Source organism: Gossypium hirsutum, chromosome D06 (assembly GCF_007990345.1).
Source record: "Gossypium hirsutum isolate 1008001.06 chromosome D06, Gossypium_hirsutum_v2.1, whole genome shotgun sequence".
Lineage (NCBI taxonomy): Eukaryota > Viridiplantae > Streptophyta > Magnoliopsida > Malvales > Malvaceae > Gossypium > Gossypium hirsutum.
The window spans coordinates 23,872,135-23,944,223 of NC_053442.1; the positions used below are offsets into that span (position 1 = coordinate 23,872,135).

The 72,089-nt window shown below is 32.8% G+C and overlaps 5 protein-coding genes across 14 annotated transcripts in view; 3 read left to right on the forward strand and 2 right to left on the reverse strand.

The window, feature by feature from the left end:
- Positions 1-4,884: 4,884 nt before the first annotated feature.
- Positions 4,885-7,330, forward strand: LOC121218324 (ER membrane protein complex subunit 7 homolog). Its single transcript, XM_041095400.1, has 8 exons — positions 4,885-4,926; positions 5,017-5,100; positions 5,260-5,312; positions 5,792-5,900; positions 6,024-6,087; positions 6,187-6,303; positions 6,401-6,509; positions 6,913-7,330. The coding sequence occupies exons 2-8, from the start codon at positions 5,036-5,038 to the stop codon at positions 7,002-7,004; spliced, it is 609 nt and encodes a 202-aa protein (XP_040951334.1). The 5' UTR covers positions 4,885-4,926; positions 5,017-5,035; the 3' UTR covers positions 7,005-7,330.
- Positions 7,331-18,891: 11,561 nt separating this feature from the next.
- Positions 18,892-24,400, forward strand: LOC107962907 (hydroxyproline O-galactosyltransferase HPGT3). Of its 2 annotated transcripts, none has more exons than XM_041095401.1 (12): positions 18,892-19,319; positions 20,529-20,592; positions 20,763-20,812; positions 20,920-21,110; positions 21,200-21,260; positions 21,400-21,472; positions 21,704-21,827; positions 21,951-22,038; positions 22,484-22,534; positions 22,700-22,771; positions 22,994-23,106; positions 23,837-24,400. In XM_041095401.1, the coding sequence occupies exons 1-12, from the start codon at positions 19,195-19,197 to the stop codon at positions 23,959-23,961; spliced, it is 1,137 nt and encodes a 378-aa protein (XP_040951335.1). In that variant the 5' UTR covers positions 18,892-19,194; the 3' UTR covers positions 23,962-24,400. The 2 variants fall into 2 exon arrangements, with proteins under 2 accessions (XP_040951335.1, XP_016754952.2); XM_016899463.2 differs by having other exon boundaries at positions 23,905-24,400.
- A 2,846-nt stretch (positions 24,401-27,246) lies between these two features.
- Positions 27,247-36,717, forward strand: LOC107962908 (protein TOPLESS). Of its 8 annotated transcripts, none has more exons than XM_041095404.1 (28): positions 27,247-27,346; positions 28,149-28,258; positions 28,345-28,524; positions 28,630-28,743; positions 28,833-28,991; positions 29,189-29,315; positions 29,425-29,533; positions 29,649-29,722; positions 29,799-30,012; positions 30,123-30,232; positions 30,325-30,394; positions 30,497-30,570; positions 30,667-30,762; positions 30,857-30,952; positions 31,045-31,172; positions 31,276-31,507; positions 31,672-31,836; positions 31,910-31,972; positions 32,197-32,253; positions 32,473-32,529; positions 33,019-33,165; positions 33,371-33,481; positions 33,583-33,765; positions 33,908-34,036; positions 34,136-34,231; positions 34,583-34,771; positions 35,634-35,797; positions 36,397-36,717. In XM_041095404.1, exons 2-28 carry the CDS (start codon positions 28,164-28,166, stop codon positions 36,569-36,571), a joined length of 3,414 nt encoding a protein of 1,137 aa, XP_040951338.1. In that variant the 5' UTR covers positions 27,247-27,346; positions 28,149-28,163; the 3' UTR covers positions 36,572-36,717. The 8 variants fall into 8 exon arrangements, with proteins under 8 accessions (XP_040951338.1, XP_040951342.1, XP_040951340.1 ...); XM_041095408.1 differs by having other exon boundaries at positions 27,252-27,346; positions 36,366-36,717; XM_041095406.1 differs by having other exon boundaries at positions 27,252-27,346; positions 29,652-29,722.
- Positions 36,718-37,094: 377 nt separating this feature from the next.
- LOC107962909 (protein MEMO1) lies at positions 37,095-40,938 on the reverse strand. Of its 2 annotated transcripts, XM_041095409.1 has the most exons (9): positions 40,388-40,938; positions 39,677-39,761; positions 39,433-39,501; positions 39,255-39,333; positions 39,074-39,200; positions 38,640-38,751; positions 38,410-38,553; positions 37,578-37,752; positions 37,095-37,420 (listed from the first exon to the last, which is right to left on the reverse strand). In XM_041095409.1, the coding sequence occupies exons 1-9, from the start codon at positions 40,437-40,439 to the stop codon at positions 37,295-37,297; spliced, it is 969 nt and encodes a 322-aa protein (XP_040951343.1). In that variant the 5' UTR covers positions 40,440-40,938; the 3' UTR covers positions 37,095-37,294. The 2 variants fall into 2 exon arrangements, with proteins under 2 accessions (XP_040951343.1, XP_040951344.1); XM_041095410.1 differs by lacking the exon at positions 39,255-39,333 and having other exon boundaries at positions 39,074-39,186.
- Positions 40,939-71,741: 30,803 nt separating this feature from the next.
- Positions 71,742-72,089, reverse strand: part of LOC121218325 (calcium uptake protein, mitochondrial) — a 4,676-nt gene continuing 4,328 nt past the window's right edge. Inside the window, exon 7 of the mRNA XM_041095411.1 lies at positions 71,742-72,089. This exon is cut by the window's right edge and continues 466 nt beyond it. The gene's annotated coding sequence lies outside the window, so the exon portion shown is untranslated.

A 72,089-nucleotide genomic window follows, 5' to 3' on the forward strand; every position in this document is an offset into this window, starting at 1 on the left:
TACGAGTGGAAAATATAATTATATAATAAATATATTTATAAAAATTTGATATAAATAATAAATACAATTTTATTTGAATAGTTAAATATGTTGAGAACTGTAGAGACTTGGGTTAAAATTTTATAATGTGTGTCTTTTCTATTTTTTATGTAAAATATATAAAATGATAAAAATATCTCTAAAATAATACAATTTAATAGTAAAATAAATATATTTTCATCATTATTCAATTGAGTTGGCATCCAATTAACTTATAGCATCAACACAATTAAATGTTTAATGTAAAATATAAATGGATTATACATCATTCATTATCAATACTTGACAAATAGTAGTTGCCACAAGATAAGAGCATGATCAACAAAGGAATTGTTTAAAGCCAAAAAAGCCGCCATAGCAAAAAGTGATGAATTAGGGCAATAGTCACTGCAATGAGTAAGGGTGAGTTTGGATGGGCGGTGCGTTTACCGGCGGTTAGTGTAAAAACAGCGGTGGTGGTGAGATTGGATACTGTAGCGATACTGTAGCGTGAGACAAAAAGTAAGCTAAATGCACCGCACCGCACCCAATCGCCCATTCTCTTCATGCATGGCATTTAGGGGTAAAGCTACTAAGTACTTACATTTAGGTATCTCTACTGAAAACGTACAAATAAATTTTATCTATTACTGAAAAATGAGTAAATTAGTCGTTATACATTTTAAAACGTACAAATTAGTCCTTCCATTTAATTTTATCTATTAAATGATTATGTGGAATATTAAATCTATACTGAAAAATATTTTTTTATTGGTAAACTATAAAAAATGGTCACCCAAATATGCTTTTCGTTCTATTTTGGTTACCCAACTATTAATTTTCTCGATTTAGTCATTAAACTTTTCAAAATTAAATATTTAATCACTTTAAGTTGACATGGGCTTTTTTTATTGGTCTAGTAACAAAATTAGTCCTCTAATATTTACACAATCTATCAATTTGATCCTAAATATAAAAAAATTCAACAAATTTATCCCTCAGTGTTTACAAAATTTATCTGTTTAGTTCTAATTATAAAAAAATAATAAATTTGGCCCTCAACATTTTTAAAACCTTTCACTTTAGTCCTAACTCTAAAAATAAAAAATATTTAAAAAAATCATTTTTAGTTTTTTATAACCCATCGACTAAACTATGTGAGATATTAAAATAAAAAAAGAGTACTCTCTTTCAAGTCACTTGCAGCAATTTCTTTTACTATAATTTATGTTTAACGCTAGACCAAACCAATTGATTTGAAACCTCTTTGGAATAATTGATTGCATTATTACCCAAACACATAACGTTTTTAATGCCTTTATTTTATTTTGGATCTTAACCTTTTTTGTGTTTTATCCCAACTTTTTAGAGTTATTTTATAAGTGACTTGAAAGAGGGTATTCTTTTTCTTATTTTAACATCTCACATGAGTTAACCGATGGGTTATGAATTTTTAAAAATATATTTTTAAAATTTTTAGAGTTAGGACTGAATTGACTGATTTTGTAAATGTTGAGGGCTGAATTTATTGATTTTTTTTAGAATTAGAACTAAAATGACAAATTTTTTAAACATTGAGGGCTTAATTTGTTAAATTTTTTTATATTTAGGATCAAAGTGATAGAATTTGTAAATATTATAGGGATAATTTTGCAACTAGACCAATAAAAAAAGTCCACATCAGCTCAAAATGACTAAAAAAATAATTTTGAAAAGTATAGGACTAAATTGAAGAAATTAATAGTTGGGTGAACAAAATAAAACAAAAAGCATAGTTGGGTGACATTTTTATAGTATACCCATAAAAAATAATTTTCACCATGAATTTAATGTTTCACACCATCATTTAACATATAAAATTTAACGGATGGGCTATTTTGTACTTTTTAAAATGTATAAGGGTTAATTTATTCATTTATTCAATAAAAAGGTCGAAATGCAATCCACCCATAAATATATGGAATTCCTTGATACTTTTATCAACACTTAGGTCCTCTTTCTTTGATTCATACATCAAAGAGCAAAAATAAACTTAAAGAGTTTTAAACAAAAAGAAATTGATATACAAAATTTAAAAATGTTTGTAACTTAAATAGGGTCACAAATATTAAAAAGTTTTAAAATATATTAAACTATGACACATTTACTATGTGGATAATATATATAATATATATTTAAAAAAAATTAAAAAACCAAATACATGATAAAGTATGTATTAAAAAAATACGAACGAATTGGTTGAAGGGTAACATCAACTCAATAAACTCTTTAAATGTAGTGTTGACGAATCGATGAAAAAGTATAAATCCATGTTTGAACAACTATAAAGTAGAATTAAAAACCAATATGAAATACAAACATATAAAAATATTAAATATAGCCAAACGAAATCCATTCATGACAATTTTTACATAGTGAAATTAAAGGCTCACGTATAATAATATGTACATGGTGAGATTTGAACTTTAATACCCAAATACCTAAGCATTCATCTTTATCAATAATGCTAAAGTTTGATGGATCTTATAAAATATTATTTCATTAAAAAAAATGAGTCTAAGTAGATTTGTCCAAAAACCGGGTTCGAAAGTTCGTCTGAAAAATGATTTGGACAAAAAATAAGGCTTGTTTTCTTAACGGACCGAGCTTTGGGTAAGTTTTTTTTGGCCCAGACTTGACCTGACTCGAATTTGCAAAAAAAAAACTACTGCTATTTTTTTACTATTTTGCCACTATTTTTTCATTGTTTTCCAATCATTTCGCTATTATATTACTATTATTTTGTTGTTATAGTTTGGATATTGTATAACTCTTGTTTTATTATTCATTTTGCTACTATTTTAGAGGTATTTGCTTGCTAAGTTGCATATATCTTAGTTTTATTTAAATATTTTTTTCATTTGTTGGGAAATATTTATTTTAATGTTTTTATTATATTTGATGAATTATATTTTTAAAATTTATTTTTATAAAAATTTTAATACGGGTGGGTAGGGCTCTAGTTTTAACATTTTTATCTGGGCTAGGTTTGTACAAAATTTTATATCCATTTTTCGGGTTGATCCATGCCTAAATTTTTTACTTGATCCGGCCCGGATTATGAACAACTCTAATTCTAAGTTATAATTAGAATTGTTCGTCGACCTAACCCGCCAATCGTACTCACTTTTAGCTGAAATTATATTTGGAATTTTTAATTTTGAATGGTTGGGCTTGCCCATTTGATTTTTTAAAAATGGGTAAATTACACCAATAGTCACTTAACTTTGGGGTAGCTAACAAAACAGTGACTTAGGTTTCAATTCAGTCACTCAATTTTCGAAAAATAACAAACCATTTATTAATGTTATTGAAAAGTGACAAACTAATCACTCATTAACATTTTCTGTCATAGATTTAACAAGATAGTTGATGTGGTCAGTTAACTTGTCATGTTGGACAAGTAGTCAAAGGGTCATAAAGAAAAGAAAAGATAATTGGTTAAGGGTAAAAAGAAGAAGAAGAGGAGAAGAAGGGAAAATGGAAAGTCACCTATCGAGTATAACCGTCGGTGGTGGTGATTGATCAAAAAAGTAATAGTATTGAGGGATTGATTCGGAAATTCATTTTGGCTTTCGGTCCATGCAGTGTCATCGCCATTGTATCATAAGCTCAAGCCGCTTCTCTGGCGGAATCGAAAGTACCAAACCAAACCCAGGTTTTTTTCCATGGGTCTCAAATCTCAATTGCGAATCTACTCCATGGTCTTTTTCGAACACCTCTGTATTTAGGTTCTCCATCAGGGACGACGACAGCGGCGGGACCCCTCCCTCTCCTCATCGAAAAATAAGTACAAAAAATAGAATTTTTTTTTCGAATCTCACAAAAGGGTTATCCAAAATCAAGTGTATATGCTCAAAATATTAAATAAATGATAATAATTGTTATAGAAATACAAAGGGGATTGATGATGAAAAAATCGCAAGAGCCAAAACCCCAAGCAATGCAAAAGCCAAAACCCCCTAGACATCTCTACAAAAGCTTTGAAAAAAGCTGTATCTGGGAACCCACCAGAGGTAACTAGCTTCATTTGGTTCAAGTTCCCGAAAAAAGGAACACTCCATTTTAGCATGGACAAGGTTGAGGTACTTAATTCTGGTGAATCTAGCTAAATAAGAGCTTGGGTTTTGAGCTAAAAATGATTTAGGGTATGCAGATTTCAAGGTCTTGAATGTGTTGAAATGTTGCTCGGGGTCAAGTCTTTTTGAGTCAGAATCTTTTGTGACCCCAAAGTTAGGGGAGTTGAAGCCTTCCAACATTGTTTTACACCCAAAGGATTCAAATGCAAAGCACTTATGGCTTTCTCTTGCACAAACAGCTCCAAGTTCAATGGTTTTAGCAGCTGCATCAAGATGGTTATGGTGGGAACCTCGGCAATCATGATGCAGCAGAGGACATTGGCTATGGAGGCGTCGGTGTCGTGGAAGCATAATCGTCTGTGAGTTCCTAGATTTTGACCCTTGGGAATCGCTAGTATGAAGTCCTTCCATTTTCTCTTCTTCTTCTCCTCTTCTTCTTTTCTTCTTTTTTCTTCTTCTCATATTCTTCTTTTTCTCTTGTTCTTCTACTGCCCAGACTTCTTAAATGGGGCTGTTTAAATGACAGCTAGCCCACCGTTAAATGTCATGTTACTTTTCCATTACGTTTATAACAGAAAATGGTTAAAATGACTTTTTTATTATTTTTTAAAATAGAAAATGGTTAAAATGACTCTTTTATTATTTTTTAAAAGTTGAGTGACTAAATTGAAACCTGATTTAACCTTTAAAAAAATATGGCAAATTTAAAGAGAGCTGAGACCTGAATCAAATGGCAGTTATGTGTGAAGAAGTCAAAGAAGAAAGGCGCGGATTCAGTAACTCGGCCCAAGTGAGTAGCATCAATTAAAATTACAAAGCATTCAACAAATTTCCAAATATATCTGTTACTAATTTTCATCAAATTGTTGCAATTTCAAAGCTCTCAAATCTCAGCTGCTATGGCAGCCGTCACACCACTGCTTTTGCTCCTACTTCTCTCCAGCGCACCATCGTTTTCATCAGGGTACTAATTCCATTTGCATTGCCTTAATGAATTATTTTGAACATTAGAATTTGTTTTTAATTAGAAAAATTATCGTAGAATGAATATTTGAATTAGTTCCTCTCGGATATTTTATTATGTTTTAATTTAACCATTTGTTTATTTATCTGTTTTTGGAAGGTCTCGAAATGCGTACAACATCAATGGTAGAGTGAAGATTCCCCAAGGTTTAGGTACCCTTAACTTATTACATTTGACTAATTTATACTGATTTATGCAAAATTATACGATTTATATGGTAATTTTGTCTGTTTTGGATCTTTGTTGCATTGGAATTAGTTCTTTTGTGACAATGTTTGTTTCAACAATTTTACAATGAAAGTACTATATGCATTAAGTTCTGGTTTCTTATGCTGATTTGCAACGTATAAATAGATGGTGATCTGTTAATGCAAGATGGAAATATGTTTCACATTCTAGGTTTTGATGAAAACATGCAGTTCATCCGACAGCACCTTTGAGCCTCAGTGCAGATTGTACGTTCGAGAAATTGACCTCCATTAATCTTTCTTCACCGAGGCATTGTTTTTAGTCTTCGGAAATTAGCACGAACCAATATGGCTAACATTGTTGATGTTCTGATATGTTTGTGATGAGTGATGACTGGTTTTATTTTAATTTAATGCAGAAGGGTAATGAGTTGATTTTGCAGGTCTAGGCACAAAAGGGTATGCTTTGCCCGGAAGAATGTCCAACGTCAAAGTTTTACTCAATGGTGGCCAAAACATTACTTTTCTGAGACCTGATGGATACTTTTCATTGTATCCTAACATTTATCAATCTTATGCATATTGCTTATTGAATATCTATTATCTATTAGTTGTTTACCTTTTCCTTTCCTTGCCCTTTCAATGTTGTTTTCCATAAGTAAACAATGCCTGAAGTCACAACATACCAGCAGGGACTCATTTGATTGAAGTGTCTGCAATCGGCTATTTCTTTTCTCCGGTAAGATCTTATTTCGTATGAGTCTCTTGACTTTTGATCATCAAGTTGTTATGAGGCCTCTTCTTTTTGCCCCTTTAATGTTGGTTTCTTTGAACGTAGGTTAGAGTTGATGTTAGTGCTAGAAACCCAGGCAAGGTGCAGGCAGCATTGACAGAAAACAGGAAGGGTCTCAGTGAATTGGTTTTAGAGCCGTTGAGAGAGGAACAATATTATGAGGTTGAGGAACCTTTTGCTATATTTATGTTTATGTTTCCTTTTGTTTTGAGTTCCTATCTATCCTTTTTGCCTAAGCTTTATCCTACTTTTGTTGCAGATTAGGGAACCTTTCTCCATAATGTCTCTTCTCAAAAGCCCAATGGGTCTCATGGTGGGGTTTATGCTGGCTGTTGCATTCTTAATGCCCAAATTAGTTGAAAACATGGGTAAAGTACTCTTATCACTAGTTCATAAACTTGGTAGATTTCTTAAAGTTCTAGCTTGCTATATGAGTTGATTTGGGTGGAGAGAGCTTTTTTTCCCCTATGATTATGGGTACAACTTTATCATGTGAATGCCTCTACTTATGTTGTTTGAACTCTTCATTTTGACACTCATGTTCAACATATGAATATGAGAATATGACCTCCAATGATCCTCCATGGAAAACTTTAGAAAAGTCTAACCATACCCTAGTTAGATAAATACCCGTATTCGACACTTAGAATCTAGTCCGAGTAATGTAGTGAAAAAACTGCCCCTCTCAACGAATGAGAAGAAAGAAGAAAAAGGACTGCTAGAAATGTCGAATTTTACTAATATGTTGAACATATTATGTGTGTCCAACAGATCCGGAGGAAATGAGGCGAGCTCAAGAGGAAATGAGAAGCCAAGGGGTTCCTTCTTTATCAAGTTTGCTACCAGGAGGTGCGAGGAATTAAGTATTTTGATCATGGACTATCAACTCTTTGGTAGATTAAACTTGAAAGGGTGGCTTAAAAGCCAAGCTGGATGGTATAATATTCACTGCTTGGCTGCTGAAATATTTGGACATTTATATCCTTTCTCCTCCTTGGGAGCAACCCTTTATTTTATTTTTTTTTTTGAGTTGTAGATCTATCGCATTCTAGTACTTTTTTAACTTGGTGTTGACATCTATTCATTGCCGTCAAGCTCTAATGTCTTGAAAAAAAAGTCAGTTCATTTAGTTATGGACACCATGGTTTTTGTTTCCTTGAGAAATAATATGCAATTCTCGTTTTTGAAAGATCTCTTGGGGTGAATTGAGCCGAGCAAGCTTGAATATTGACAAGCTCGAGCTCCACTCGATCAAACATTTATTTTTAAACTAAAATTCAGCTTAAGATATAATTGAAACACCATTAAATCTGAAAGTATTGCATTGTTTGATTAACTTCCACAGATTTTGGTTGAGATGTTCATGAGAAAAACCAGAGAACTAATTAGCTTTGACCATTTGAAATACGGCTGATTTAATCCCAAATTTGTTTGCTCCCGCTATCAAAAGCGAATACTAGTACGAAGCCCTTTGACATACGGCATGACATAGTCTTTGATAGACCTAGGTACAATAGGGATAGCATGCAGTATTTTGCTCATTTACATTGTTATTCTCAACTATTATTGACTCTTAGTGTTCAACTTTGAAATTCATGCTTAGACGTCTCAATTCTCAGCTATTATTGACTCTTCGTGTTCAACTTCGAAATTAATGCTTAGACGTCTCAATCTTCGTAGAGTTCTCTCAATTTCCAAATCAAGTGGTAGCAAATCTAGATTTTGACTTTTGCGCATACAAAAACCAAAGGCACCTACAAATAAAATCAAAAAAATAAAAATTAGCAATTGGCTCCCTGACAATGGCGCCAAAAACTTGTTGATCGAAAATCACACATGCAAGTTTATGTGTCATCATTCCAAGTAGTATAAAATATCGATCCCACAAAGAGCTATTACCAATCAAATTGCCAATCATCAAATATTACTTTAAAACCTATCCAAATTAATCGAGAATAAAATTTTCTAAGTAATTTAAAAGTAAATAAAAATAAGTAATGCAAATTAAATCAAATAAACAATCAATAGTAAAACCTTAGGATTACAATTTTATTCTAACTCCCCAAAAGTCAATGGTGTCAGAAACGGTGGTTTCGAAACTCCATTTTCGTAAATCAAGTCCGTAAATATTTATATTTAATATTTAATATTTATGAGACTAGTACAGAAACATATTAAAGTTTGATCTAGTAATTTTGTCGAATTGATAGCTAATTAAAGTACAATAATTAAATTGTAAAAATTTATTGTTATAAATTTTTAATTGACCAAAGGTTTAGGGATTAAAATTGCTATTAACCCAAAATCTAAAATGGCAAATAAAACAATTTAGAAATGAGTATAGTGCACGGTGGTGTAATGTGTAAGTTTTATTATTATTAAAATTTATAATTAAAATTTTATGATGTATAAACTAAGCAAATATGGAAAGAAAAAGAATTTATCTTCATCTTCTTCTCACCACCAAAAACGCCATAGCCAAAAAACCAAGAATAGGCAATAAGGTTTCAAGTTTCAACAATAAATTGGTTAGTGCAATTAAATCTTTTTTCTTGTAATTTCTATATTTTTGTGGTCATGGGAGCTTGATTTAGCTAGCTCATGTACTAATTTACAAAACTGTTAAAGTTTCTGAATGTTTTCATTGTTAATTTCTTGAAGAAATTAGTGTTAAATTGATAGATTTTAATCTTAGATATGAAAAATGACTAGATTATAAATTTTAATTGTTAGTTTTTTCATAAGGACCAAATAGAATAAAGTGTAAAATTGATATTATAAATAAGAAATGAAAGGTCCCTAATGAGTAATTGTGCAATCAGATTTTAATTCAAGGGTCTAAATTGAAAGTTATACTAGTCCCTGTTTTTGGGACTAAATTGAATAGATTGTTAAATATGTATGACTTTGTAATGTGATTTTGATGGAATTTGATATTATATTATTGCTGAATTATTATTCGTAGTTAAAAATGACACAAGGCTATCGAAAGAGAAAGGAAAGGTGAGAGCGGACGACGAGTGATGTGAGCTTTCAATTTGTATCTCTATGACCCGAGACTAATCTAGTTATTGCATATTAATGGCATTTTGCATTATATAATATTGAGGTGAGTTATTAATGGTTATTGAGTTGAAATGCTATGGTTGAAACTAAATATCAAGACAGAAACTAAATTGAATAGAATAGAAAGTTGATTGACTTAACTGATATAGGAAATTAGTATGAAATTGAGTTGAATTATGTTATATTATATAATGAATTGATATTGAATTGAGAATGATGAGATGTGAATTGAACTATGTTATGAAATTGGAAATTGGTTATTCTATTAACTGTACAGGTCTATATTTCGGTTTATTTGATGATGCACTTACGTGTCAGTATATTTTCTTTGGTATATCTGATGATACACTTATGTGACAGTATATTTTCTTCGATATACCCAATGATGCACTTATGTGCCAGTATATTTTCTTTGGTACATCTGATAATGCACTTACGTGCCAGCATAATTGATTCGGTTTATCCGATGATGCACTATGTGTTCCAATATATTTCCTTTGGTTTACTCAATGATGCACTGCGGTGCCAGTTTGAGATGTAGATTAACTAAACCGAGTATATGTCTTGAAAATCCAAGTTAGGTTAATAGGAGCGTATGAATGTGATTTGGCTATAAGGTAGATTGAATATGAAATGTGAATTAATTTTGCATAATTTCATACATATGAAATGTGATAGATGATAACATATAAAAGATCATGCAAAATGAGCCGAAAACAAGCCCTGAGGGCCAATTGAGTAAACAAGCTAATAAGCTCGGAAATGATTGAAATCAAATTAAGTGTTTATGCATATAATTGATGAACGTATATGATTAAGTATATGTTAACAAATGTGGTATATAATTGAATAGGTGTAAGTATATGGTACGAAATGATAACGTTGAAATGTTAAGTAAATTGGCTTACGTAATGTATATGCATACTTACCTATATATGGACTTATATAAATTTTAAATTGAGTTCATATACTTTCATGCTTTTATATTAAAATACCATCACTTGAATCATAAGGTACCACTGAGTTCTATTACTCAGCGTACGATTTTGTTTTTCGTACGCAAGTTAGGTGAAAATCGAGATCTCGAGCATAAACTTTAACATCCAGTCAAGATCCCAGACTCAAAAATATTTGTATAAATTCCTTTTTGTTGGTTATAAGGCATGTACCTAAGTTGAGTCATTTTTGGTATATAACTATATATATACATAAGCATTTTTGGTTTTGAAGGTTTGTGTTTGAATATGGTAAATATATTATAGATTATAAATGGTTTTAAATCTAGTTAAATTGTTGTGATATGTCATAATGATAATGATCTTGATGGAATAGCTAGAAATGTATATGATTTGGTATGAAATGCAATAAGTAGTTAGCTTATTGTTGATAAGGTTTTAACTTAGTTTTGGTTGAGGAATTGGTGTGTATAAACTGATGATGGTTGTTGAATATATTGAGAGAACATAATAAGTATGTGTTTAGAAATGATTTGGAAAATTACAGAATATCCTACTTCAATCTATCATTCTCATTATTATCTTCAATCAACATTAGACTTCTAATGTAATTAATTACTTTTTAGTTGCAAATTACCTAAACAGTTCTAAAATTATAATAATAATTAATAAGCATTTTTTATGTAAATTAGATATTTTTTATAAAATTATAATTATAATTATATTAATAGTTAGAAAAATAACATAAAGTAAAATTAAAATTAATAAGAATTTAACATTTGACATAGAATAGTATGAGAAAGTGAATAAACTAAAAAAATGTGTGATAAAAGAATATAATAAAGTTATCTCATCATTGATTAAAATGATATTTCATCTCTCTCCGATGACATTATCATTTGAATATGACTTGAAAATTTCTATTCGAAAAACTAATATTTTAATTCTCCATTATTTTTTAGACACTTCAAACTTATTAATACTAATAGTCTCCATTTTTTGTTGATGTTATTTAGATGTTATTTGTTTGAAAATGTTTAAATATTGAATGTTATATATAATAATAAGTCTTAATTTCAATTTAAATATAATTGTAACACTAATTAAATAATAATTAATTTAAAATAATATATTATGAATAATTAATTAATACACATCTAGGTCAAACCAATAAAAATTCTATGCAAAAAAAGTAAAAATATTATTGATATGATTTTATCTATTATTAATAAGTAGTTAATATTACTTATTCTTAATACATTGAATTTGACTCCAACTCAATTATATAGTTGAATAAAAACTCTATTATTTAAAAAATAAAAAATTATTTTTATATAATGTCAATTTTGTAATATAATGAACAATAAATGGTATCATCGTTGATTTAAAAGTTTCTCTAAGCTCATACTTTTATATATATTATAAGATTATAGATGATATTTCAATTTAATTTAAAATAATATATTTATCTATACTATTATTTAAGCTCTTAATTGAGTTGGTATCACACTCAACCGAGTCACCCACTTGGCTAGTAAGTTGCAAGAATTCCCCTCCATAATTAAAATAAGTAAACACTTAGGTGATGAAAACAATTGTTGAATTGGAAAATAAAAAGTAAAAATGTTCCAATGCATGATTTCTAAAAGATGGTTTTAAATCAATATGACATGAATGTGTTAGATCAATTACATTTTTTAACTTAGCTAAAACTATGTTCGGATTGTTACGAATAATTTCATAGCAACTTGGAATTTTGTTAACAAATGCACATACATACACACTAAACCAATTAATCTCTTGAGCATATTCCAATGTCAATTCAAACAATTAATCAATTTTCATAAGCAAGTATAAGATTAAGTGAAATAACAACATATTCCTATATTGGAACAATTTAATCACAATAATCTTGCAAGTTATGTAAGGCTAATGTACCGTTTAATACCGACACTAATTTAACCTTTAGTTACCTTGGAAGTTTAAACATGCACCAATTAAATATTGTTTCAGTTAATTATAATTTCAATCCGATTAATAATTAATTCATTCATTATCTTACAATTTATAATGCAAGTATAACATAAGCATGGTTTTATTTAATTGAACAATTTACTAAGGCCTATAACAACACAAACATGGTTTTGATAATTTAAGCGAATAGAATACAATCAATCTAAGACGAATTCAATTTAATTCATTTTAATTAAATCAAGAATAACAACACAACAAATATTCATGTTCATAATCACAAAATAAACAAGAAAAAATTAAAGAGAATGAACTAGGAAACAAATCCCGGTGTTTCTTCGAAGTCAAACTGGTGCGCTTCTCTTCTTCTCTACTCGTTCTATTGATTCAAGGCTTTCACGAACACTTGAATGTTGCTACTCCAAGAGGGATGCAAGCTCTCTTTCAAAAGGGGAAATCGGCAAGGGAAGGAAACAAAAAAAATAGGAAGACAGAGAAGGAAATTGAAGAGAAAAAGGTGAGGAATGTGTGGGATGTGAGTTGTGTGAAATAAGGAAGGGAAGAGGGGTATTTATAAGTGGGGATGACTACTAAAAATAGCAAAGAAATATCAGCCACTCCCTCTCCCTTGGCTGGCCATGCTTGGTGCAAGTTTGAATGATTCATACTTGCTATTTTTAGTTTGGGGCTAAAAATAGAAGGCACGAAAAGATGAGGGGTTTGAAAGGAATTAAGAAGAACTTCAAGGGTTGTTTTTTAATTAATAAAATCAGTTAAATAAGCTGATTGGGCCAGCTTATATGGACGGTTTAGGCCTCCAAATCCCTTCGTGGATAGATCCTCTTCTTAACACAATTTGGGCCCCTTTTCTTCTTCAGGCTTATAACTAATTTTTAACTCAATTATTGTTGGACCAAAAGTAATTATAAGATATATTCGATACATATTTTTGGACCATCTATGGCTGGAAAATTATTTAGCCATGTCTTGTTTCATTTGATACAAAAATTGCCCCAACGATTCAAGCCTTTCAAGGTGATTGTTGAGCTGATTTTCATCCTTTGTGCAAAATTGTCAAAAATAAATCAATTTTGTGTAAATTTATTATAAAAATAATTAAATTTCAATATGTTAATAATTTGAATGCAAATTAATTATTTTATAAATAAAGTATGAAATTTGATAAAAAAATTACTACGAAACTGCATGAATTGAAGCTCAAAAGGTGTTGAAAAGGTCTATATATTTTTTGTGTTTCCATCTACTCTAAGAACGAAGTTGATCATAAGGAACATTTTAATATTGTACTGAGAAATCTGTGTGATGATCAGTTGTATGCTAAGTTCAATAAATGTGAATTTTGGTTGAGAGAAGTACATTTTATGGGCCATGTAGTCTCTGCTGAAGGTATTAAAGTAGACCATGATAAAGTTAAAGTAGTACATGAGTGCAATCCGCTCAAAAATGTATCTGAAGTTCGTAGTTTTTTTGGGCTAGCAGGTTATTACAGATCATTTGCGAAAAGTTTTTCAATGATTACAATACCCCTTACTCACCTGTTGAAAAAGAAAGAAAAGTTTGAGTTGACAGATGAATGTCAGCAAAGTTTCAAGAAGTTGAAAGACGTTCTAACTAAAGCTCCAATTTTAGCACAGCCAGAGTCTGGTGTAGAGTATACAATTTTTTACAGATGCATCTTTGAATGGACTTGGTTGTGTACTTATGCAGAAAGGCAAGGTTATAGCTTATGCATCACGCCAACTTAAACCTTATAAGAAGAATTATCCCACTTATGATTTGCAATTAGCAGTTGTGGGATTAGCATTAAAGATATGGAAACACTATTTGTATGGTGAAAAGTGTCATGTGTTCTTTGATTATAAAAGTTTAAAGTACTTGATGACACAAAAAGATCTAAATCTTCGACAAATGTGTTGGATGGAATTGCTGAAGGACTATGATTTTGCCATTAAGTATCATCCTGGTAAAATAAATTTGTGGCTAATGTTTTAAGTAAGAAAACAATGGCAGCACTAACATCACTGCGAGCAAGAGTAAATATGGTTAATGATAGATCAACATTGGCAGAATTAACTGTTAAGCCAACGTTTCTTTCTCAGATTCTAGATGAGTAGATAAAAGATGCATAGTGTGATTTGTATAAGCAACGAATGATGTTTGGCAAAGCAACAAATTTTAGTTTAGGTAAGGATAGTAAATTGAGATTCATGGGAAGAATGTTTGTACCAGCTGGAAATAATTTGAGGAATGATTTATTGAAATAACTCATCAAGGACCCTTCTCACTCCATCCAATGAGTATTAAAATGTATGTAGATCTAAAGAGCTTATATTGGTGGCATGGGATGAAAAGAGAAATTGTAGAGTATGTTTCAACTTGTCTAACATGTCAAAGAGTTAAAGCAAAGCATCAGGTTCCCTCAGGTAAGTTGTATCCTCTAGAGATACCAAAGTAGTAGTGGGATAGAATCACCATGGATTTTGTGTCAGAGTTACCTCTCAGTCCTTCAAAGAAGAATTCAGTTTGGTTAATAGTTGGTTGGCTTACTAAGTCAGCTCATTTTCTGCCAGTGAACACTACTTATTCTCTGGAAAGGTTAGCTGAACTTTACATTTTTTAGATAGTACATCTACATGGAATCCCATCTTCTATAATTTCTGACAAAGATTCAAGATTTACTTCAAGATTCTAGAAGCAACTACAATGATCATTGGGAACTAAGTTGCAATTTAGTACTGCATTTCATCCTTAGACAGATGGTCAATCTGGAAGAGTTATTCAAGTTTTGGAAGATATGTTAAGAAGCCGTGTAATTGATTTTAGGCTGAGCTAGGAAAGGTGTGTTCTTTTGGTTGAATTTGCTTACAACAATAGTTATCATGCCAGTTTGAAAATGTCTCCATTTGAAGCTCTATATGGTAGAAGATGTAGAACGTCTACATGTTGGATGGAAATCAGTGAAAGAAAATTAGTAGGTCCTGAATTAGTGCATGAAACAGAAGAAAAAGTCTTTATCATTCGTAATCACTTAAATGCTACACAGGATCGTCAAAAAGCCTATGCTGGTCTGAAAAGAAAGGAGATTTCGTTTGAAGTTGGTGATAAAATATTTTTAAAGGTTTCTCCTTGGAAGAAGATTATCGGGTTTGGTTAGAAGGGAAAATTGAATCCACGATTTTTAGAGCCATATGAAGTCTTAGAACAAGTTGGACCAATGGTTTATAAATTGACTTTGCCTCTAGAATTGTCAAATATTCACAATGTGTTTCATGTGTCTATGCTGAAAGGATATAGATCAAATACATATCATATTATATAAATTGAAGAGTTTGAGGTATAACCAAATCTATCTTATGAAGAAGAGCCTATTTGTATTCTGGCAAGATAAGTAAAAGAGCTAAGGAATAAAAGAATTCCATTAGTGAAAGTATTGTGGAGAAATCATAATACAGAAGAAGCTACTTGGGAAAGAGAAAGTATAATGACAGAGAAGTATCCTCAGTTGTTCATAGGTACAATTTTCAGGGACAAAATTTTCTAATTGGGGGAGAATTATAACAGCCCACCCAGCGAAGTCTCTATATCTGGTTACTGTTTGATGTGTTTTGGTAAAATAAGGATAGATGAGAGTAAGTAATATGTTGTTTTGACTAAGTATAGGATTCTGTGTGTATGTGTCATTTGATGAACTATTTGTTTTGGCGTGGTCTGTATTTGGCGAGCTCTTCTATTAAGTATCCACCCAACTCAAATATTTTGGCAAACTCAATAAGTTCGTAGTTGTTAGATTTGTTTATTACTTAAGTTTGGTAATTTGGCTAGTTAAGTTGAGACTTAGTTAGAATGGAACTAGACTACTGTAGATGATAAAACTTAAATTAAATTAAGAACATTTAATCACAGGAATTAAAAGAGTTAGTGGATTTATCTGATTTTCCCACTAATCCTTGTCTCTAAAATTAAGAATATAAGGTCAAGCGATGGTCTTTCTGAACATTTTTACGATTTCATATTCTTTCTAGATTTTCTTTGAAAAACTCTTCCAAAACTTAAGTTCAGAAAAAAAAAAACCTAATTGGAGCAGCGTTCGTAGTGATCAACTAACTAATACGTTAGTGCCAATTTACTAGTAATTACTGATGAACTGTAGGCTATTCTTTAATTCATTTATGTGTTCTTCGTTCTGCATGCTTAAGTATTAAAATGGTGTGTGAAAAAGGAAACTTCCTGATTTTGTGTAAGCGTTGTTGATAGAATGATGATCTGATATGTTGAATTATCTTCATTTTAGCTTAAGAAGATAACGAAGGTCCAAGTGAATAGAGCAAGGGCCTACTTTATAGACTTGTGTTAGAGTTTTTGGTGAGTTCCTTCTACTTTCATGTGTTGTAACTTTATTATTTTATATTACATGTAAGGTAAGTGTTCTTCCTTTGTAAAGGATGAAAAGTGTGTGTGTACGTGTGTGTGTGTGTAATGAATGGAAGTTGTTTTGTGGATAATGGTTATCTAAAGTCATCAGTCTAAATGCAGTATGTTTATGATATGAAATAAACGCCACTCTTCACGTTCAAGCCACTACCATCTTCTACTGATATGTATGAACTGATATGATTTGATATGAGAATAAGGAGATATGAAGATATGCTTGTGTAGCCTCCAGTAGGGCAGATATATTGCAAACCGTATTGACAAATCACAATAAAACATGCTATTCAGAATGAAGATTATATGAGGAGATAAGGGGGAAAGAATGAATGTGAATAAGTCTGAAAGATATGCTTTTGATTCTGGATTCCGAGTACACGGCTGACATGAAGATGGATTTGTCTTGAGTTATGTTAAGTCGGTGTTTAGTATAAGCCCAAGTTATGAGTTGGTGTACCGAGTCTGTCTAAGTTCTGTATACACCATTGGGCGTACCCTATGTGATATGTATATGATCTCTGGAAAAGTTAATATATTATACTAAGTAATGTGTTGAATGATTTTTCTTTGGAATTCACTAAGTTCATATGAACTTACTCTGTTTTTCTTTTTCGTTCTCAGAATATGTTGATTGAAGGAAGTTTGATCAAGGGATACACCAAATAGCTGTTTAGATTGTGAAATGTTTGTTTTGTGTCCATATCATGCATGCTTTAAGGGGGTGGCGCCTACGTGCATTTTGAAAATGATGTGTATATAAAACTTCTGTTATTTAAGACCTTGTTTTGATGAAACTTTTATAAAATATTAATGTTTGAGTTAAGTCAATGTATTTTATTACTAAAGTATGCCTAGGTATTTTTTATATTTTATATAAAAAAATAAGAATATTTCCAAAATAATATTTATTGTTTTATAAAAGTAATGGATTTTTTATAAATTTACAAATCAATTGAAATTTAGTTGATAAGTATGTAATGATCTAGTACAAACTATTTATATCATTCACATGGTGGGTGTGTAAGAAGGGCAGTAAATGTTTGTAATTTGTAAATTACGTAAATCGAAATTTGTAAATCTATCTAAAAATTTAAATTTATTTATTATCTATAATATTATTTGAGTAATATTATTTATAAATTATCTATCAGATATTCGAATTTATAAAAAAAATTAATTTCGAAAAAATTTAATTATCTTTAGGAATGCCAAATTTGCAAAAATAAAACTAATTTCAATTTTTTTTGGATATCCTAATTTGCAAAAGTTTGAATTTGAATTGGCTAGAATACTTTAGGTTTAAAGGTGTAAAAAACCCTCAAACTTTTTCAAAAAAAGCAATTAAGTCTCTGTCTCTCTCTCTCTCACTCAATTAAGTACTTGAACTTTCAAAATGCATCAAACAGGCCCTCAAACTTCTTCAAAAAAAAGCAATTAAGCCCTGCTTTTTTCACTCAATTAGGTACTTGAACTTTCAAAATACATCAAGAAGACCTTTAAAAGTTTTCAAAAAAGCAATTAAACCCATGCTCTTATTAAAAATTAGAAAAAAAATTATAAAAAATAAAAAATTATTAAATTTTAGAAAAATTATTAAATTTTAAAAATATAAAAAAAATTGTAAAATTTTATAAAAATCATAAAAAAACTAGGGGTCGTTAATTTGATTATGATTTTTATAAAAATTTACAATTTTTTATATTTTTATGATTTTTATAAAAAAATTCTAATGTTTAATAAATTTTAATTTTTTCATATTTTTATTAAAATTTAATAATTTTTTAATTTTTTAATTTTTTCTAATTTTTTTCTAATTTTTAATAAAGCCAAGGGATTAATTACTTTTTTTTAAAAAAAGTTTGAGGGTTTTTTTGATGCATTTTGAAAGTTCAAGTACCCACTTGAATGTAAAAAAAAAGTAGGGGCTTAATTGCTTTTTTAAAAAAGGTTTGAGGATTTTTTTGATGCATTTTAAAAATTCAAGTACACAAATGAGTGCAAAAAAATGCAAAAAATTAATTACTTTTTTTTTTTAAAGTTTGAAAACTTTTTAGACCTTAAGCTAATATTTTATATTCATAATCAAATTTATAAGCATTTTACAACATGTGAATTTAAATATCCGGATTTTAGACTGTTATTCAAATTAATAATATAAATTTAAGTAATAAATATGTAAAATACCAATCACATCTACTTCCAATCCATAATTTTAAAATCTAAATTCAAATATAATTCCAAATATTAAATAGGGAATATCTGAATTCGTTGTACAAATTGCCAAGATCTAATAAAAATTACCAAAATTAAATTGGTGGGATTGTCCAAGTTCGGTGTAGGCCGAATCTAGGTGGGCTTGGCCTATACAACCCATCGTCAGTTACCGCTCTCAGATCTCTCTCTTCGTTTTTCTTTTTAATTTCATTTCAAATTTCCGTTTGTTTCTTCTAGTCTTTGATTCTCCGTCATTTCTTTTTCATACTTGATTTGAATCCCTACACTGAGTTCGCATTCTCGTTCATTGTAATTATCCGAATTATAAAAGTAGAGATCATCAGAGACCGGCGATCAATTCTCTGTTTCGATTCTGTATATGCGTTAAGAGTGTGATATGGAGGGTTTACCTACAACCACTAAAGGAGATAAACGATGGAGATCGAAGAATCTGCAAACATCCAAGCCTTCTTTGTTGATGGCTTTTTTCTCTTGCATCGCTTGGCTCTATGTCGCTGGCCGGTTCGTATTCTTTTTCTCTTCGTTTTTATTTTTTGCTTCTCGATATTCAAATCCATTGCGCAAGTTTCGTCGAATTTTTCATTTTGGTTTGTATTTAGAAAGGGAAAAAGAAGATCGTAAAATCTAAATTCGCATTCAATTAAATCAGCTTAACATTTTTTTGTTGATTATTGGTTTTTTAATAAATTTCCGTAGCTAGCAAATTTATTAATCTGAATTATTTTTTATTTTACGAAAATTTGATGAACATTAGGTTTTTTTTTCTTTTTCTTCATTTTTCTTTCTCAATTGTTAATTCCTCCGTCTGTTCGTGGAATTTGGTTTTCCATTTCGGACTGTATTTAGGGAAAAGTTAGGATCGTAGACTCTAATTTTATATTCAATTTCACCTTTTTAAAATAAATCTTCATAGCTGAAATTTTGATTAATCTGAATTTTTTTTTGTGAAAAAGTGATAAAAATTAGGGGGTTTTTTCCCCCATTTTCTTCATTTTTATTTCTCAATTGTTTATTTCACCGTCTGTTCGTGGTATTTGGTTTTCCATTTCTGACAGTATTTAGGGCAAAAATAGGATCGTAGAATTCTAAATTTATATTCAATTAAATCAGCCTAACATTTTTGTTAATAATTGTTTTTAATAAAGTTTCGTAGCTAATAAATTTATTAATCTGAATTATTATTTATTTTGCGAAATTTGATAAAAAATTATGTTGTTTTTTCTTTGTCTTCATTTTTGTTTCTCAATTGTTAATTCCAATCCGCTAGTTCGTGGAATTAGGTTTTTCATTTCGAGTTGTATATAGGGGAAAAGAAAAGATCGTAGAATCTAAATTTATAGTCAATTATATCAGCCTAACATTTTTGTTAATTATTGTTTCATTTCCGTACCTAACAAATTGATTAATCTGATTAAGTTATTTATTATTTATTTTGCACTGATAAAAGATTAGGTTGTTTTTTCTTTGTCTTCATTTTTTCTTCTCAATTATTAATTTCAATGCGCCATTTTGTGGAATTTGGTTTTTCATTTTGGATTGTATTTAGGGGGAAAAAATAGGATCGTGGAATTGAAATTTATATTCAATTAAATCAGCCTAACATTTTTGTTAATTATTGTTTGTTTCTAATCAATTTCCATAGCGAGCAAATTGATTAATCTGAATTACTTATTTACTATTTATTTTGCAAAATATACTGATGAAAATTAGGTTGTGGCAAGATGCGGAAAACAGAACATTGCTTGCTAATCTTCTTAAGAAGAACATGGAACAGGTTAGGACTCAAAAGCCAAACAAATTGTTCTTGTCATAGCCTATGTCCTTAGTTACTATTTGTTGTAGAATAGAATGTGTAGTATTTGATTATTGCTCACTGTAAAGTACGATGCTAAGTAATTAGAATGTGTCTATTTTCCCTATGATGTTTGTCTTTCCTATTTGTAGAGACCAAAGGTTCTTACTGTTGAAGATAAGCTGATGGTCCTCGGATGCAAGTACGCTCTTCAATTCTCATTCTTACCACCCATCTCGCAATTTTTATGGTATAATATGACTGTTTCTGTTTTCTTGCATCGTGCTAAAAAATAAACTTGAACTTTAGGGATCTAGAGAAGAGGATTGTAGAAGCAGAGATGGACTTGACGTTAGCTAAGAATCAAGGATACCTCAAGAACCAGTTGCGACAAAGTGAGTCTTTTTCAGAAAAAAAGCTTCTTGCAGTTATTGGCGTTTATACTGGATTTGGTAGTTACTTGAAGCGACAAACATCTAGAGGATCTTGGATGCCTAGAGGTTAGCCCTTCTACTAGTCTACTACTATGCTGTTTTGTTGTTTGAACATATACATGGCTAAATAAACCACATTTTTCTGGTTTTGACAGGTGATGCGTTAAAAAAACTGGAGGAAAGAGGAGTAGTGGTACGATTTGTAATTGGTCGGAGGTATATCATAATCTTTTACATTTAATTCCCATGTTTTTTATATGAATTATTTCTCTTCCTTCTTCTGTTTCATTCCTCTGCTATTGAATATGCTGCAATTGTTGGGCACAAATGGGATTAATTACTCTGTAATTTGTAGTGCTAATCGAGGTGATAGCTTGGATCGCCATATTGATGAGGAAAATCATAGGACAAAGGATTTCTTTATTCTTGTAAGTGATAAAATTTGAATATGATTGCAAATTTGATTGCTAAATTTTTCTTTGAAGGCCTAGATATCCTGCATGAATGCTAAATCTTTTGTTTGCATGGATAACAAAACCATTCTCGCAATGTTTCTGTAATTGGATGCAAGACTTTGTCTTTTGTATAATTTTCCTTTTCCATTTCCTTATTGAAACCTGACTGACTTAAATGTTGACTTACCTCATTTGATTAATCAGGAGGGTCATGAGGAGGCTCAAGAGGAGCTCCCTAAGAAAGTAAAATTCTTCTTCAGTACCGCAGTTCAAAATTGGGATGCTGAGTTTTATGTAAAAGTTAATGATAATATTGATATTGATCTAGGTGGGACTTCTGCCCTTTTTAGTTGTATAGAATTTCACAACTTTTTGGCTCTTGGCTTATTTATATTTATCCACTAGAAGTCTAGAACTCTAATATATCATCTACCTTTTTCCTACTTGACAGAGGGATTGATTGGACTTCTCGAACACCGACGTGGACAAGACAGTGCTTATGTTGGATGCATGAAGTCAGGAGAAGTGGTTTCTGAAGAGTATGTATATTTGATATGTAGTTTGTTATTGTCTGTTACCTGAAATAGATCTCAACATAAACCTATATAGTTCTTTCTACATTTCCCATTCCTTTAATTGCTTATACCATGTTCAATCTTCTCAACCAAAAAAACAAAAAAGATCCCAATTATAGAAGCTAGAAAATAATAATCATACTCCAGTTTAAATATATTGATAATGCATCAATGAGGACATATAATCATACAATGTACCTATTTTTTTACCTTCCACAACTGTTCCTTTGTTGATTGCAGCATGTCTGGACAGTTTTGTATATATATCTTTGAATGTTTGATTGTGGTTTCTTTTCCTAACTAGATCTGGGAAGATATTCATTCTTTTAAATGGTACTTTGAGCTTGAGTTGTTTACATCCTAAGGTTCTGAGTTCAGCTTTTGAGTACTTAAAATTTGTTTATTCCAGGGGAAAGGATTGGTATGAACCTGATTGGTGGAAATTTGGGGATGAGAAATCGTAAGTTATCTAGCTTCTGGATGATTGCACAACCATATTTGTGCTTTTTGTATTTTTCGTACTATACTCTTTTCCCATTAGAGTGTCATCTTGCTTCATAGGGGTTCCTGTCCTCTTTAATAGTTTCCGGTTATATGATAACTTGATTGGCGTTCTTCTGTTCAGGTACTTCCAACATGCCTCTGGTTCCCTTTTTATTCTCTCCAAAAATCTTGCTCAGTATATCAATGTAAACAGGTTAGTTGTTATTTGTTAATGTATATCTTTTAAAGAATGAGATACACACTACTATGAGCTTCTGAATCTATCAAGAAACTAAGGGGTCTTGACATTAGCGATTAAAATAGTTTGTTGATTCGTTTTTGAAAAGTTTGTGCCATGAACTATTCTGTAACGCGATTAAATTGCTCAAATGTCTTGAGTGAATTTGAATTTTACCTCAGCTTATAATACCTGCAGTGCATCTTTGAAGACTTATGCATATGATGATACATCTGTGGGATCTTGGATGATGGGTGTTAAGGCAACTTATATAGACGATAATCGTCTTTGCTGTGGTAGCATCAGACAAGGTGAACTTGCCTCCATAATATATTCTTGTTAAAACTTTTTACAGCTTTTACATATATATCTGATCTTCTAATTTGCTTGGATAAAAAATTGCAATTTCAGAAAAAGATATAGACAAGTTAACACACAAATCACTTCAATCATTGAATAACTGTCTCTTATTTCACCCTCATTCAGATACTGCATATGAGCTCTAGGACTTGGCCGGTAGTTGCTTTACCTGTTTGATCTTTGGTTGGCTATTAGAAGCATGCACTTTAGCCTTTTGTTTTTATGATATATGGTTTACGGATTTATTTAGGGTTAATTGCACCGAACGTCCTCTACCTATAGCTCAGATTCTAAATTGGTCTTGAAGTACACTAGTATCACATCAATCAAGTTCTTTCATCAAGGTAGCAATTAGCTTGAGCCTTAAATGTCATCTCAAATTTGATGCAAAGCATATTTAAAACATGTGGATCAAATTGTAATCATGTGCGTACCAATTGCATAGATAGCTTGATATGATGTGTCAAAAAAATGAGCATTCTATTTTTTGTAGCCACATCATATCCAAGGTGTTCATGCAATAGGTACGCATGTATTTACAATTTGATCTACATGTTTTAAATGTGCTTCATGTCATATTCGAACTGCCATTTAACGCTTAAACTGCTAGTTAAACAATATTTTAAGAACATTCGGTGCAATTAACTGATTTGTTTGTCAAATATTCATTTTATGATGCAGGGGGAGCTACTAACTTAACAATGCAGCTTTACATTAACAACCTATATCTTCTACTGTCTAATTTTCAGATAAGGTGTGTTCTTTGGCTTGAGAAGAGAACATGGCTAACTTTTTTATCAGTTTAAAGGCCAACTAATTTGAGGGTTATCCGAGCTAGTTCAGATAGATGTTCGAGTGTCAAAATTACTCTTTTGCAACATCATGCGGACATCTTTTTACCGGATACAGCGGCATTAAGGTACTTTTGAGAGTGTCGGATGGATCATTTTATTAGTAGATATTGATATACGATTTATTTAGGGGGGTTAAACACAGCTTAATACTTTTTTCACAAGCTCCATTCTAGTATTTCATTTCTTCAATGTAGTAGCTTCAAGCCTCCAATACTTTTTTCACAAGTGACTGCTATTGATTCCTTTCTTTGAGTTAATTCTGAATGCAGATTGGCTCGATAATTACCCAATCAGACTTGAGTACTTTTTTAGTTGAACTCCAAAATGCTTACAAGCACTGGTGTCTCACTTACATCTTTATGTTGAAATGGCAGTGTTGAGGCTTTGATGATTTTGGTGTCTTAGGTTCAAGTCTCCACTTATGATTCTTTCTAGGATTAAATTGTTTTTTTATAGATTTTATATAAAAATCTAAAAGAACAAAAATATTATCATAAGAATATTTGTTACCTTTTAAATAGAAAGATTTTTGTCATTTTTCAATTAAGTTAGATGTTCAATTAAATTGTGGCAACGACTCAGTTGAAGACTTAAATGATTTTATATTTTCGGACAGTAAAATATGAATTGTGGTGGTATGCTAAAATAAAACCATTGGTTGCAAATTTTGTCAAAGTATAGGGACTAGGAGCAAAGTTTGACTCTTTGGTAAATGAATAATTTTTCTTCAATTTCCTCTAAAAGAAAAACTCATAATTTTCGCCCTATTGCCTAAATTTAACCCCATCAGGGGGGCATGGGCAATTGGGTTATTAATTAATATAGCTCACAAGGATTATGGTTCCAATTAACAAAACTAAAGTTAAAATAGTTGTAGAAATTCAAAAGAAACAAATAACAAGAATATCTGAAAGAACTATTATAGGTTTTCATTTATCATGATTCTGTTTAAGGGCTCTGTAAGATGAAACCAAAACATAAATTAAAAAGAGATGTAAATTCTTGAATTCGAAAATCCATTTTGATTACTTGATTTAATCATGCAATAATTAAGCTAACCAAATATAATTTTTGAGTTAATTCAACCAATAATTTAAACTCCAAAAATCTAAAATAAAATATGTAAATCCGAATTAAATGAGTGACTCTAAAATGCAAGTGAAAGAAGAAACAGAGAAGTAGGGGTTTATTAGTTTATGGCCTGCTACCTTCTTGTTTCTATCAAACAGGGTTCTCAGAGATGATATTAAATAAGAGACCACTGTTTACGTGGATAAGTAGAGTAACTTATCATGATAAGTCCTTTACCTATGACAATGCTTTTTGGTGTTCGCACGTGCTGGAAGTGGGTCCTTTGATTAAAACAAAAAGACCACCCGACAGCTGTCTCTACCATGTTTAAAACATGACAACAGTTGAGGATTCACACCATTTTTTAACTTTGAGCTATAACCCTATTTTATTGTTTAAAACAATTTATATAATTTTTTATAATTAAATTTAAATAAAAAAAAATTTCATTTCTAGAACAATGAAATAAGCTATTTGGGGGAGTTCAGGCATGGGTTTGAAATTTTTAAAATAAAAAAAAAATCTCAACTTAACCCCATTCGATGAATGAATATTTTATGTGTAAAGTTTAATCACTGTCAAAAAATAAGTGAGAACAATAAACAACTTTAAGAGTAACAAAATAAGCTAAGTGGGTATTTGGTCTTTAAAATGTAAGACAATCACATCGACTCAATGTAATATTCGAAATCTAAAAAGGAGAATGCAATTATGTAATCTTACATTACTGTTGGAAATCGATTCCATGAATCAAAAATACCCTAAGAATTTTCCTGGATTTAATATAGATGTAGGTGTCAGTTATAGATTTAATATCAATACAGGTATTTGTGATAACACCGATTATTTAACGAGGTTTAGGTTAAATGTATTATTAAATTTATAATTTCAAACTAAATATATTATAATAAAGAGCCAAATTAAGGGAAAAATTAAAAATAAACCTTTTAAAATAATTGAAAATTATAGAAATTCAAATTCAAATACACTTTATTTTAAAATGATAATATAAAGAATGAATGGTGCATTTGGTTAAAAGAATCTAAGATTCACTATTCTTGAAATTATATTATTATGTTTGGGTAAATAAGATTACCCTGAACCAATAATATATTTGACAAACACATAATTTTGAACTAACATACATATGGCTCTCATTTTCTCCACGATTATCATTTCAATTGGAAAAGGTTGGTTTTTATGCATTAGGACGGAAAATGGCCATCCCTCCTATTTTCTTTCCTCTCACTTTTCTTTCCACCAAAGCACACTCAAAAAAAAAAAATTTCCCCACTTTTCCACCCTTTCCTCCCATACTTTTCCACTTAACCAAACATAGCCTAAAGGATAAAACATAAAGCAAACCAACCAAAGCTCTAGCCTCATTTAACAAATAACTCAAACTAGAAAAATCTAATTGATCATACTTAAAGCTTATTTATCACAAGTGCACAATCACTTTCAAGTATAATGTTGCGGAAGTCCAAGAACGACAAAGAGACATTTAATCCTTGAATTTGATAATTTTTTCCATCATGATCATTGAACTTTTCTTTGTCCACATTATTCATGAAATTTGGTAGCTTTTTTCAATCTTCTCCTTAAACTTGTATTCCATTGAAGTGTAATGACATGGCATCGAAATTGTCATTTCATCACCTAAATTTTTTTAATTTTTTGTGTATCTTTTAGATTTTATATTAATTTTTTTAAATGTCAAGTGATGAAATGATACTTTAAGAAAGTACCACGTCATCACACTTTAATGAAATCCAAGTTTATGAACCAAATTAGAAAGGTTTACCAACTTACAAAACTAATGTGGAGCCAAAGAACAATTTAAGGACCAAATGAAAAATATTACCAAATTTAAAGACTAAATGTTAGTTTATCCAAAGTTTTGATGAAATATAAGGCAGGTAGGCCCCTGCCTCCTGGCAACCCACATTCTCAATTGAGTACACCTGGTCAGTGTGTGTAAATGCCATAACTTTATCAATCAGAAAAGCAGCGGTGGAGCCCACCTGTGGGACCCGCCACTAGTAACGACTTTTATAAGGCAACTGACTTATCATATTCCATTTTTACCTGAAAAGAAATTAAATTTCGCAATCTAGTCCCTGCCTTTTTTTCTTCTTTAAATTTTAATTTTTAATTTTTGAGTATTTCACTATTTCTCTCTATTTATATTCCATTTCAAAAATCGAAGTCTAGAGCTTCAAACACTGATTTTCGCCTGAAAATTTTCTTTTCATTTTCCACTCAGGTATGTATGATTCTTTGAAAACAGAAAAGCTTTTCCTTTTTCCTTATTTATTTCCACTTTAATTTTTCTTTTTAAAATTTTTTCCATCGATTTTAAGTTCAAAAGTAAAGGCTCTAATTGATCAAGAATCAAGATTAGGTTTCCGTTTAAATTCCTCGTTATTATCGATCTAATCTCGATCCTTTGGGTGATTTTGAATTAGATCAGTTCTTTCTTTGGTTTTTTTTTTTTTTTTTTGGTTGTCTGCTTTGTATCTGTTTGTTTTGATCTTTGAATCGAATCTTTATGTTCTGTTTGGTTATTGAGAAAATGGACGAATCGTGGACGTAGAAAACTAAAATCATTTCAGCTTTGACGGTAACTTTTCGCTCTCTTTTTTCAGTCGGAGCTGCGTTGTTATCTTTGTTCGCTGTTTTGTTGATGATCAGTCTTGATTCTTGATATCTTTTAATTATAATCAGTTCAAATGGTTTTTAAAAGCATTACTTTGTGAAAGCTAAACACGCTAGAATTCACTCGAATTTTGAATTCTTTAAGTTAAACTGCACTAGACTCTGTTTTAACGATAATATCAAAAGGTATTTACAATAATTATCGAATAGGATACATATGCAAGGATACTCTAAATATTATTATTTGTTGATTGGAATCAATTGACTCTCCTACTAAGGAATCTAAGACATTTTATCGAATTTGATTCTTGTTTGCATAGAATTTGGAGTGCAGGTATGATCAATTTGTGTTTTTTCTTTTCTTTTCTTTCTTGGGTTGCCAAACTTACTCATGTTAATATTTGGTGAAGTTTCAGAGAGGAGGAATGGCTTCTGAGAAGAGGTCTGCTCTCAATAAAGAACTTCTTTTCTTAATCTTACAGTTTTGCAACGATGAAGGATATAAACGAACAGCTCATATGTAAGTTTCAGTTCAATCATGTTCTAGAATGGATGTTTTACTTCTATGTCTTCTGTTTTGATGCTTGGAACTGATTTGATTTGTAGATTTGAGCGTGAGAGTGGATGTTACTTTGACCTGGAGTTTTTTGAAGACTTGGTGCTGAACGGAAAGTGGAATAAAGTCGAGAAATATCTTTCTGGTTTCACAAGCATCAATGACAACAAGTACTCGACCAAGATTTATTTTGAAATCAGAAAGCTGAATTTCCTTGAGGCATTGGACAAGTGAGGGATATTGGTTCTCTTCTATAAGCATTTAGATAAGCATCTTCATGCAATTTTGCGCGTCAAGCATTTATTTTACATGCAATTGGTTGATTGTTGCATCAGAAATGATCGTGCAAAGGCTTTGGATATCCTGATGAAGGACTTGAAAGTTTTTGCTCAGGACAATGAAGAGTTATATAGAGAAATGACTCAGCTTTTAACATTAGATAATTTCAGGTACATGTTTCACACAAATGGTTAACTTCGGATTTTTGCAGCATTAGCATGATGATATGAGAGTTAAAAGATCCACCTGGGTTTTACAGGGAACATGAGTTGCTCTCTATGTATGAAGATGCAGAGTCTTCAAGGAAAATTTTGATGGATGAACTCAAGAAACTTATTGAAGTGAATCCAATTTTCCATGGAAAACTGAAATTTCCTGTCATCAAAAGCCAAAGGTTGAGACGTCTCATTAATCAAGGGTAGCAGCCTTTCTCTCAGTTTGTTGGTTTCCCTTCTTCTTTATGTTACGTTAGCCTTTTCTGAATAGATTTTATTCATCTCTTCAATAAAGTTAATTGAAATTACTTTTTAAATCTGTCTGTTGCAGCTTCAGCATCTACTGAAATTTTCTTTATTTCTAGACTTAAAGAACTAACTTTTTATTGTGATCTAACAGCCTAAACTGGCAGCACATTCAATGTAAATATCCTCAGCCTAATCCTGATATAGAAACTCTCTTTGAGGATCATGTTTGCCAATGGCCACATGATCATTTGTTCATGCAATCCACTGACAATCCACAGGTAAAGGAAGGGGAAAATTTTCTTTTGGTTTCCTTCTCCCAACAATTATAAGGACAGCAATTATCTATACAATGATGCTTATGGAATGCTTTTAAATTTTAATGTTTAGCTAGATGCATCACTACCTGTTTTCCCATCCAGCTGGTTTTGTGGCCCTTCTACTGTAACTCAAGCTGTTTCTAGAGAAGATATTTGTGTCAGTGGTCCAATAACATCAGGTAGGGGTTATAATAATCATATTGGTGAGTTTCAGGTCTCAGAATTGAGGTGATTTAATGTATTCATTCTGTACATTTAACAATGTTTTTCTTACCTTTATTGCCACCTATTTAGTAGCTACAACTTCAGTTAATATGAGGGATTCCAATACCATGTCTCAGAATAGCCTACTGGGAGCTGAATATAAGGTAAGGAGGGCCAAGGTTACTGCAGCTTTATTTTTCACTGCTAACTCTAAAATTATTCATTTAACTTGATGCTTAGGTCGCATCTACTGTTCTTCATTCTGGTCGAAATCACAGCCCTGAATCCAGTGTTTCTGATGACTTGCCAATTATCTCCATGAATAATGGTATGCTTCAAAATTTTGAACCAGTCAGCCATACCGACTTGCCCAAGACTGTTGCACGGATATTGAATGAGTCATCTTCTCCAATGAGCATGGATTTTCATCCTGTACAGCAGACATTTCTTCTAGGTTAGTTGCCCTCCATGTCCTCCCCCTAAGCGCTTGTCATCGTTATAGGGATTATTTGATTGAATAGTCTATCTTGAATGATGTTCACCTATTAGTTTTGGTTCTTTCAGTTGGAACCGACATTGGGGACATTGGGTTGTGGGATGTTAATTTAGGGGTAAAAATGCTCTCAAGAAATTTTACGGTTTGGAATATTGGAGCATGCTCCACAATGTTCAAGGTTTGTCCCTTTGAATTTGATTTACATATCTTTGCAAGAAATGTTTTGTTACTTGCATCATATTAAACCTGAACATATTTGAATAAATGCAGACAGCCATGATGAAAGATCCTTGTATATCTGTTAATTGTATTGCTTGGAGTCCAAATGGTTCTTTCTTTGGTAAGTTCAATGTATTATTGGAAAACTTTATTTAGAAATAATATCTAATGAATCGGATATTGTTTTAATTTTACAACAAACTTTTTCTCTTCTTGAAAATAGGGATTGCTTATTCAAAACATATTGTGCAATTATATTCGTACCATGGTGTCACTGATGTTCAGCAGAAGTTGGAGGTAGCTTCATGTTTTTTATCTGGTTCTACAATTATTGATTTCAATGGCCTGGACCTGATATTAACTTCTTATTTTCTTTTCTTTTTTAAATTTTAGATTGATGCTCATGTTGATGGTGTTAATGATTTAGCATTTGCTACACCTAGCAAGCAACAGTTGGTCATAACTGGTGGCGATGACAAGCTAATTAAGGTGGTTTTTTAATCTTTCTCTCGGATAGAAAATTTTCATCATAGAGGAACTGATCCATCAACTAGCTGATTTCTTTTTCTTTTTTTTTTTTAAGGTATGGGATGTGATTACTGGAGTACAAATGCATAATTTAGAAGGCCATGAAGCTCCTGTTTATTCTCTCTGCCCTCATTGCAAGGATGGTATTCATGTAAGAGTTACTCTTGATTTACTATACTAATAATGCGTGGCATTTTAGATCTGTTGGTGATCATATAACATATTTGATACCTTTTCTTCCAGTTTATATTTTCAACATCAGTGGATGGAAAGATAAAAGCATGGCTATATGACAACATGGGTGCCAGAGTTCATATTGATGCTCCAGGTCTAGCATGCACAACAATAGCATATAGTGCTGATAATAAAAGGTTTGATTTGTTTTCCATGAATCTTCATTCAATGATATAGAATGTTATTTTTTCAAATGATAGATGTACTAATTTTTGGTGTTTTAAATGGATATTTTCACAGGCTGTTTTCATGTGGGACGAATAAAATTGGAGAATCATTCCTTGTTGAATGGAATGAAAGTGAAGGTGATGCTAAAAGAACCTACCAAGGACTTTGTGAAAATTCTTCAGCTGTTGTGCAGTTTAGTCCAATTAAGGAGAATTTCCTGGCGGCAGCAGATGACCATGTTATTAAAATATGGGATATGGATAAGGTTGAGCAATTGACAATTATTGATGCAGGAGACTTACCAGTAAGTTCTTTAGTCTTTCAGTCTTACTTCTTTAGAAGTGTTATGCAGAGAAAGTTTCTAAAATTTCAGGTTGAAATTACATTTATGTTGAAATTCAAGTAAAGGTTTCACTGTAGTACATATAAAGGATAGTCTAAGATATCTACTTCTTTTCTAATTTGAAGGCAAACCCACATATACGATTCAACAAGGATGGGACCTTGCTGGCTGTTATTGCAAGCGAAAACAAAATCAAGATCTTGGCAACAGCCTATGGCCTTCAGTTGCTGAATGCATCAGTAACTGGTTTTGTTAATTCCTCTTCAGATGTCTCTGATGGTCCAAGAAAGGTCTGCATTTTAGTTGTTATCCTACTGCAGCTGGTAGAAATTCACATTTCCTGATTCTTTTTGTTTGGTTTAGCATGTAATAAATCCAAGTTCAAGTGTTGCTAATTCCGGAGAAGCTGATGCCCATGTACCAACCGTGAGTAGTCATGAACTGAATTTTTCTTTTTTCTTTGGTGGGATAAATATCAAAGCTACCAATGAACTTTGGTCTATATGTGGTACATGAATTTTGATTTTGTGTAATTGCATACATGAAATTTCAATTTAATTCAATTTTCACAAAACACTAACACTGTTTGGTTGTTATCCTACTGCTGCTGGTAGAAATTCACATTTCCTGATTCTTTTTGTTTGGTTTAGCATGTAATAAATCCAAGTGTTGCTAATTCCGGAGAAGCTGATGCCCATGTCCCAACCGTGAGTAATCATGAACTGAATTTTTCCTTTTAGTGGGATAAATATCAAAGCTACCCATGAACTTTGGTCTATATATGGTACATGAATTTTGATTTTGTGCAGTTGCATACATGAAATTTCAATTTAATTCAATTTTCACAAAACACTAACACTGTTTGGTTGTTATCCTATTGCTGCTAGTAGAAATTCACATTTCCTGATTCTTTTTGTTTGGTTTAGCATGTAATAAATCCAAGTGTTGCTAATTCCGGAGAAGCTGATGCCCATGTCCCAACCGTGAGTAATCATGAACTGAATTTTTTCTTTTTGTGGGATAAATATCAAAGCTACCCATGAACTTTGGTCTATATATGGTACATGAATTTTGATTTTGTGCAATTGCATACATGAAATTTCAATTTAATTCAATTTTCACATAGCACTGACACTGTTTTCGACGTAACACCATTTTGCATTTACATATTGCATATATAGATAATTATGTTTATCCAACATGAAAATAAATGAATGTGTTCATCTTTGCAAATGTTTACGATTGAATCAATATCAAAGTTTCATATATATAATTGAATTAAAATCAAATTTTCATGTGTATAATAATATCACATCAAAGTTCATATATTACAATGTACATTGGATCAAAGTCCATGTGTAAAATTTGAGATGCCCAGTTTTTTTTCTAGGATTCATACGGTATCACATTGTGCAAATTGTCCATTTTTGTTAGAGAACATGTCCTATGCTAACTTATCAGCCTCCCTGCAGAACTGCGATGAGGAAAGGATAAAGGATGCAAAGCAAAAAATTATTGATAACGCCAATAACAAATCAGGTGTTTGTAAGATCATCCAAATCAGCATGCCTTCTCAGTGCAAGTCCTTGCAACTCAATGGTTACGGGGAAGCAGACAAGGTAAATATCCTCAGTAAGAAATTTCATGGTATGAGGACTTAACAAGTTCAAATTTATTTGCAAATATTTTCGTTCAATGCTTTCATCCGGGTTATATCCTCTTTCTAAATATTTGCTTTGAGAGAGCGAAACCTCTAAAGCTTAGTTAACCTGGTTACATACTGCAAAGTAATTTTATCATTATCTCTTTCTCTGACCACTGCAGATATCAAGGCTGATATACACCAATGCAGGTAATGCCATTTTGGCATTAGCTTCAAATGGCACACATTTGTTATGGAAATGGCCTCAAAATGACCTTAATTTGAGTGGAAAGGTAACAAAGAACCAATTAATATTCAAAACTTCCGGGTTTCAATTTATAATTCTTCATTAGTTGGATGTTTAGACGTAATTTTGTGGAAACATTCTATGTAGGCTACAACCGATGTTCCCCCTCAACTGTGGCAACCAAGAAGCTGCTCGCGAGTGATGACCAATGACCTTATAGACAGCACGCCTGAAGAAGCCGTGCCTTGTTTTGCTTTGTCAAAGAATGATTCATATCTGTTGTCAGCATCAGGAGGGATAATTTCCCTATTCAACATGCTGACATTTAAGGTTACTTTCCAATTTCTTCTATGCAACCATTTGTTAAAGTTTGTACGAAATCCATGCGAATCACGGTCCACTAACTTTCTAGTTTCTACTGATTAAAAAGAAATTACGGTCAGCTAGATAATCTCGATCTTTTCTTGAGCAGAGGATGATGTCTTTCATGTCACCATCACCTGCGGCAACAAGCCTAGCTTTCCACCCTCAGGATAACAACATAGTTGCTATTGGAATGGATGACTCCACTATATTGATATATCATGTCCGTTTCACAAAGGCATGTTTCTCCCCCTTTAAAGAGAAATATATAGTTGTCTGCAAGATAATGTTTTGAAGAGACGTCCTGAGACAAGGTGGTTGTTTTTTATTCACGCAGGTTAAAAGCAAGCTCAAGGGTCATTCTGGAAGAGTCACCGGGCTTGCTTTCTCTACTGCCATGGATTTGCTTGTTTCTTCTGGAGAAGATGCTCAGGTTGGTTTTTCTTTATACCTTAAATCAGACCTATAAATTAAGCAAGTCAGGTTAGTTGTAGATGGGGTCAATTATGATTTTAAAACTTTCAGGTCATTTTGGGTTCACGTCAGCTGGATTTATCAGTCGGTTTCTTCAAATTGGGTCATTTTAGTTGAGTTGGGCGGGTTCAGGTTATTGATCAAGTTGGGTATTTGGGTCAGAATTGATTGGCCTAACTTAGATATAAACCATCTCACTATCATAACCCTGCTCTATTGAGAAATCATTGGCAAATTGTAGTCTGATTTTTCAAGGTGACAGAAACTCATAAATTATGTTTTGTACTTTGTTTCCCCCCTATAACTGCAGATTTTCACATGGAATCTTGGTGGATGGGGGAAATGTAAAAGCAAACAATTGCAGTTCCCCGATGAGAGAATCCCAGTAAGGGGTTCAAATACCATGGTTCAGTTTCATCAGGATCAAGTAAACTTCCTCGTTGTGCATGAGACTCAACTTTCAATTTATGAAGCCAAAGAATTAGGATGTGTACAGCAGGTATGCCTCTCTCCCTCTCATTGATATGCAAAGATGCTTTGTTGAATGAAGAAGTGGAAGGACGGAAAGATAAGAGTGGAAATGCGGAAAGAAAATAGCATTTAGCGTGGTTAGTAGGATAGAAAAGTGAGGGAACAAAAATAGGAAAAATGTTCCGTATTTCATAGTAATGCATAAAAAAAAATTAAACTTTCTAAATTGGGATGATAAGAGAAAATAAACTGAGAAAATTTTAAGTGTGTTTATCTCTAATTAATCAACGGAAAGAAGATTACTTTTTTTTTCTTTTCATATTTTTATCTTTTTAATTTTTTCCAATTTTTTGTCGAGTGTAGTAAGGAAAGTTTAAGGGTTTGTTTGGTAGAATAGAAAAATTGAAGGGTGGAAAGAAGAGTGTAAAAGTGGAAAAAAAATCAATTTTGATTGTGGTTAGTGAAAAAGAAAAATGAGGGTAAAGAAAATAAGAAATATAATCATTTTTTATTTTCGTGAATAAAGAATAAGCCATTTCAATTTGAAATGATAGGAGGATCAACCTATTAGTTCAACCTAGAACCGACTGGTTGTCATATAATTGGAATGCACAAAACGAAGCTGAAAAAACCGGGTATAAAACCAGATGAACCGGCTTCAATATTTTCCGAGTTTTTAACTTTTTCTTTTGTTAATTTAGCCCATATTAATTATTTCTTCTAAGTGTGCTTGTTTTTAAAAATTTTTCTGTTTTCTTTTAATTTTAATGAAATTTTTGTTTTTTACGTGACAATTGTTGAACCAAAAGTAATAATTTGATCGATTCAATCATTGATAATATTGGTTTAATCATTTAAGTAGAATATTTAATCTACTCTTGTATTCACAGTGGATTCCTGAAGATTCTACAAGAATATCGCAAGCAACATTGTCATGCGATAGCCAGATGGTATTTGCGTGCTTTCTAGGGGGAATAGTGTCAATATTCGGTGCTTCAGATCTCCAGTTAAAATGCCAGATCCTTCCCATTTCCTATCTTCCTTATACTCCAAGGTATGTCCACATGGTTCATCTGCAATTGCATGCATAGCCTTCCCCTTTCTGAATTCTATTTTTAACTGTTTATTTGATAATTTTAAACACAAATAAGACCAGATAAAAATAATCAATACTTTTTTATACAAAACACAAAATTGACTAAATGTTCAAATTGAAGGTTTTTGTTTTTGTTTTAAAAGCATCTCTAGGGATTAGATTATTTACATAAGGATTAAATCTTTTTAAATGTGATCAAATAAGGGCCAAGGCTTTTTAAATGGTTAAGTAAGAGCCAATTTTTTTCGAATTTGCTCGAATTAGGGCTTTCCAAATGTTGTTTGAAATCATGTTGTTTACTCTTTTTCTTTTCTAAGTAATATCTGGCTTGGTTTTCATATGTTATATTTCAAACAATTTTGTATTACAAATTGGGGCGAAATGCTTGAAAAAAGCCCCTAATTTGAACAATGTTGAAAAGGTCAACTCCTAAAAGGTTTGGTTTCAATTTGCGGATATCGAACACAATATGAAGATACAAATGTTAGAACTTGAAAAATCATGTAAGCTATTAAGTTTATTGTAGGTTTTCTGAAAATAATGAATGGTGGGTGCAGAGGAAATGTGCACCCCCTTGCCGTAGCTGCAAATCCACATAAACCAACACAATTTGCAGTGGGACTGACAGATGGTGCAGTAATCGTTTTTGAGCCTCAAAAACCTGGTAATTCATGGTACCTTGCTGAATATGAGCCTGCAACTGCAAGCAGCTGCTTGCTCCAAGATGATTAAAAATATGTGAACCAATATTTTTAATTGCGCGTATACATAGAGAAAGACACACACGCATATATGTTTTAGATTTCAGAATCTTTATACATATCTTTTTGTCCCATGTATATTTGTTTGTCTTAGATTCGACAATCTTTATATTTGCATCTGTTTTAGTCTTTATTTTTTCCTTTAAATTAACTCAAATCACCTTCTAAATTAATGTATCAGATTGTTGATTTTAAAATGATTAATCAAATTTTAAGTTCAGATTCAATTGGATAAAAATGACAATTTAAATTGTGGATTTAAATATCTACCATTCTAATTTGAATATTAAAATTACTATTAATCTGAATTACTTATTTTGCGGATTTGGAAATGAATATATAAGTCTACCCTCCATAATTTTAGTTTCAGATTTATTTAAATATTTGATGGATAATACAAATTGTATTTATTTACTTAGATAATTGGCGAGGTTAAATCAATTAGAAATTTTCAAAAAGTTGGAAATATTTACACGTTCATATGGAACGGGAAGTGAGGTTAAATTGAGTTAATGGGATTCAAATAAAACTGGAAAGCTGTTCAGTGTTCACTACAACATCTATGTCATGCAAGCACAATTGTAACACCAAAACAAACATAAGCAAATCATCAGTACCTTAAAGAAAACATGAGTACCATTATTTAAATTGCCATTAAGTTCTAACCCACACTTTTCTTTTCTTTTTACAATCTTCAAGCATCCACCTTTGCTGCTGCAGATGCATAACTTACACTACTGTCTCGTGTACTTTTGCACTGACTCGATTGCTCGTACCGTAAGAATTTTATCTTTATTTTCGTCGAGCTGTTGCTCAGAATCTGAAATATACTCCAACATAACCGAACGACCATTAATAAAAAGTTTGGGAACTCAAAAGTGCCATTAATAAAATTGATATAATAGGTAGTTTGGGCAATTTTTATTGTTGTTAAAAGGGATGAAAACTTGGCTTTCAAGAAAGCTTAAAACACTTACATGAAGAAAAACACTAATAGGATGACGTCCGCAGATCGTGTTGTCGTACTCAGATAAATATTGTTTGAATGCATCTGCATCTCCAGTTTCTATTATATCCATACCCATCTTGTCTAGCGCCTCAATTGATTTGTGTATGGCCCCGTACTTCTTGTCATAGTACATATAATTGAACCTGGCACAAAAAGCAAATATTACTTGGACTGGGGTGCAAGTGTCGGATGCATGTGGGTATGGTTAGATTTTTCTAGGTTTTTTCATGTATTTGGAGGATCCTTGGAGGTAATATCCCCATATCTATGTGTAAGGCATGAGTGTCCGATACAGGTACTTCAGGAAAAAAGAAGGGCCAGAACAACCTAGGTTTGCAACACAATGTAGAAAACCATAACCGATATTGGTCTATACTCCATATCCATCCAAACATTGATTAACTTCGGCTAGGGCGAATCATAGAATAGAACCATGGACCAAATTTAAACCGTTGAACAATAAATCTTTAAAAGAAAAGGACGTTTATATGCTTTTGATAGGGTATGGAGTGAATAAACATCATCATTCGCCAGTCAGATGACTGGTGTTTTGAAAATTTTAAAGAGCAGCGAGTAAAATAAGAACTCGGAATAACATTTCATGTCGCCAGGAAAAGTTTACAGTCTACATCACATGCTACTTTCTTCTTAGGAGTTCAAGGGTGGTGTTGCTAGTAAACTAGGCCACAGCAATATTCTAAAGTGTAGCTTGTATGCATGTAAGACATATTTTAGCTACATGTGCATTGTTATAAATTAAGATGAAAGTTATAGGGAACAAGCGGCTGAATCAAACATACCGAGAACCCCAGTGACAAAAATCTGATGACACGGAGAAGAAATTATGAGGATCATCTACATATTTGGCCAACTTCTTCCCGTACATTGCTTCATTTTCAGCGCTAAGAGCACCGACCAAAATGGGTATGATTTTCACTGGATGCCTGTAACATCAGCACCCAAATCAGCTTCAATTAGAAACAAGTTTAGAGCCTCTTTGATTATAAGGGGGGGAAAAAAGAGGTTTTACCCCTCAAATACTTTTGAAAGATATGGCAAGTGCATTTCCATGCTATGCTCAGCTTCATCAACCCGGAGATTCATCAATTCAAATTTTCCTGTAGCTTTCAGCTCTTCAATGACTGAAATATTAAACAAATATAACTCACTTAAGTTTAGTATAAAGGACCACTTAAACACATAGAGAACTGCAGAGCTTTAGGGATAAAAAGTTAGAAGAGGGCAATATATTAGACATTTCAAACAACAAAAGGTCAATTCACACACTATTCATCTCAACCCGAAGGAAATAAAATAACACACAAGACCAAAAACCACAGTCAATCAGCTGCAACTAACGTATGAGAAATCATGCTGGAGTTAGTAACAAAGCTAATATATGATATGATAAGACAAGAAGAAAGGTGGGGTTTCAGCGTCAAAGAAAAATGGACATCACTTTACCTTCCAAATCAATGGGTAGGTCCCCTATTGGTGTCTTGTAAACCGTAGCTGTCGAGAGAGCGCATTTTGGAGTGTAATAATGGTGAGAAGGACCAAGAAGGAATACCCGAGTGCTGAAATTGAAAAACTTTCCAACATGTCAGCAAGTTTTGGAAATGAATGAATCCGATGAAGTAGTTACCTTTTTTTGTTCAAATACTATAATTTGAGCAATCAGTTCCACAATTTTGCATGATATTTGAACAAAATTTGGCTCAAAACTGGAAGTAATGATAAAAGAAAAATGAATGAGGATATTTCCTGAGAATTGAAATACATTCTAGCAATTTAAAGAGGAGAAATATAATAAAAAGACGCACATGTTTGTCGGGTCAATGTTTCCAAAAGCATACGCAGCAGCACGACCTGAATATGAATAGCCGGCATGCCTGAATTCCCAAGCCACCGTTTCAAACAAAACCAACACAACATATTAGAATATACATACATACATACATACATACATACATACATACATACATACATACATACATACATAAATATATACATACATATTCTAATGTTAGAACAGGAACACACGATGAGGTGAAGCAACAAACTTACGGAGCAATTACGCCTCTTACATCAGAAGATTTAGGCAAGCCAGCCGCCCTGATCCATCCATCAAGCTCTTCCGATAACTTGTTCGCTGAAAAAAAGAATGTATATATATACACACATATACTAATATGGGAATCGGCAAGGTAACAGTTTAAGAACTAAACAATATTAGCATAGCGAAGAAAAAGGTTCAAACATACTCCACGTCCCTGTACCTTTTGTACATTTGAAATTTAGTCCTACTACTTTCATTGAACTTAGAAAAATGAAAGGAGTTAATAGTTGGACCTAAAATTTGAAATATGAAAAGTAAAAGATAATTAAAAGATTTCGGTTTTTGTTTTTACAAGTTATGGAGAATGAATTACCCAAATCCTTTCAAACACAAGTCGAAATTATTAATCTTTTCAACTTCAGAAGAGCAGTGCAGTAAATAATATCCTAATGTAACACTTAAAATTATTAAAATTTTTCATCTCTTAAAGCTTTATTTAATTTATGTTCCATAAATAACACTACGAAATTACTTAGCTCAGCTCCTATTTTTCCCTTTTAAAAAAAAAATCTCTCGAATTAAACGATATTTTTGCTACGATTTCATCATTCGTAGAAAAAGATGAGCAAAATCCAGAACCGAAATTAGATTATGAAAATCGATAGGGTTTCGAAGGAAGCAAAGAGAAGATAAGTAAAGCGCGCTGTAAAAGGACTTACGGTTATCAGTGTACCAAGATCCTGCATGCGAAGCTCTTCTGATTTTCTCCATTGAGAATCGGACCAAAGCCCTAATTTTTTTAAAAAAGAAATTATTTTTGCCGACGGAATTGGATTTTAGATTCAGATAATATATTAGCAATGAAAAAAGAAAAGAAAAAAATAAATTAAAATAGGACTCTGTTTATAGATTAACTGAATCTATCTGTAGTGGAAGCTTTGCGAAGTGTGATGTGGAAGAGACGTGATTTTAAGAATTTAGTTAAGGGTAAATTCTAGATTTAGTCACTTATGTATATTTTAAATTACGTTTTGATTATCGAACTTTAAAAAATTACGATATAATCACTAAAATAAAAAAGAAAACTACTTCTATAATCAACAAGCGAGAAATCTCCAAAGAGAAAAAACTTAAAAGAGTTATATTGAATGAATCAAAATAATGAAGGGTGTGTTTAATGAATAATGAAAATATCTTTATATAAATTAACGAAGTAATTCCAGTTGAACAAAATAACTAACAAATATACAACTTTCAAACAATTAGAAATATTCAAAATGTTTTAAATTTCGAAATAAATAAAGAAGAAAAACATAAAACTTAATAAATAAAATATTTTATATATATTCAAAATTAAGTCTTAAAATCAAATGCAATATGATTTAAACTCGGATTAAAATGTGAAACTTGTAATTTCTCATAATAATCCTATCCAGAAAATTTACTTTGTAACTTTCAATAAAATAATCATAACTTGAGCCCCCAACTCAAAATCAGGTGATTAAAAGAGCATTTTGAAGCTAAGAGTTAGCTCTATCATCAGTCAGAAGACATCTCGACCCAGAAATGTCTAAATCCCATCCAAAAATGCATTGCAAGTTAACTGATTTTTTAGACTTGAAAATTGGTTAATTTGGTAAACATAATTTAATAAATTTCACCCTATCCGTGCATGTATAAAGAGGATAATGACTCATTGACCAAAATGCAATAAATCAATAACGTTAGTGATCATATCTAGTATTCAAGGTTGGCTTCAAAATTCAAATTGGTGCCTTAGTTTTTTCAATTTGATACTTGGATTTTTTTGTCCCAATTAAGCACCTAAGTTTGAGTTCAATGCATTTGATACTTGAGTTTTTTTTATCTCAATTAAGGGTTTATGTTTTTTTACTAGCGCTCCCGTGTCAAATATTCTTTGGGACTCATAATGTTATTTAACGTGTCATAATGTTCTATTGATGCCGATGCTAAAGCTTTTGTTCTATTAATAGAGCTTGTTCTTCACCATCTATGACGAGTGTCTGTTATTATTTTCTCTCTGAATTGTATGTTTCAATGAATTAATAAATTTACCTTTTAAAAAAAAACCTCAAAAGTTTAAAAAACATTAAATATCAAATTAAAGAACAAATGGTATATTAACCTTTTAAAGTATGTCTAATTATGTTGCCTGTTTCTATATTTACATAATTGAAATTTAGACTTGCGCTAGACGTGAACAAGGACCTTTCTATTTTCGGACTAAGGCAGTAAATAAAAAAAATTAAAATATGTTATAAAATCAATAGACAAATAGTAAAGAACAAAGAAAATATGGGTAGCAATAGAGAATGTATTTTATTTATCAATGAGGATATTTATAAAATTTCTCTAAAATTGTTATTTATAGGCATAAGAAATATAAATGAAGTAGAGATCTACTTCTAATGACTATTTAGAATTTAAAGTATATCAAAATTTATCTTGATCTTGATGGATATCCATTTAATAAGATATTTATAATGCTCCCCATTAGTAGATAATATGCATCATTAAAACATTACTAAGATAAAAAACCCAGTGAGAAAAAACTACTAGTGAAGGAAAAAGAATACACATATATATAATACGCATAATATGTTGCCTCATTAAAAACTTTACCAGAAAATCCGAATGGGACAAAACATCGGTTAAGGGAAAAAGAATACAGCGCGTATTTACTCCCCTCATGAAAACATCACATACTTTCTCATATTCTATATATTCAATCTTGAATACTAGTTTTTCAAATGACTATTTGAATGTATTTGTTAAACATTTATATCACTATTCTTTTGAAAGTCATGAGTGGGGGAAAATTTGGGGAAAATATATTTTGATCTTTTCAGGAGTTTCAATAATAATCATAGCAAATTTTAATCGTGATTCTTCTATAAAAACACAAATAGGTATTTTGAACCATTTTATAAGCCTCATTCAATTACTATTTATCACATATATTCAAATTATTTCAATTCATATAAATGAATAATTGCCCGAGAATTTCAATATGCTTCTAGCATCCTAAATCCTTCAAGGATTTTAATATAAATTTTACTATATAGTGGTTCATAAAAATAGTGGTTCATAAAAGGTTGTAACAATAATCATTAGATGCAAGTTAAATATTTTATGAATTGTCAAAATAATATGTCTAAAAACTTCATATTTTTATTCCACTTTTTGCAAAACTACTTCATTTGCACCCTTACTAGTTTTATATCTTTAGATATTTGACTACTGGTCTAAAAACTCTACGAATTTAATTGTACTTGAATTGTGTCTTTCTATTTTGATCAATTTATTTTATATCTATATTTCTCAATAGATTTCTTCAATATCCTCCTTTTATTTCATTATTTCAATAATAATATTGCATGCAAAATTATTGTCGACCACTTTTATTTTTAGGTTCCACATTTTCTCGAATTGACATAACTTATCGAGATCTCTTATTTTCATTATTTTAAAATTCAGTTTCAGGTATCTAATCTCTTCTGGAATTTTACTTATTAATTATGTCTTGGGTCTCTTCTAGAGCACCCGCCTCCACTATATTTTCATATTTGGAGCCGATCTGTTATTTATTCTAACTGATTGTCCTACTAGGACTTTGATTCAAATTCAAATATTACCTTGGTTATTCTCATTAAGTTTATAAATACATCTGACAGTTAACTTGTAATAAGTTATCCTTGATGAACTTCTGGTTCAAATTACTCTCCCCCTAACTCATTACAAGTTATTATTTCTCTCCCCCTAATGTCGGTAAAACTATCGAATCAAAATTGTCATCACAAATCATGTCATAATTGAATTTCCAATACATTCAAAACAACTAATAATACAAAGAAATTTGCAATTAATATATATTCCCAACTTTTTTGAAGATTCACTCATCTTTATGCGTTGTGATAGAGCAATTGGAATATACGCACATACAAAATTTCAAATATGGGAAATATTTAGCTATTTACCAAAAACTAATTACAACGGAAAGTAATGATAACTTATTGGCTTGATGCGTACAATACATAAATCAAGATAATCTCATGTTGAAATAGGAAGTTTAGTTCTCATAAGTAATGGTTTAGATATTAATTAGAGGCGTTCAATCAATAATTTCTCTAAATCATTATGCGCATAAATAACAAACTGTTACAAAAATTTTTCAAACTCAATAAATAAAATACCGAGATATAAACTCATTAGTATTAGCAAGATGAATTATCTTAATTGCATGATCTAAAATTAATTATTTAAACAAGCAATCTTGCAAACGACAGATTGCAAGTTGATAACACACATGTGATTATTTCGTAAATGCATTTACCAAAATAATATAATATCAAAACCATCTACATTGTGGATGAATGAGCCGATATTCATTTCAGAAATGCAAGATATTAAATCTCAACTTTAGCTAGTGAGTTTTTAACCATCAATTTTCATTGAGAACAATTAACAAATGATAATTCTTTAAATTAACAAATGATAATGTCCATATGAATTCTCAATTAATTTTCACATCATATATGATTCAGGATGGTTTAACTGGTCATGCCAATTAGTAGATGTATTATATCAGTAAACTTCTGGTTTACTTTAATATGTGTTTCAGTTGTACTAAATTGTAACAAACTGATAATTTTACTGCCATTCCTTTTACTTTGTATCCACATATAAATATTATTGTGACATTTATTACTGGAAATGTCTAAATCAATGTGAAGTCTATAATATCACTAAGTCAATAAATATAATTTCCAAATAATTATATGCAATATTCGCTTTAGGGAATATGTCAAAATCTTCAAATGCTGGGCATTTGATCTAGTGGTATGATTCTCGTTTCGAATGCGAGAAGTCCCGAGTTCGATTCAAAATACTTTTAAAACCCTTTTAACAAGAGTTTTGCATAATCAATTAACTACCCAGAATAACTGGCTAGGTCATTTATAGAAAAGAAAACCTAAATTAAATATATCAATAAAAGTCACATCTCAAATATAAAAATATGACATAATGAAAAACTAGCATTTTTTTCTTTCATAACCATCATCATAAACATGCATGAAATTTAAATCAAAATCCAACCATTCATGCTCATAGAACTTTTCATTTACAATTGCTCATGCCATTTCTCTAAATAATTAACAAATGGAATAATATAAAACGTATTACGTTTAACAATTCTTTGAACTAAATCAAATCTGAATAATCATATAATTCATTGGTTTATCAACACAAATTTGCATACTAGATATGTTTTAATTAAATATATTATTTAATTATAAAACCTGCTATAGCAACATAAATAAATCAATTAATATTCATTTTCACGAATAAATTATATGCTTAAAACAATATGTAACCCATGTAATCATATTTTAAAAAGATGATCATCTCAAATATTTAAATCATATATCAAGTTGATTTAATATTTAAAAATGTACCCTTTTTTTTTGCGTTGAGTCTTGATAATTTTATCAAGAAGTAAGTAAACTAAACTCCCATAGTAGACTTTGAATCCAATCAAAATCTATTAATAGAAAACTTTGAGAGTGAATCTTATTTTCCAGGTGTACAACAGGTACATAACCAATGATTGTTTATACATAAGTTTTCTCTCTTGTAAGTTCTCGTTAATAATGTTTTTCGACGTAATTTTAATTGAGAACTTACTCTGAATACTTTAGAGTTATACTCAGTTTTAAAATAAAAAAAAACTTACAACTTCAGGTGCATGCAACCATAATGAGCTTTAGATAGAACTACCATATTCTATTACTCATAAGTAGATCTTTCACAGTCAAATATTTTACTTTCAATATCTTAATGGGGATGATGAAAAAAGAAGATCAGAAAGATAGTTACGGTCAATTCAATTTATAACAAGAGTAATAAATATAAATCAATAATCCAATCCTCTTTTGATTCATATGAAATATAATCTTTTCTTCTTTCACAATCTCAATATGATATCCATTATAACGAATATCTTTTAAAACTAATGCATTAACATCACAAATTTTGTGCTTTTTAGATATTGATATATTAACTCTTCTGGAGCTTTCAACTAATTTTGTACTATAAAATATTGGAATAATATTTGTTTGTTTCAGTACCAAATAAGATAAATATTTTATATTTGTAATGATAGAATTTATTACTACATTCTCATATCATTCCTCAAAAAATATTAACAGAAACAAAATATTTGGGCATACGCCACATATGTGGCCAATAATCTTTCATATCACATTGATAACATATGTCATATTTACCTTTTAACTCTTATTGTTCTCTTATTAATTACTATGTTCCCACTTTTAGTGGTCCATGATTATATTTTTTATTTTCTTTATTTCATAATCACCATCGCAAAACATGCTATCTCTTCATGTTGTCATGATTAACCTCCAATTATAATAAACATGATGTAATAAATAAATCATAGTAAAATATACTTGAGATTCTTTAACATCATTATTATCACCCTGGCTATTATCACAAGCACTATTATAACTAGTAAAACAACTTTATTTTCGCAATAACATTTATAATCTAATAGTAAAAAAATCATTTAATAAACAAAATCAAAATTTTCGTGTACGATGCTTGAAAGTTATCCGATACACATTGTACCAAATTTCAATACCACATATATGTTATAAAATCTTATGATGCTTTAATCAAATATTTATAAATTCAATTTAAAATATATAATACAATAATTTCAAGCATATTTAATAACAATAGTTTAATCATCAAAAATTTTAATCATCCAAATATCATACATACTATAATTTAATAAAAGAAACTTAGTTTAAAAGAAACCTTAAAGTAATAATATTTTTCATAAAATAATTTTACCAAAAATCGATCAATAAAGGAGAAAAACATACTACGTAAGGATTATATAAATTTCTTTACATAATGATTACTTATAATACGCAGGCCTCAATTGAAGACTGAAATAGCAGTAGCTCTAGAAGGCAATCAATAACATCTTGAGTAGCAAATTTAAGTGACTGGATATTGCATTGGTTGTTGCTTGAAAGGGGTAAGGCTGGGTGAAAGGAAAAAAAAATTGTGACTTATGGAGAAAACAATTTAGAAGAGAATCGTGCTGATAACATGTTATAAAACAAATAGACAAAAAGTAAAGAACAAAGAAAATATGGGTAGCAATAGAGAATATATTTTATTGATCAATAGGGATATTTATAAAGTTTCTCCAAAGGTTTTATTTATAGGCATAATGTAACGCCCCAAAATTTCTAATTTCGTTGTTGTGAAAATATGACACAAATATTTGTCAGCTTTAGTGGTTATGTGTTTTAAAAGTGTTTGGGAGGTCTCAAGTTTAAGCCTTTGCTTGGGCAAATTTTGGTATTTTGAATGAATTAGACCTTACTATTGTTCAGTAGGCTTTTATTTGATTGTTGGGTAAATTATATCAGAATGGGTTTGCTGGTCTGGTGGTTGAATGGTGTGTTATTATGGTGGATGTTTTGTGTTCAAATTCCTATGCAGGCAAGGGTATTATTTTTTTTGCTCAGATTTCAGGATAGAGTTGTGTAATAGGAGGATTCTGAGTAGTGGATGTGTAGTGGGAATTAGGGGAGAAGGTTAAGGGATTTTGGGGGTTATCGAGATTTTATTTTATTTTTTCTCATAACCGAATTTTGACTCTCTTTTCCAAAAAAATCATGTCGTCTATTCTTCTCCTCCTCCTCCTCTTGCCAAAATTCTCTGAGTTTTTCTATATTTCTCTTCTTTTTCTTCTTGATTTTCCCTAACCCATTTATTTTCCTTTGTTTTCGCACGCGGTTAGTGCTTGCTTAGTTTCGGTAAGTGTTTCTCTTCGTTTCTATCATGAATCTCTTAACGACTGAAGTGGTAATATTTTTTCTCTGCAGTTTGGGCGTAGGGGGAGGCTTGGACTGGTGAATTCGATGTTCTCGTCTTAACAATAGTTAAATGGAGGGTTATCATTGGCGTTTTCACACGCGGTTAGTGCTCGCTTAGTTTCGGTAAGTGTTTCTTTTTGTTTCTGTCATGAATCTCTTAACAACTGAAGTGATAATGTTTTTTCTTTGCGATTTGGGCGTAAGGAGAGGCTCGGACTGGTGAATTCGGTGTTCTCGTCTTAACAATAGTTAAACGGAGGGTTATCGTTGGTGGTAAGTTGGGTTTCTGTTCGTTCTTGGTTGTCAATTCGCTTGTAAATCCATTAAATTGATGTTGAGCATCTTGATTATAGGCTTTGGAGTGCTCGGGAACTGTTTTAGCATCAAACAAAACCAAGTGTGTACCCGAAAGGCAAAAAAAAAAGGATTTGGCGAAAAGCCGAAATTGCTTGCTGTTTGGACAGCAGTAGTAGACTAACTTTGAAAAATCACCATAAATTATGGAAATCGAATTAGAGGATGAATAAAATATAGAATTAAATATTATTGAGTCTAGTTTCTCATAGAAGAAATAGTGTAAGTAATAAAATTGGAAATCATGAGGTATAATAAACTTTGTGAGACAATGTCAGAATGAATTCGGGTTCCCCTGTTCTAACTTTGGAAAATCATCAAAAATTGGAAAAAAATAATTAGGGGTTAAATTTTATATGTTTAAATTATTAACAAGTCTATTTCTAATAGAAACAAATGGAAATATCATCCAATTTTTTTACTAAGAGATAATTAATTTTTAGCAAAGAAGGGACGAAGCTATCAGACAACAGAACAGGGGTAAGTTTGAAGATTTTACTATACTTATTGGCTAAGTGAAAAATTTTGAAAATTTGATGGTAGAAAGGTATTTGAGTCTAGTTTCAAATACATTAAGTGGATCTTAATTCAGAATTCTGTAGCTCAAGATATAAATAATTTAGTAACAATGACTCAAGTAGACAGTTTTGAAGGAACATATAATTAAATAATGAAAAAATATATAAATAATTAACTAGCACGGGTTACATTAAAAATAGATCACGTGACCAAGGCCAATTTGGGCCTAGTGGGCCACATGGACGTGTGAGCCCATGTTTCTGAAAAATTCTATAAGGTTGCACGGGTTGCCCGGGTCAACTGTGGACCTACTGTAGGGTCGATAAGCTTTACTTAGACCCCTATATGTGTGATCTGTATGTCTGATTTCTATACCGAGCATGACTTATGATATTTGAATGTATGTACTATTAATTGCATAATGGCATGACATATTTTGTATGTTGCATTGCATCAGGGTGGGTTAATGATATTTGGAGGAAGTGTCTGAAAGGCTATTAAGCCTGTTCTCTGGCAGCTCAGCTGCAACCTTCTGATTATGTGCCGCATTTCGGTATAGCATGGTGTGTAGAGATGGGTGGGTTGATTTAATCCCTACATTGTGTGTAGGGTTAGACAGAGATGGTGTGTAGAGGCTAGTGGGTAGGATTCTGATTTACTATATCTACATTCTATATCTGATATGGGCCAAGGCCCTAATGTATTTCTGAGACTGTATCTGAATGGGCTAAGGCCCAAACTGATTCTGTGATGGGCACAGGCCCCAGACTGTATCTAACTGAATTCTGTTGATTATTTGTATGCATGTTTTATGTAAGGATTACACACTCAGTTTGCGAAAACTCAGCTTTTCTCTGTTTAATCTGTACAGGTAATCCCCAAACTTGACGGGTCGGTGCAGCGGAGGACTCGACGGTGGCCACACGTAAATTTTAGACTGTTTTCCGTTAATGCCTAGAATTTATTACTTATTTGGGGTTTTTGATGTATCTTTTAGACTATGGACTGGTTGGCTTTAAATTTGGGACTTTATACAATTTTTTATGGATTTTTTTAAAAACTGCAACTCTACAAAACACGATTTTTTTTCTAAAAACTAAGGTTTTTCATAAATAGAAACGATTTTCCCTAAATTAATTGGTTACAAAAGCTTCCGCTAAGAGGCAAGTTTTAAAACAAATCAACTAATTTTTTTCAAATTAAATAAAAGCTAACTTACTGTAACGGTTTTTAAACTCGACAATTCTGTCTTCAAATCCCTTTCCATGTGACATCACCAGATTCAACCATAACGTCTAGATCGGGTTTAGGGTGTTACATTTAGTGGTATCAGAGCCAGGTTGCAAAACTCGGCTGTGGATTTGGGTTTTAAAACTTGGTTTTAAAGAGATGATTTTTAAATGGTTTGAAATATTTTTGACTAAGTATGTGGTACACCGAGTCTCCGATGCTGATTCTGTAAGTGTTCTAAAAACTCTAATAAGTTTTTAAAACTATGAGTAGCATATTCTGAAACTACTATAGGTAGTACACTGTACTGAGAACACTGTAGATGGTGTATATTGAAAACAGTAGTGAAACTGAAAATTGTAGTAAGATTGTGATTCATGATAACAAACTCTAAACTTTTAATACTATTTTGCATAAAATATCTACTAATAGATATCGAAACTGTAACTGATTCATAAAATTGTTAACACAGATAAGCTACGAATTCTACGATGAGTGCACGAGGTATCCGTAGACGGGGTACTAGAGGCCGAGGTAGAGGCCATAGAGGGGTTCGAGCTAAGTCATCATCGTTAGGCAGCATGTCGAATCTGGATACGAGTGAGACACCGGTTTCACCTGCTACAGAGACTGGGTCCCATGATCGCATGGCCAGGGATGACGCATTGTCCCAAGCTATACTGAGGATATTAGAGAGGGTCGCTGGGCCCAACAATGGATCTGGGGGCCAAGGGTCGGTTACAAAATGAGTCCGGTCCAATGGGGTTGAGCTATTCAAGGGTGTCATAGAGTCGCCCCTAGCATAGCCGAGTACTGGATGGAGGCCACGAAAAGGATCATGGACAATCTGAAATTTACCCCTGAACATAAATTTAAAGGGGCTATTTCCTTACTTCGCAATGAAGCATACCAATGATGGCTGACCGTTAAGGAGGGCACTCAACCCGAACGACTGACTTGGGATATCTATAAGTGTACTTTTCAAGGTAAATATATGAGGGAAAGCTACATTGGCACTAAAAGACGTGAGTTTTTGAATCTCACGTAAGAGGATCGTTCAGTGGCCGAGTATGAGGCCGAGTTTTTGAGATTGAGCTGCTATGCGCGCAGTATGATGGTGATTAAATATGAGCATTATGTCCACTTCGAGGATGGACTCAGGGACAATTTGAGAGTTCTGATAGCTCCGCAGAGGGAGCGTAACTTTTCAGCATTGGTAGAGAAGACGAAGATCGCCGAAGAGGTGAAACGCGCTGAGCATCAAAATCGAGATAAGGAGAGAGGCAAGAATAAGAGGAATTTAGAGCCCTTAAGTTCTATGATGAGGCCTAAAAAAAGGTCAGATCTGGTGGGCCAGTTAGAGTTGGGGCCCCTGTTGTACTTACTAGGATCACGCTTTGTGGGCATTGTGGAAGACGCCATCTGAGAGAATGTTGGAGGAAAACTGGGGATCGTTTAAGATGTGGGTCTACTGAGCACCATGTTCGACAGTGTCTGCGGAAGGCTGATCAGGTGCAAGCTGCGGGTTCTGGTACTGCATAGTCACCGAGAGTAGTTTAGCAGCCGCCTAGGGACCGTGGTCAGGCTAGGGGTGGTAATGGTGTGGGTTATGGGCAGAGAGCACCGGACAAATGTGCTGGATAGGTTGAGGCGAGACAACTGACCCTAGTTTATGCTACTCATCGTCGAGAGGATAGAATGCTCCAGACGTCATCACGGGTATGTTTCTTATTTTTGATGTGCCTTACACTGCTTTGATAGATATAAGATCTACACATTCCTATGTTGTCTGTTCTATTTCCAAAAATCTAGAGTACTTCTAGTGAGGTGGCTGTGCTGAGCCCGCTGGGACAATCTGTTAGAGTTAGCAAATTGTACAGGGATGTTCCTTTAGAGGTTCAAGGGACAGTATTTCTGGTTGATTTGATGGAGCTTCCGTTTGGGGAGTTCAATATGATAATGGGGATGGATTGGTTGGTCAAGCATCATGTTAGTTTGGACTGTGCAACTAAAAAGGTCGTATTGAGAACTAAAGAGGGTAATGAAGTCGTTATGATTAGGGAACGTCAAAATTACTTAGCTAACGTAATCTTTGCACTGGTAGTTGAGAAACTGGTTTGCAAGGGATGTGATGCGTATTTGGCCTACGTAAGTGTTTCCGCTTCTGGGGACTCTACTGTTAAGACATCATAACTGTGAGGGATTTTTTGAACATCTTTCCTCAGGAGCTACCGGGTTTACCTCTGAATCGAGAAGTGGAGTTAATGATTTAGCTTCTCCCTGGTATAGCTCTAGTGTCTATCACTTCCTATCGAATGACATCGAAGGAGCTTGGGTTTATCTGCCCTAGTGTGTCCCCGTGGGGAGCACCAGTACTATTTGTTAAGAAAAAATATAGATCCATGAGGATGTGTTTCAATTACCGACAACTAATTAAGTTGACTATTAAGAACAAGTATCTGTTAGAACGCCGGCACCCCTACAGTACAGCGAAAAGATAAAACATCTGGCGATCCTAACCATGGATCCATGTGTGAGGAACAAATCAGGGTGAAATAAAGGTTTCAAAATTACCGAATCTTTACTCTGAGTAAACAGTGATGCCTTGGCAACGACTAATCTGATCTACTATCGAACCAAGCCGCAATCTATCGTGACTCCGGCCTCTACGTAATCCACCCAGTTGACAATGAACGGAAAGAATCCCCAAAACTATTTTGGAGAAGACTTTGATTTGACGGCTGTTAGACCCATCAAGAAAAGAAAAAACATAATTTTTTATATCTATTTTCCGGGTTTCTAGAAATTAAATAAATATAACAATATTTTTAAATCGAAAATTATAATTACATTAATTATAATAATGATTTCGGTAAACTATATATTTATTTGAATTTGTATACGAACCAAATTCATGTTCTCATTATGCGTACAACAACCTTGTACATATAATGTATTCGATCTTTGATTACCCAATTAAATTAATTCTATAATTAATTTAATTCAAGCGACAACCAAACATAATACCAACTATGTTTTATTCCGTTCATTTCAACTATAGGGTGTGACCCTGTAGGTTCTTGTAACGTTAGCAATAATACTAGAACGATTCCAATATTACAAACAATGAGTGGCACCTAGCAATGCATCATTGCTACTTGAGTCACAAGAAATCATGATTCGACATAACCTTTTTATGATTAACCTTTCATGCAATAATCCTTAAGTCCTTTATCTCTGAATTGGACACAAGTCATGGAATAGTCACACTTGCATAGTCCATTCCATGTTCCTTGATATCTTAAGTAGACTATGATATACAAATAAGTATGACATCTCATATTAGCTTATTTGAGCATGGTCATGCATTTCTAGTCTCACTCAATCAAGTGGCCTAAGATATTACTCCCATTATGTATGAGGGACTTATCCTATATCGATCAACCATATCCCTCTACACAGATCGTGGTATATCCAACATCAGCCTTTATAGAACAACTAGTTACGGTGTACGTTTGACTGTATCAAAATATACAACTCACGATGTTAGGATTATGATGATCTCAAGTCTGAGGATCATATACATATTAATCACTATGAGTAATGTTGTGACAATTACATAATAATCCAAGAAACATACTTATAACGGGTCAGTCCAATATGTTGTTCTCTAACACACATATTCATACATCGATTTTGACATTCCATATCAATGACAGCTCTTTATCATCAATCAACTACATGTTAGTCTTAATGCATTATTGTTGTCCTAGCCAACAATAATACTTGACTAAGGACCTTTTAAGAATAATCATATTATTCTCAGGACATTATTATAAAACAATTTATTTATACACACAGAAAAGAAACTGAAATAATAATGGTAACGCCTTATATTAATAAACATGATAAATCAAGTATGTTATTACAATCATCTCATGATTAATCTTTGGGTATACTCTAACAGTATCCACTTCCGAGGATGATGATTTGTTTGACCAGTTCCGAAGGGCGTCTGTGTTCTCAAAAATTGACTTGCGTTCTGGGTATCATCAGTTGAGGGTTAAAGAGGCTAATGTGCATAAGACGGTATTTAAGACTCGTTATGGTCACTACGAGTTCTTAGTGATGCCATTTGGACTAACTAATACACCGGCAGCTTTCATAGATCTGATGAACCGAGTGTTTCAACCCTACCTGGATCGGTTTGTAGTGGTGTTCATCGATGACATATTGGTTTATTCAAGGACTGAGGATGAGCATGACGAACACCTTAGGATTGTTCTTCAGATTTTAAGGGAAAAACAGTTTTATGCTAAGTTCAGCAAGTGCGAGTTCTGGTTACGTGAAGTAACATTTTTTAGTCATGTGGTACCTGCTGAGGAGATTCGAGTTGATCCTCAAAAAATTAAAGTTGTATTGGACTGGAAGCAGCCTAAGAATGTGTCTGAGATCCGCAGCTTTTTGGGGCTGACAGGTTATTACCGACGGTTTGTGGAAGGATTTTCACTGATCGTAGCACCCTTGAATAAGTTGTTATGTAAAGGTGTATCGTTTGACTGGACTAATACGCAGTAAGAGAGTTTTGAGAAGCTTAAAACTGTACTGACTAAGGCTCCTATTTTGGTATAGCCTGAACCTGGAAAGGAGTTCACGGTTTATACTGATGCATCACATGTCAGTTTGGGATGTATGTTGATGCAGGATGGTAAGGTGGTTACAAAAGCGTCTTGTCAGCTTAAGACACACGAGGAGAACTATCAGACGCACGATTTGGAGTTGGCCGCCGTAGTCTTTGCATTGAAAATCTGGAGGCATTATCCGTACGATGAGAAGTGTATTATCTACATTGATCATAAGAGCCTCAAATATCTCCTCATTCAAAAGGAGTTAAATTTTAGGCAACATAGATGGGTTGAGCTGCTTAAAGATTATGATTGTACCATTGAGTACCATCCCAGCAAGGCCAATGTGGTGGTCGATGCATTGAGCCGTAGGGCTATGATCGATCTGAGAGTGATATTCGCTCGACTTAGCCTATTCGACGATGGAAGTCTGTTGGCAGAACTTCAAGTCAAACCGATATGGATTGAACAGATTCAAGGTAAATAGTTGGGGGATAAGTCTCTCAGGTTGCGTTTTCGTCAGGTTGAAAATAGTGGCACTACTGATTTTGGGATAAACAGTGATGGGGTACTTTATTTTCGCGGTCAAATTTGTGTACTGAATGATGAGGATTTAAGGTAGTCGATTCTGAGAGAGGCGCATGGTAGTCCCTATACCATGCATCCCAGCCGGCATAAGATGTACCAAGATCTTCGGGACTTGTACTGGTGGCCAGGGTTGAAGCGTGAGGTTACCGACTTTGTTACTCGCTGTTTGACTTGTTAGCAGGTTAAGGCTGAGCATCAGTTACCTTCGGGTTTGCTGCAGCCGGTTAAGATACCGTTATGGAAATGAGAGCGAGTAACGATGGATTTCATTAGTGGTTGCCTCTAACACCCACTAAGAAGGATTCTATCTGGGTCATCGTGGATCTATTGACCAAATCTGCTCACTTTATCCCAGTAAGGACAGACTTTTCTCTTCAGAAATTAGCTAAGCTCTACATATCAGAAATAGTGAGACTGCATGGGGTACCTGTCTCGATCATTTCCGATCAGGATCAAGATTAGACTTCAGTACTGCTTTTCATCCTCAGACAGATGGACAGTCGGAGAGGGTGATTCAAATACTGGAGGACATGTTGAGGAACTATGTTATTGATTTTCAAGGCAGTTGAGAGGAGTACTTGCCGTTAGTGGGGCTTGCCTACAATAATAGCTTCTAGTCTAGCATCCAGATGGCACCTTGCGAGGCACTATACGATCGTAAGTGTCGCATTCCTTTATGTTGGACTGAGTTGGGCAAGCGACGTGTTCTGGGTCCTGAGTTGGTCTCTGAGACAGAGGATAAGATTAGATTGATTCTAGATCGTTTGAAAGCGACTTCTTATTGGCAGAAATCTTATGCAGATTTGAAGAGGCGTGAGATCGAGTATTCTATGGAGGACTTAGTTTTTCTTAGGGTCTTGCCATGGAAAAAGGTTCTAAGGTTCGGTCGCAAGGGCAAGCTAAGCCCTCGATTTATTGGACCTTACCTCATTCTGAAACGTGTGAGACCTGTCGTTTATCAGTTGGAGTTACCTCCGGAGTTGGACCGTATTCATGATATTTTTCACGCTCAATGTTGAGGCTCTACCACTCTGATCCCACGTATGTTGTTTCTGTTGAGGAGATTGAGGTTAGACCAGAGTTGACCTTCGAATTAATTTGTTACAATTTAGTACAATTGAAACACATGTTAAAGTAAACCAGAAGTTTACTGATACAAATGCATTTACTACTTGGCATGACCAGTTAGACCATCTTGGATGATATATTATGCTAAAATTAATTAAGAATTTATATGGACATTCATTAAAGAACCAGAAGATTTTTTAATTTAAAAGAATTCTCATATGTTTCTTGTTCTCAATGAAAATTTGTTAGAAACTTACTAGCTAAAGTTGATATTTAATGTCTTGCATTTCTGAAACGAATATGAGCTTATCCATCCACCATGTGAATAGTTTTGATATTATATGATTTTGGTAGATGCATCTACAAAATAATCACATATGTGATATCAATTTGCAACCCGCCGTTTGCAAGATTGCTTGTTTAAATAATTAATTTTAGATCATGCAATTAAGACAATTCATCTTGTTAATATTGATGAGTTTATATCTCAATCTTTTATTGATTGAGTTTGAAAAATTTTTGTAAAATTTTGCGCATAATGGTTTAGAGAAATTATTGATTGAATACCTCTAATTAATGTTTAAACCATTACTTATGAGAATTAAACTTCCTATTTCAACATGAGATTATGTTGATACATGTTGTACGCATCAATCTAATAAGTTATAAATACTCCCCATTACAATTGGTTTTTGATCAAGAGCTAAATATTTCTCATCTTTGAATTTTTGTATGTGCGTATATGTTCCAATTGCTCCACCACAATGCACAAAGATGAGTCAATCCTCAAAGAAAATTGAGAATATATATTAATTACAAGTTTCTTTATATTATTAGATATTTTGAATGTATTCGAGATTCAATTATGACATGATTTGTGATTAGAATTTTGATTCGATAGTTTTTCCGACATTAAGAGGAGATAAATAATAACTTGTAATGAGTTATGGGGATAGTAATTTGAACTAGAAGTTCAATAAGGATAACTTATTACAAGTTAACTGTTAGATGTATTAACAAACTTAATGAGAATAACCAAGTGTTATATACAATCTAATATTTTAATTTGAATTAAAGTCCTAGTAGAACAATCAGTTAGAATAAATAATAGATTGATTGAATCTAATAGTGGAGGCGGGTGCTCCAGAAGAGACCCAAGACATAACTAATAAGTAAAACTTCAAAAGAGATTCAGGTACCTGAAATTGAATTTTAAAATAATGAAAATAAAAGATCTCGATAAGTTATGCTAATTTAAGAAAATGTGGAACTGAATAATAAAAGTGGTTGACAATGATTTTGCATGCAATATTATTATTGAAATAATGAAATAAAAGGAAGATATTGAATTAATCTATTGAAAAATATAGACATAGAATAAATTGATCAAAATAGAAAGGCGCAACTCATATACAATTAAATTTCGTGGAGTTTTTGGACCAGTAGTCCAAATATCTAAAGGTATAAAGCCAGTGGAGGTGCAATTGAAGTAGTATTGCAAAAGCGGAATAAAAATATGAAGGTTTTTTTGCTAAGTCCTAGCATTGATTATGAAAAGATATAGTATTTTTTTGTGGTGGATGTAATAGCCTTTAGATATATTATTAAATTGACAGTTCATAAAGATTTAACTAGCCTCTAATGGTTATAGTTACAACCTTTTATGAATCACTATATAGTAAAGTTTATATTAAAATCATTGAAGGATTTAGGATGCTAAAAACATATTGAAATTCTCGAGAAATTGTTCATTTATATGGATTGAAATAAATTGAACATATATGATAAATTTGACTTAGTAAATAGTAGTTCAAGGAGGATTATAAAATGATCCAAAATACTATTTGTGTTTTTATAAAAGAATTATGATTAAAGTTTGTACACACTTGTGAGCTTTTATTGTTATTTTTTAGCTCAAGTGTATTTTTATTTATTTGTGTTTTATTGACAAACATTCTGATCTTGTAAGGCTTATTTATTAATTTGCTTCTTTGTAATTCTTTGAGAGGGTTGTCTTAAGATTTGAGTAGAAATCTTAATAAAGCTGTAAAGTTAAACATTGTCCCTAAAAATTGAACAAATTAGTAAATTTGAAAAAATATTTAATTGTGAAAAACTTAAGGTAGTAGAGTAGTCAATTAGGGCCAAACCTCTTTAAATCTTTGTGTTCATTATTTCATACTTTTTCTTTACTTCCACCAAAATTTTCAAAGACCAATTTACCCTCTTGGCAATTTCAGTTCAATATTGAGCTTGTTGACACCATTTTTTGGATGAAAAAAAACGGGGTCGACTTGGGTTTTGAAAAATGAAATAGGAGTCGCCACCAATCCTTTTTTTTATGAGGTGTGATTGGATCACCTCGAAAAGTGGTTGTTTTTAATAAACAGTTTGATTTTATTAAAACAACAAGTTTGGTCCACGAAATTCAGAAAAACGGGTTCGGGAGTCGGTTACGCACGAGGAAGGATTAGCACCCTTGATACGCCCAAAATTGGTACCTAGTTATTACTTAATGTCTTAGTGTCAAAAAAACTGAAAACTTTAAAGAAATTTAAAAATACGATCATTGTATCAAAACGTTGAAAATTTTTAGGAAATGTGGCATATTTCACGTTAATCGAGGAAGAGAATCGTATCCAGTAAGTTAGGACACAATGTCTCAAATTCCCGATGCGCAAATGAATGCTGAAAATTTAAAGGATATTTATCTATCTCGGATTTAAAAAAAAATCGCGACCAGTAAGTTAGGACTCAATTTTTTTTAATTCCCGAGATCGTTTAAAACTTGAGTTTGAAAAGATTCACGTATTTAGATTTATAGTGAAAATCGAAACCCAGTAAATTAGGGCATGACTTTCTCGAATCTAAACACGAGATGCTATTTATTATTTCTTAAAAATCCCCATCTCGAAAAAACAACGCGTCATATCCAATGCGTTAAGACACCACGTATTGAATTCCCGATAATGAGCTTTTTATTATTTTTAAAAGAGTAATATTGATTACTTAGATTCAACGAAGAAAATCGGAACCCAATACGTTGGGGCTCGATTCTCTCGAAGATCCCAAATACCGAGTATTACTTATTTCTAAAATTTCTTTTTCGAAATCTAAATGAAAATGGGTGTAATGGAATAACGATGATAATGATGTAAGTAAAATAATAATACGAGCAATAGCATCAAAGATAAGATAAATAAAAAAAGTACAAATCAATAACATACGAAATAGCAATGTATACAAGCAAATAAAATTAAAGCATTCCTTCAAATCAATGATGAAAATGAAATAAATAAATAAGTAAAGAAATGAACAAGGCTATAAAAATATAAAAGATATATATATGTATATACGTAAAAATAAAAATAAGAAGAACATATGTATATATATATTTAATCTTGAGATATAAATGTGCAAGTGTGTATGTGTATACGGGTGTATATATAAAGTATAAATAATAATATATGTAAGTATGTATACAGATATAGAAAATAAATAAAATAAAATAAAAGTTTATAGACGTATATATATAAATGTTTAATGAAGCTAGACATATATATAGCAAAACGTATGTATATATATAAGCTAGAAAATATTTAAAAAGAGATATAGATATATATACATAACAATATATAAAGATATTTATAATAAGGTATATATATATGTATATGAAAATTAAAAATGGCATATAAATATGTAAATATGTAAGTAAATCATAATATATAGAAATAATATACACGCATAAATGTAAAAAAGGAAGTAAGGCCTACTTATGATATTTTTTCTATACGTAGATACATATACATATATAATAATCTTTTAGACATAAAAAAATAAAAAAAAATAAAATGAAAAAAGAAGAAAAAATACACAAATGAAATAAAGACAATAATATCAACAAGAAATAATAATACTGTATAATAATACTAAAATATTTGATTTAATGGGGAGGACAAGTATAGTAGTCGATTTAGGATCAAATCGAAAAAAAAAACAAAATTTTAGGGTCATAATTAAAGATAAAAGAGACAAAAAAGACTAAATTATAACGCGGATGAAAAGAGGAGGACCGAATAGGGAAATAACCCCTGTTGATTAAACGACGCCGTTCCAACGAAGTCAAAGCGCATGGTCTAAGGACCAAACTGAAACTGAAGCAAAATTCAATGCCAAAATTGCAAATATAAAAAAAACTGCATTGAATACACCGCAAAAGAGGGAGGACCTATGGCACAAATATCCCCCTAAGGCAAAACGTGCGGATCCTTCCCCCTGGGTCAGGTCACCGCGCGGGTCAAGGGGTCTTAAAACGGCGCCGTTTTAATAGTATTATAAAAGCCAAATTTCTTTTTTTAAAACCCTACTTTCAGGCTTTCTTCCAAAAAACAACAAAAAATCTCTCTAGTTTACTCTACCCTTTCTGAACTCCAGCCCTGGGTCCGGTGAAGCTTCACCGTCGCGCCGCGGTGGCCGGAAAATTCAAAAAGGTAAAAGTTTGCTTTTATTTTACGTTTATACGTTATATATATAGTTTTTAAAAATAAAAGAAAAATAAAAATAGAGAAAACAAAAAGTTTCAAAAGGAAGAAAAAAATGAAGGGAAAAAAAAATAAAAGGGAAAATAGAGTTCATACCAAAAAAAAGTTTTTGAATCTGTTTTCTTTGCCTTTCTATTTCTTGAAACCATGAAAGTGGGGGCCGAACCCCTTTTACAATGTTTGATATGGCTTTTATAGCCATTTTACAACTCTCTCTTTTTGTTTGTTTTTTCTCCTCTTTTCTGTTGTTGGTACTGCTATTCTTTTATTGTTTGCAGGTACCTTGACGAGACAAGGCAAGAGGGCGAGCAGTGGAGCAGAGAGTAGGTGAACGGCGGAGCAGAGGAGTTGGTGAGAAGGCCCTAGGTGCGACGCACCTAGGGTTAGGGGGGATTAGGGTTTGCTGTTAATTTTTTTTAGTTTGTGGGCTGTTGTTGTTGGGCTAGATATTGGGCCATGGATTATTTTGGGTCTGCTTAGTGTAGGTATAATTTGGCTTGGGTTATGGGTTTGTAATGGGTAAATTTGGGCTTGTACAGCTGCCCCTCTTTGCTCGTTGTCGTGTAACGAGAACAGAGCAAAGACCAAGAAAGACCAAATTTGCCCGGTCTCGCCGAGTCTGGACTTCTCTTGATGCTTCTCTTCAATTAGCTTAACTCCAGTCCACTGTGCCTTGTTGCTTCGATCCATTCCACTGCAACTTCAGAGAGATACGACTTGTAGCTTCAATCCACTCTGTTGTAACTTCAGGGGGTGAGGTTGGTGGTTTAAATTTACTTCCCTACTATCTTGGGAAGATAAGATTCACCGTCTTTGATCTGCTCTACTACTGCTTAGGGATACAAAATCTACAATCTTTGACCTATTCTACTACTGCTTAGGGTGATAAGACTAATGGCTTAAATCTGCTTCTCCACTGTATTGGGAAGATAAGATTCACCATCTTCGATCTGCTCCACTACTGCTTAGGGTGACAGAATCTGCAATCTTCGACCTACTCCACCACTGCTTATGGTGATAGGACTAATGGCTTAAATCTGCTTCTCCACTGTATTGGGAAGATAAGATTCACCATCTTCGATCTGCTCCACTACTGCTTAGAGTGACAGAATCTGCAATCTTCGACCTACTCCACTACTGCTTAGGGTGATAGGACTAATGGCTTAAATCTGTTTCTCCACTGTATTGGGAAGATAAGATTCACCATCTTCGATCTGCTCCACTACTGCTTAGGGTGACAGAATTTGCAATCTTCAACCTACTCCACTACTGCTTAGGGTGATAGGACTAATGGCTTAAATCTGCTTCTCCACTTTATTGGGAAGATAAGATTCACCATCTTCGATCTGCTCCACTACTGCATAGGGTGACAGAATATGCAATCTTCAACCTACTCCACTACTACTTAGGGTGATAGGACTAATGGCTTAAATATGCTTCTCCACTGTATTGGGAAGATAAGATTCACCATCTTCGATCTGCTCCACTACTGCATAGGGTGACAAAATCTGTAATCTTCAACCTACTCCACTACTGCTTAGGGTGATAGGACTAATGTCTTAAATCTGCTTCTCCACTGTATTGGGAAGATAAGATTCACCATCTTCGATCTGCTCCACTACTACATAGGGTGACAGAATCTGCAATCTTCGACCTACTCCACTACTGCTTAGGGTGATAGGACTAATGGCTTAAATCTGCTTCTCCACTGTATTGGGAAGATAAGATTCACCATCTTCGATCTGCTCCACTACTGCTTAGGGTGACAGAATCTGCAATCTTCGACCTACTCCACTACTGCTTAGGGTGATAGGACTAATGGTTTAAATCTGCTTCTCCACTGTATTGGGAAGATAAGATTCACCATCTTCGGCCTGCTCCACTACTGCTTAGGGTGACAGAATATGCAATCTTCAACCTACTCCACCACTGTTTAGGGTGATAGGTTTGTGTCTTCGATCTGCTTCGCTGTCAAGGCAGGAAGGCAAGATCTGTTGTCTTCAACCAGCTCCACTACAATCGAGAGAGGCAAGGTTTGTCTCCGATCTGCTTCGCTATCAATGCAGGAAGGAAAGATCGACTATCTTTGATCTGCTTCGCAGTCAGTACAGGAAAGTAAGATCTGATGTCTTCATTGATCTGTTCTCTGGGGAACATGACTTGTACAATGAACCTAATTATGCCTAATGATTATGATGGCATGATCAAAATGAATCAAATGCTCCTAACTAGACATGTGTGAATGGTGTTCGCATGAATGCAAAATTTTATTTTTCCGAGAATGATCCCGCTTAGGTTGTCATTACTCGAAGTTTATTAAGGCTTTGTAACTAGCGTGCTACGACGTCTTCTTGCTTGACTGGCTTTTCTGAAGAAACATTTAGCCAGGTTGCCCCCCCACTGTGAACCTCAAAGTTTAATCCATTGGGGCGCAAAATTTGTACCATCATTCTCCCACTGTAATCCAAGGGTAGAAATATGTGGCCTTTCCTCAATCCTTTCCTACCACAATTCAAGGATACAGGACCTGAATCGTTCTAGTTCCTTACACCATTCCCAAGGTGTCGTACTCATGTGCAAATGAATGATCTCTTCTCCGAGATAACCTCTTCCTATTGGCTGATAATCATTACTTGCTTGTTTATTTAAGCTTTGTCATTGACACGACGTCTTGTCATTTTGTTCAATCAATGTACTTGACAACAAAATCCAAAGAGAAAGTCAAAATTTAGACCATTCCTTCTCAAATTTCAAACCTTTAAATTTGGTGTGTTCTAAACAATAGTCCTGTTTCAGGTTCCTGTATTATTTAGAAACTTTTCAGAGTAATATGCAAAACTTCCTTTGTGAAAGTTTTATTAGTCCATTAATCATTATTCCAATGCAACATGCTTGCAAAAAGGGTTATAACAATGGATAAGAATAAAGTTGGTTCTGAACATAGCTCAAAATGAATGAATTCTCCAGAATAGTAAAGTAGGATAATAAAGAAATTGATTAGGAATGCATATCTTAGAAAAGAATAAAGTATTTCAAGAACAACAAATTCAATATAAATAATATGAGAATTGGGTGCCCCAGATCTCGCAGTTTGAACTTCTCTGTACAAACTTTTTGAAGACCTTTCTGAGTTTGACATGTGTTTAGGAGATCTACATTGCTTTGTCGATGCCCCAAGATGTCGCCTACCCTTTCTTGTTGATTCAAGTATAACAAGATCACCACATCTAATCAAAATTTGAATTGCTCTGATCACCTCATGCCCCATTCTGATCAATATTTGAGCTGCCCTTTTTCGAGTTTTCAACTCAAATCCCCTTTGGCCTAAGATGCCCCTTGCGGGTTTTCCCCTTAGCCTCTCCATTTTTATTTTTCATTTTTTATTTTCATTTTTTTGACCCAAAGTGCCCTTTGTGGGTTTTCACCTTGGTCATTTATTCTTCTTTAAATGACGTGTTTCTTGACTGGGTCCGAGTTTATAGGATTAGCAATCTCACTCAGGATCAGTACTCCTCTAAAAATGGTCATCATAGGGACATTCCCGGTTTGGCATTCATTTCCCTCTAGAATCTTTTCATTGAGGAAGGATCTTCTTTCAACATCCAGCCCTCTTGTGGAATTCTCTGGGACGACCCTATTTGTCATGGGCTCGTATCATTTGCCTTTGGCACATCTGACCCTACTAAATAGCTTTTAGCCCTTTTCCTAGGGCCAACTGATCACATCGTGATTGGATCCCTCCAACAAGCAATGAGAGATTTTAATAGGTAAAACTACCTCAATTTTGTAAACCAAAAAGAGAGGTGTTGCCCCAGTATAGATGTTCGACAAGCAATGAGGGCAAATGGTAATTTCCTATACCAGTCTTTGTTCACCTCTAGGTAATTCGGTGACAAACGTAGTGTCTGCTTCTGAATTGATTTCAGACCTCAGTTATCGTGCTATCATTTAAGTTCAATGCATTTTCCAATACCATCTTCTCTAAAATACTGTATTGGTATAGGATGACCTTGATCCATGAAGTAGCCTCTCTAAAAAATGAAGCAATGCCCATTAGAAGTCTTCAATAATGGTGATGTCCCTGCCCCATTTCGCTCAAAATTTGAGTCGCCCTTTTCGGGTTTTCAACTCAAATCCACCTTTGGTCAAAGCGCCCTTTGCGGGTTTTCGCCTTGACCTCTCCTTTTTCTTTTCTTTTTCTCTTTTCTTTTTTTTCTCTTATTTTTGACTTTGATTGATTTTTATTTTTTGCTTTTGACTTTGATTTTCCTTTTTTATTTTCCCTCTTTTTTTCTTTTTTTATGGAATCTGAACTCATAGGGTTAGGCAAGTCATTGTTATCCCTTCCGAAGGATCTTCTTTGATCGGATTTCCTTCATAGACCCTTCTGGGGCGAAACTACAACAGAAAACTTTTGATCTTCCTTTTTAATCAGGATAAAATCCCACAAAACCTGAAGAGATGGAAGCTCGACTTCAAATGGGCGAAGCTATGCTGAGTCAACGAGAGAGGCATTTGCCCTGACGAAGAATTACATCGTTCACTGCAAATTTCTGAAAACGTGCTTCTGTGCAGATTTCATTATTAGCGATTAATTCGGGCATATCCTGGTATGATCATACAAAGACATCTTTGAACTCTAGAGGTAACTCAACAAGGTCTTGCTTCATCTTTGCGGTCAAGTTAATTCTTATATTCACCAAACTCACAATTTCTAATGATTCCTTGAGAGGTAGGATCTATTTATCCTCTTGCTCTACTATCTTCAACAAGTCTGGAGATAGGCTACAATCCATGTCATTTTCAAAGCCATGAGATCCCTCTAAACACATGCCTCATTCAAGTGGAAAATCTGAGTTTGCAGCAGTTTCATTCATGTCATTGATATCTGAGGGCTCATAATAAGTACCAAAGAATATACAAAAGAATGTATAAATTTATGAATAATTATTTATACAATAAGATTATGAATGAATGAATGATGTGGAAGAAAATCTAAAAGAATGAAATAATCAGAAATAATTATTCAAAAAGAATGAAAGAATATTGGCTCAAAAAGGAATGCAAAGATGTATTTTATTAGAATAATGACTTTCAAACATTAGCCTATTTCACAAAGGAATTTCCATCATTTTTAGGCTAAAAACAACAAAAATGTTCTGAACATTACTCTAAATAAGCTCTAAAAACTACAGGGGTTTCTTCTGCAGTTTAATTGCTTAGAACACTCCAGATTCATAAGGGCAGATATCTAACAAGATCCTTTTTCATTGAACGTTTCCCAACACTTTTTCACACTCACTCCATTATCAATCATGACTGGGTAGCGAATTCCCTGCTACGTTTGGTCCTGATGGGTCGCCAAATTTTACGATCCCTAGCTTAATAAATTTTTCAACCAACTTCTTGAACGTAGTACAATTTTCAATCGAATGCTCCGTAATTCCCGCATGATACTCGCATTGGGCATTCGCGTCGTACCATTTAGGATATGGAGGTTGCATGGGTTTTAGATAGGAGGGAGATACCACATGTACGTCATATAAGTTCTGGTACAGCTCTCTATACGTCATTGGGATGGGTGTGAATTGGGGTCTTTCTTCATTTGGCCTTGGATTGGATTCTGCCTTGAAGAACCTTGTTGGTTAGTGGTTACTACTCTTGCTTGTCCCACCATGATTGGTTTAGAATAGCCCTTGTTAAACACGCTTGCATTGTTTATCTCGTGCTCTTTCTTCATCGGGGCTGACCTCTTGGCGCTTTCTCCCGCTTCTATCTTGCCGCATCTTATAGCGTTCTCTATCATTTCTCTCGACATCACTATATTTGAAAAGCTTTTAGTGGTGCTACCCAACATGTGATTTAGAAATGGAGCCTTCAAAGTATTGATAAAAAGCATGGTTGTCTCTTTCTCTAAAAGTGGTGGTTGAACTTGCGCTGCCGCTTCCCTCCATCTTTGAGCATACTATCGAAAGCTCTCATTAGGTTTCTTTTCCATGTTTTGCAATACAATTCGGTCAGGTGCTATATCCATCACATGTCTGTATTTCTTTATAAAGGCTTGCGCCAAATCTTTCCATGAGTGGATGTTGGCCCGACTCAATTGATTGTACCATCTAGCCGCTGACCCGACCAAACTGTCCTGGAAGCAGTGAATCAGTAGTTGATCATTGTTGATATACCCGGTCATCCTTCGACAAAACATAGTGATATGAGCTTCGGGACAACTTGTCCCGTTATACTTCTCAAACTCCGGCATTTTAAATTTGGGAGGGAGGACCAAATCGGGTACCAAGCTCAAATCTTTGGCGTCCATTCCTCGATGGTAATCAGTATTTTCCATGGATTTAAACTTCTCCTCAGCCATCTACATCGGTCTTCTAATTGTTTTGGCAAGTCCACTATTGTTTTCTCCATTTCTGTTGCATCATCGAGATCATGAACCACGGGATTGATAGGATTATCTCTAAGATTAGAACCCGAGCCTGTTGGGAAGTTCATCGATGCTGGGGCACCGACTAGGTATTGGGATCTAATGGTGACAGGTACCCTTTGTGGGTACATCCCTTGTTGTGCCTGGATATTGGTTGGGGCGAAACCTGGAGGATAGGCAAGGTCTTCGTGATCATCCCCAGAATTTACCACAGGGCTCTTCCCCTTATCATGCCCTCCAGCCATAAACTGCTTTAATTGATTCAATAAATCTCTCTGTGATTCTTCCATGTCTTGCTGCATTTTAGCTAGTTTTTCTTGCATTTGAGCTTGCATCTGTTCTTGCAATTGCTCCAATCTCTCTAGTCTTTGATCCATTTCTTTAGTCTTGCGGCGAGTACCGTAGTGATATCTAATTGGCAGATTTTTGTTGATTTCCAGGGTAACTGAAATAATTTTACCTAATTAGGGTCACTTTGTGAAAATTTAATGCATATGATGCAATGCAATGCAAATGTATGAAATGAATGCAAAAAGAGACGTTGATTATTGGTTCAATTCTATTAGAACAACTTTACTAGAAAACAAATCTCTTTATATAAAGTGGATATATACACGGCTTTTGCCCTCATAGACAGAGACATTCGATCCTCTTCTTTATTCGAGCATTAAGATAAATCTCACGAATTCTTCAAAAGGGACGTCTCTTCTATCTCCTTTTTTCTTGATCTGGGCCGCGACTCGTTGCTCGCTCATCCTCGTTATGCTCATTGACTTCTCTTTAAGAAAGTTCAGCGGCTCTCGTATAATCTTTGTCATCTTGAATCCTCGGGCAACGGAGCAATAGTTGTGTTGTCCTCTATCATCTTTCTCTTGTTGTGTTTTCTCGAAACATATTCGGGCAACCATATTATTTTCCACTTTATCAAAAGACCCATTTCCTTATGACAAGCTCTCTATTTAACAACCGAACCTGAATCAACACCTCTTTATGATGAAAATGCAATGCACCCATAACTAAGATAAAAGAAAACAGGTTAGTACAAAACAGAAGCAAGCAGGAATAAATAGAATATCTATTCAGGTGCATACTAGGGGTTCAAAGTGGTTCTATCTAGGGTGGGCTCCTAAGGTTCACTACATGAGGTTTGGCTCTAAAGTAAGGGTACCCGAACTAGCAGATTCCTCGATCTTCACCCATTATAGGCTCATATAGACCGAGTTTGGTTTAGGGGAATACATTTCCTTATGGCTGCACGGAGATGAAAATCTCACGAAGACATAGGTACGAATGTATCCCGAAAGCGATCCACTATCCTGCACAGAGGTGAAAACCTCACGAAGGACTAGCTTCTCACTCCCACTTAAAAAGGTGTGACCAACGGTCATGCAATGCAATGTGCAGAGATATAAAAATTTAAAATACAAAACATGATGAAAACTATAACTCAAAACAAACAAAATGTAATGAGAGGATCATATATTTAAATCAAATTTTCAACTTTCGACAAAAGACAAAAATTAATCAACACGTGGCTTGACTCTCTTATTTTGGGTCCCCAATGGAGTCGCCAAGCTGTTGACACCATTTTTTGGATGAAAAAAACGGGGTCGACTTGGGTTTTGAAAAATGAAATAGGAGTCGCCACCAATCCTTTTTTTTATGAGGTGTGGTTGGATCACCTCGAAAAGTGATTGTTTTTAATAAACAGTTTGATTTCATTAAAACAACAAGTTTGGTCCACGAAATTCAGAAAAATGGGTTCGGGAGTCGGTTACGCACGAGGAAGGATTAGCACCCTCGATACGCCCAAAATTGGTACCTAGTTGATTACTTAATGTCTTAGTGTCGAAAAACTGAAAACTTTAAAGAAATTTAAAAATACGATACTTGTATCAAAACGTTGAAAATTTTCAGGAAATGTGGCATATTTCACGTTAATCGAGGAAGAGAATCGTATCCAGTAAGTTAGGACACAATGTCTCAAATTCCCGATGCGCAAATGAATGCTGAAAATTTAAAGGATATTTATCTATCTCGGATTTAAAAAAAAATCGCGACCAGTAAGTTAGGACTCAATCTTTTTTTTTTTAATTCCCGAGATCGTTTAAAACTTGAGTTTGAAAAGATTCATGTATTTAGATTTATTGTGAAAATCGAATCCCAGTAAGTTAGGGCATGACTTTCTCGAATCTAAACACGAGATGCTATTTATTATTTCTTAAAAATCCCCATCTCAAAAAAACAACGCGTCATATCCAATGCGTTAGGACACCACGTATTGAATTCCCGATAATGAGCTTTTTATTATTTTTAAAAGAGTAATATTGATTATTTAGATTCAACGAAGAAAATCGGAACCCAATACGTTAGGGCTCGATTCTCTCGAAGATCCCAAATACCGAGTATTACTTATTTCTAAAATTTCTTTTTCGAAATCTAAATGAAAATGGGTGTAATGGAATAACGATGATAATGATGTAAGTAAAATAATAATACGAGCAATAGCATCAAAGATAAGATAAATAAAAAAAGTACAAATCAATAACATACGAAATAGCAATGTATACAAACAAATAAAATTAAAGCATTCCTTCAAATCAATGATGAAAATGAAATAAATAAATAAGTAAAGAAATGAACAAGGCTATAAAAATATAAAAGATATATATATATATGTATATACGTAAAATTAAAAATAAGAAGAACATATGTATATATATATATTTAATCTTGAGATATAAATGTGCAAGTGTGTATGTGTATACGGGTGTATATATAAAGTTTAAATAATAATATATGTAAGTATGTATATATATATATAGAAAATAAATAAAATAAAATAAAAGTTTATAGACGTATATATATAAATGTTTAATGAAGCTAGACATATATATAGCAAAACGTATGTATATATATAAGCTAGAAAATATTTAAAAAGAGATATAGATATATATACATAATAAGATATAAAGATATTTATAATAAGGTATATATATATGTATATGAAAATTAAAAATGGCATATAAATATGTAAATATGTAAGTAAATCATAATATATAGAAATAATATACACGCATAAATGTAAAAAAGGAAGTAAGGCCTACTTGTGATATTTTTTCTATACGTAGATACATATACATATATAATAATCTTTTAGACATAAAAAAAATAAAAAAAATAAAATGAAAAAAGAAGAAAAAATACACAAATGAAATAAAGATAATAATATCAACAAGAAATAATAATATTGTATAATAATACTAAAATATTTGATTTAATGGGGAGAATAAGTATAGTAGTCGATTTAGGATCAAATCGAAAAAAAAACAAAATTTTAGGGCCGTAATTAAAGATAAAAGAGACAAAAAAGACTAAATTATAACGCGGATGAAAAGAGGAGGACCGAATAGGGAAATAACCCCTGTTGATTAAACGACGCCGTTCCAACGAAGTCAAAGCGCATGGTCTAAGGACCAAATTGAAACAGAAGCAAAATTCGATGCCAAAATTGCAAATATAAAAAAAAGGGCATTGAATTCGCCGCAAAAGAGGGAGGACCTATGGCACAAGTATCCCCCTAAGGCAAAACGCGCGGATCCTTCCCCCTGGGCCGGGTCACCGCGCAAGTCAAGGGGTCTCAAAATGGCGCCGTTTTAATAGTATTATAAAAGCCAGATTTCTTTTTTTAAAACCCTATTTTCAGTCTTCTTCCAAAAAACAACAAAAAATCTCTCTAGTTTACTCTCCCCTTTCTGAACTCCGGCCCTGGGTCTGGTGAAGCTTCACCGTCGACGCCGTCGCGCGGAAAATTCAAAAAGGTAAAAGTTTGCTTTTTTTACGTTTATACGTTATATATATATAGTTTTTAAAAATAAAAGAAAAATAAAAATAGAGAAAACAAACAGTTTCAAAAGGAAGAAAAAATGAAGGGAAAAATAAAAAAATAAAAGGGAAAATAGAGTTCATACCAAAAAAAAAGTTTTTGAATCTGTTTTCTTTGCCTTTCTATTTCTTGAAACCATGAAAGAGGGGCCGAACCCCTTTTACAATGTTTGATATGGCTTTTATAGCCATTTTACAACTCTCTCTTTTTGTTTGTTTTTCTCTCCTCTTTTCTGTTGTTGGTACTGCTATTCTTTTATTGTTTGCAGGTACCTTGACGAGACAAGACAAGAGGGCGAGCAATGGAGCAGAGAGTAGGTGAACGGCGGAGCAGAGGAGTTGGTGTGAAGGCCCTAGGTGCGGCGCACCTAGGGTTAGGGGGGATTAGGGTTTGCTGTTAATTTTTTTTAGTTTGTGGGCTGTTGTTGTTGGGCTAGATATTGGGCCATGGATTATTTTGGGTCTGCTTAGTGTAGGTATAATTTGGCTTGGGTTATGGGTTTGTAATGGGTAAATTTGGGCTTGTACAAAGCTAATAAAATTGTTTTTTCTTATTTGTCATTTATTTGAATTAATAAATATTTAACTCGAGGAGGAATGTGGCTTACTCTTAAAATGATAAACTTTCAATTTAATCTCTTAAAAATTTTAAAATTATAAGTCAATACAATCATAAAATTACACTTTAACTCATCAAAAATTTATAATTCAATTTTAACGTTAAAAATAAATTTTTGACTTCCACAATGACATTAATTTCAATTAGAGTATTAATTTTTATTATAGATGTAAGATCAAATACCAATTTCCCATTAAGTAGATTGAAATATATGACATGAAATAGGGCCTAAAATGAATGTTTCCCTCTTACAATCAATGTTGCAAGAATTGCATCAGTAGTTAAACCGATTAGTTCATTTATTTCCGATTCAACCAGTTCAACAGAAAAAATAAGACAAAAATAAATAATAATAGAAACATGAAAATTCATTTTACAAACTAAAGCAACAAAATTAAATATTTAAACTAACTTAAATTCAGTCCAAATGATTTTTTTTCCCCAATTTTTTACCTGATTCAATCAGCTTTTTATTGGTTCAACCGATATTGCATCAATTCAATCTTTCTTCGATACCAGTTGAATTGGTTGGACAAAATCTATCCAGTAATGTAGAACATAAACCTCAATTTGAACTAAATTCTTACCACGATTTCCAACAGCTTCTGATGTCAAGATATAC

Bases quoted from the DNA above. Each gene is read 5' to 3' on its own strand.
- LOC121218324 (XM_041095400.1), top strand. From the start codon at position 5,036: ATGGCAGCCGTCACACCACTGCTTTTGCTCCTACTTCTCTCCAGCGCA. The intron at 5,901-6,023 runs GTATCCTAACAT...CAATGCCTGAAG, and splicing joins CCTGATGGATACTTTTCATT to TCACAACATACCAGCAGGGA. The intron at 6,510-6,912 runs GTAAAGTACTCT...TGTGTCCAACAG, and splicing joins CAAATTAGTTGAAAACATGG to ATCCGGAGGAAATGAGGCGA.
- LOC107962907 (XM_041095401.1), top strand. From the start codon at position 19,195: ATGGAGGGTTTACCTACAACCACTAAAGGAGATAAACGATGGAGATCG. The intron at 20,593-20,762 runs GTTAGGACTCAA...TCCTATTTGTAG, and splicing joins TTAAGAAGAACATGGAACAG to AGACCAAAGGTTCTTACTGT. The intron at 20,813-20,919 runs GTACGCTCTTCA...CTTGAACTTTAG, and splicing joins CTGATGGTCCTCGGATGCAA to GGATCTAGAGAAGAGGATTG.
- LOC107962908 (XM_041095404.1), top strand. From the start codon at position 28,164: ATGGCTTCTGAGAAGAGGTCTGCTCTCAATAAAGAACTTCTTTTCTTA. The intron at 28,744-28,832 runs GTACATGTTTCA...TGGGTTTTACAG, and splicing joins TTAACATTAGATAATTTCAG to GGAACATGAGTTGCTCTCTA. The intron at 33,482-33,582 runs GTAACAAAGAAC...CATTCTATGTAG, and splicing joins ACCTTAATTTGAGTGGAAAG to GCTACAACCGATGTTCCCCC.
- LOC107962909 (XM_041095409.1), bottom strand. From the start codon at position 40,439: ATGGAGAAAATCAGAAGAGCTTCGCATGCAGGATCTTGGTACACTGAT. The intron at 39,762-40,387 runs GTAAGTCCTTTT...TCTTTTTTTCAG, and splicing joins ATCTTGGTACACTGATAACC to CGAACAAGTTATCGGAAGAG. The intron at 37,421-37,577 runs GTAAGTGTTTTA...AGTATATTTCAG, and splicing joins CTATTAGTGTTTTTCTTCAT to ATTCTGAGCAACAGCTCGAC.